Raw genomic sequence first — 72,089 nt, 5'->3', positions numbered from 1 at the left:
TGAGCATTCTCCCTATTGCAATAGTTTGAATAAAATTATCGCCTTATTTGACAGTCTGTTTTGTCTTTCACACTCTCCAATTTAAAAAATAAAGACATGGGAGATGTTCCCCTGCCTTTGGAATGGTTGTGTGGGGAGGTGATGTCTGAGACTGACAGCCATCTCCAACAATAGGCTACAAGCCTAAGGATGGATGCCCACAAGCTGAGGATGGTACAGGGAGTTGTGAAAAGGTACTTGGGTCCTTGATAACTTTGCTATTTTGCTGAAATAGTCAATCCTCTTACTCCTCCTCACTTCCAGAGTTCTTGTTATAGGAGGGAGAATGTTATGGGAGATATACTTTCCTAGAAGCTCAAGGAGTCCTTTGCAGTGTAATTCCCACCCTCCACCCTCATTTCCTTCTGTCTGAAGGAACTGGGGCAGGTGAGAAATGGGGACACAGCTGGGTGTAGGTCAAGTTTAAATACAAAAAATTCATGCCAGTGAGGTTCTGTTCTCTACCAACAGCTCTTCAGGTTTTGCTCCTAGCTCAATACCAAGTTTTATTCCTGGAGCTAGAAAAACTCCAGAGGGCTAGTCTGATTACATCTCACTCCCATGGATCTTGTAAATCTGACCTGGAGCCAGAGCAAGACTCATGTCATTCAAGACTCACAGAGGCACTAGAGGTATTGCCTCTCCTGCCCTCTTCTTCTTACCGCTACAGTTCCATACCATGTTCCATTTGAAGGAAAAGACATACCAGATAACTAGGGTATAAAAAAGAGATCTTAGCTAATAGGGGAAGGTAACTGAGGTCATACCACTTAAAGAATGTCTACAGAAAGTCTGCTAAGGAAGAAAGAACCAAAAGAAGGCTAGAAAAGATACCCTAGTGGATTCTACTTTCTGCACAGTGGCCTGATGGAGAGAAAGGAGAGATCAATTTCCCTCACTCAACCTTACCCGTGGACTTGGTGATATAACAAAGGTACTTCATAAGACCACTTAGCAGACCAGTAAGATGCAGAATCCTCTCCTGAAAGCCTTGAGTCACTTAGAGGTAGGTTCTGTTCAAAAGTCCCCACAATTCAGACTCTTCATCACCTTTTCCAGGGGCCTCTGATCTTACCACCAAAGGGCATTTCAAAAAGCTTATCCATAGGCTGTCTCCAGGCTCATGAGGTGAGGGGTTTGAGGATGGCCATCTAGAGTGTCAGCCTTCAGACCGAAGTCCTTCCATCTCTAGAGACTCAGGAGGAACTTTGGAGTTTTGACATGAGTTGCGAGGGGAAATATGGCAACAGGGATAGATGGGCTCCTGCCCCCAGTTGCAATTCCATAAGCGCAACTTAATTTTATCTGTTGCAGAGCTGGGGCTTACAAGTAGAATTTTACTTGAGAAAAGATTCCAATGTTTTCGAGGAACAAGTACTGTATTTTGAAACCCGTGAGTTAGAGGATGTATCTCTATATCCCTTTCCTATCCCCACTCTCAGGAAGGCCTTGAGGGAGGGGTATACATGGATGAAGTTGGGAGTGGATCCATGAATGGCAATGCGCTAGCTATCTGAAGCTGATAATTTTGTATGGCCCTTGAATGATGTTATAAATATCTAAATGGCTCTTGGCAGAAAAAAGGTTCCCTACCCCTCACTTTAAAATTTCCATCCTATTGCCGCATGGGAGATGATATATTGACACCCACTGCCTAAGATCTTTTTCTTAAACATCTTAAATTTTTCCATTGACAAGATCAAAAGAGTGTCCCTCTCTTGCTTATCTAAGCTCAGTTCTGAACACATATTTTCCCCCCAGGGATTTACAAGGATGATTTAGTCTTCAAGGGAGATTGCCCACTACAAACATTGGTATAACTCTACCCTTTCAGGTCAAAAAGTCTACTGTTATCTTAAACTTTTAATAACCAGAGAGGAAAATTATGTGTCAAGATCCTTCTTATGAAGAACATTGTGCTTTTGGCCTAAAGGTTGTGGGAGATGGGGTGGAAAAAAGCTTATAAATGCTGGGGGCTTGAAGTTTATCTTAATCTCTGGGCCTCAGCCCAGGCCTGTTCTTAAGCCTGGGTAATGGATGTACTTTTCAATAATAAAGGGGAAAATTTGACGTTTAAACAGGTAATCAGGAAATGAGGAAAGGTGCCTTAGGCTGGATACTGCATGAAAGAAAAATGTGGAGAGAACAGGAATGTCTAAAAGTGGACTTTGGCACTCTCCTGTAAATTTCTCCTTTAAGAAATCTTTGGTAAAATCTACAATGCTCACTTGTGCCTTTGTGTGAGTGAATTCTTTTGGATGTTGACTTTCATGTCTGCCTGGGGTCATCCTTGGTGCAACACAACAGCAACCCTGGAGGAAGACAAAATCTAAAGACAAATGGGCCGTGAGAGAATAAATCCTTGGGAAATAAATGCTGGGGGAGACAGAGGGCTTCCCCAAGCTGTGAGGAAAGTTTAGTTGGACCTTGTTGGTCAAGGAGGCCCTAGTTTGACTTCAGAGCTACAGTATGATAAATTAGCATTACAATCCTTCACTGGCTCCGCATTGTCTGACGTCTATACTCCTTTGTGGGAGAGGGGTTTCTCCTCCAAATACCTTTCTGTCTTTCTTCAGACATCTTTCCATCTTCCTTCTAAAATGGCAACATCTCTTTTACAGATTCCTTCGCTAAGACAGGAACTTTCAAAACAACTAAACAGGGAAGAGAAAACAGAAAAAACAACACAAGTATAAGTCAATTAAATGATGCAATTCCCAGACCATGGATGTCGATCTTTTTATGGGGGTGACACACAAAGCCCGTTAAAATCTGGCCTCCCCAACTCTCCACTGTCATCTCTCCCAGCACGCCTGCTCCCTTACGGTTGCCCTACACTGCAGCGTCACCACCTCCAAGAAGCCTACATGGCCATCCTCTAACCTCACGGTGGGACTGACCACTTTTCACTCCATGCCTCCTCAGAGCACAGCACTGCAGAACACTTTGTGTCAACATGTGTTTACAGGCTTTCCCCTTCTGATGAATTGTGAGTTTCTAACCCCAGAACCGAACAAATGCTCAAAAAGTAGTAGAATCTCAATAAATGTTCGTTGAATTGAAAGAATTCCTGCGCAGGATATAAAAATGGAAAGGGAGCAGACAGACTAGGCTGGAATGCCCATTCTGCCACTTACTGGCTGGGTAACTTTGGACAAGTTCCTTAATCTCTCAGTGTCAACCGCCTCATCCATTTATAACAGCTACTTTGCAGAGAAAAGATGAAAGTATATAAAATACCTGGCCTATGGTATATGTATAATAAGTGGATGCTATTAGTCAGTAGGCTAGTGGCTTTCAAGATTTTTCTTTTCCAGCAGCAGATCACTTTAAAAAATAAAATATTACACAGAACTGAATAAGAGTAAAGCTGCTCTAACTTAGGGGTGCAGCCTCAGAGCCCCCCTGCTACTTCTCCATCTTGACACAGCTCATTCTCTACCCCAGAAGAATCGGGGCTCCCACAACATGGAGAAAAGTCTACTGCCATAGACCAGCATGGGAGACATACAACTGGTAGTATGTGAGATGATTGTAAGTGGCATAATGATGTAGCATTAATAACACTGATACCTATATTTAAAAAATTATTCCCTTTTCAATTCCTTTAAAATTTTTCTGATTCTTTAGGGAAAAAAATTTTGAAGTCTCAGTTTGGGGCTAAAACATTTTTTTACTCCTCCTAAGACTCCAGTATTGAAAGACAACAGACCACAGGCTAAGTGCCTTCAGCAGCCAACAGTGCCTAGCTAGAAGTCAACACTGTGGGTTTGTTCAGTTTCCCATCGCAAAGATGGGCAAATTATTGGACAACAAACTTCTCTTTATTTATTTATAAAATGAGGGTAATCATGCTGTTCATTTGTGAGGATTAACATGGGTTTATTCTAATATATTTATTGAGAGATTTGTGTGTGCCACAGGTAACCTGGTGGTGAACCAGGCAAATGAGATCTTTGCCCTCCTGGATCTTCCAGTCTAGAGGTAGACACTGTATAGATAAATTGAGGCAGTTCATTTCTATAGTGTGGTAAGGAACTCTGGGGCATGCAGGATGCCTGGGAAACTCTTGAAGAGGATACCTAACTTGGACTTAGGGGTAAGGATAGTCAAAGAAGATTTCTTGGGGGGAAAAATGGCAACTCAGCTGAGTTCTAAAGAACTATTTAATCAAGAAAAAGAAGAGGGAACAGCATGTGCTGAGGCTTAGAGGCAAGGGACACTGAAATAAAATATGCTGAGTCCTTAGTACGACATCTGGAATATAGACATTATTCATAGACCGTATTCAAAATGACAGCAGCCTTTAGAACTATTATAATGTCCTTGGCCTCAAAAGACATTAGATTGATCTCTGTATTCTTAGCATGAAAGCAGTTCCTGCCACATAGTAGATGCTCAATAAGTACAAAAAGTGAATGATTGAATGAATGAATGAATGAATGAATGAATGAATGAATGAACTAATTATTTTTGTCTGCTCCTAGAGACCAATCCATATCAGGACCCGTATCTTACTCAGACCTTACCTGCTTTTGTTTGAAAGCCTGTCCGAATGGCATCTACTTACCATCCCACAGAGTTTGGCAACTTGTAATATTGTAAAAGCAACCTAGCTGCCTTGTTTTCTGAGATCACATCTGACTGTGGCTAATGGATGGATGATGCAGCTTAGCAGGTGAGAGGGCGTTAAAAAGCCAAGAACAAGTTAAGGAAAGTCAGGCGCATAAAAATAATGATTAACATTTGTAGGTCCCTTTCTATTTGCCAGGCATTGTGCTGAGTGCTATACATGCATTACCTCATTTAATCCTCACAAGGACGCTTGGAAATAGATACCAATATTATCCACATTTTACAGATGAGAAAACTGAGGCTTGGAGAGTGATATGACACTTTTAGTCAGGGGTAGCTGGGATCAAACCCAGTTAGTGCAAGAGCAGAGCTGGTACTCTTAACCCCTTAACCAGAGTGCCACAAGAAAGTGGGAACAAAAAGAAGAAAGGAAGGGAGGGACAAAGGGAGAGAGGGAGGGATGGAGGGAGGAAGCAAACAAGAAAGGAGAAAGGCTGGCATGCCGCCTACACATGGGGCATCCAACACAACCAGGGCCATGCTAACAAAACCTGTGCCAAACTTTGTTTTTGCTACTTCGAGGACCTATTAGAACACTGAATAAACATTTATATAGGAAAATGAGGGAAAAGATAAAAAACAGATTGAAGTTGCCACCCAACCAATCCCAATAAGACAATCTTTTTTTTCTCTTTTGAAGCACAGCACCTCAGACTGCTGTGGCGTCGATGTTATCAGTTCAATCTTCCTTAATTTGCACGCAATGTAGCAAAGATTCCGTCTCTGACAGCAGAGACTACGTTTGGAGGTGTTTCTGCCTCTGGAATTGCATATAACATGGCCCTTTAATTTGCAACTTGTCCTTATTTTGCAGAACTAGCCCTTCTTCTTTCCAAATCTCAACACCCAGGTGCTGGAGAGCAGACAACTAAGAAAATCATTTTTCTTTAAACACCTGCCTTCAGCTCCCATCACTGTGGGACTGGCCTTCAGACCCATCACTGCACCCGCTCAGGACTTTGTCCCTTTGAAGTCAGTTAGGCCCCGAATATGTTTCCTCAAGACTCACCTTGAACAGGAACCGTCTCTACCATTTATCGGGGGCCTGTATTCACCGGGCCCTGAGCTGCGTGCGCGTTTCCCACTTGACCCTGTGTCCTCTCTGCAGCCTGCGTGGCTCCTGTGCTCCTCTCCGGCAGCCTTCCCCATGGCCTTGCCAGACAGGCCCCTTCTTTCTGTCTCTGCCGTTGTCCTCTCCCTCCCGTCCTGCAGATCCCCATGCTGGACACTTCGCAAAGGAAATGGAGGCAACTAGACAAGAATGGCTCTCCTTCCCCCATCACTCTCAATCATTTCTTCCTTCCTAATAACCTCTCGGCTAGCTGACTCGAGAGGCTGCACACTTCTCCTTTATTTCTCAAGCTCCTTCATAGGGCTCTTTGCCTCAGCCCTGCAGGGTGAGGCCCCGGCTCACCTCTCCAGTGCCACCTCCCACCATGCCTTCCCTTTTACTTCACCTTGTAATGACAATTGTGTGTCACTGTCTACACACACCACACGGCTCTTGCCTCCATGCCTTTGCTCATGCTGTTCTCCCTTCCAGGGATGCCCTTCCCCTGTCTTTGCCTGGCTAACTCTTACTTGTCTTTAAAAGGTCAGTCTGGACTTTATCTCTGTTTTGAAAACTACCTTGTCCTCTCTCCCTTTCTCTCCCGAGGCTCTCTCACCCCATCCTGGGCTCACCCCATCCTGGGCTCCCGACAGCTCCGCAGCACCAGTGCAGCCAGGGCCGGGCCGCACAGTGGGTTCCTATTAACCGAATCAGGAAGCCCGGTTGCAGTCACTGAGGTCCAGTGGGGGGGCCTTGGTGCAGCCAGGCACTCTCTGTTTTCTCTCTGCTGGCTTTGCTCTCAGTTCCCAAGCCGCTCAGTGCCGCTGGAAAAAGTCACTCAACTTCCATGATTAGCATGATCACAAATCCCTGTTATCTGATCTCAGCTGGGCCACCAGGGCCACATAGAGGGCCTCATTCATTCCTCAGAGCATTTTCCAACAGATGCCACTTTTCTTAAGGCCCCAACCCACTCCAGTCCCTTCGCCCACATCTCCCTCTCTGCTTAGAAGACTGAGATTGTTGACTCCCTTGCCCCTCCCCTCCTTCCTAAAAAGCCTCCTCAGTTCTCCCCAGCCTTTCCTCCGTCCCTGCCCCCTCAGGGAGGCCCATGCCCCAGCCTTGGTGAGGTATCTCCCTTCACCCTGTCTAGAGATCCTGCTCCCAGAACTTTCCCCCTGTTAGTGTACCTTCTCCTTCCTCAGCTGCCCCAAGCCAATCACCTCAGCTTGTAAACAGCTCCAGTGTTTCCACAGAGATAAATAAATGGATAAACAAACAACTATTTTTTTTTCCAATATGCTTCCCACTCAAAATATCACCCCACCTTTCTCTTTAAGGACTGCTTCCCCTTTACCTCTTGGTGATGTAGTTTTGAATTATATAAGTAAACTATATTCATGGTAAAAGTTAGAAACTACTTAAAAGAAAAAAGAAAAACAAATCTATGATTACATCCCCTCAGAAATAACACTGTTATCATCTTGGAGTATATCTTCCTAACTTTTTCCATACTCATATGTTACATAAAGTTAAACAGATTTTATAATGAAGATAAAATCATGTTCTACATTGTGTTCTATAACTTGCTGTGCTTATTTCAGTGTCACTGGAGCATCTTTTCATTGGGACCCCCCCCCCCCCGATAATAAAGGGTCACCTCCCATCTTAAGATGACCTGCAAAGTCCCTTTTGCCATGTAAGGTAACATGTTCACAGGCTCCCGTGATTATTCTGCCCACCTCAAGTGATCATTAGCCTAGGGTCATGGAAGGGGTTGGGGTGATATGCTGGGGAACTCTAGGCACAGGGAACAGCAGAGCTTTCAGATGGGACCTCAGTCTTTCCCCATCCTCCAAAGCCTCCATGCCCATAAATATAGATCTACACCACTTTTTTTAAAAAACACACACACAAGTTTGCAATTATGATGGACACCTTTTTTGGTCAACTCCATCTTCCTTCCTTTTGAAGATGACTTTCCCCCCACAACATGTGATTCTGATGAGTTTGTCAAAAAAGGCACATGTGCTCCAAGCTGACTGGGCACAGCAGCTGGTTGAAGGATGGGGAAGTGATCCAAAGAGGGCCAATAAGATTCAGGGGCAGGGGGCTGGGCTGGATGTTGAGACGAGGAAGTTTTCTTTCTTGTGGAGACTGTGAGCTCTAGAAATGCTAGACCCACTGGAGGTCATCCGTCCCATCATATAGAGAGATCCTGTCTGAAAATGAAGCAGTCCCAGAGGAGAGGAAAGGCACACACACACACACACACACACACACATACACACGGGGGGGGGGGCACAGATTTCAAGATCAGAGGCTATCATCTGAGCATTTGGTTCCAGACCTGCTTAAAGCTAGACAATTTCTGGACTCTTCAATTGAATCAATCAATAGACTCCTTTTTTCTTCCTTTGCTTGAATAGTTTGATTCAGGTTTCTTTCTTTAAAAATAAAGAGTCCTCACTAATATATCATTATTCCATAATAGAGATGCATTAAAATAAAGTTAACCAAATATCATAATATTTTGGCTTTAGGCTGTTTTTAATCGGTACTAGTATCATTTTAATAATACCATAGTAAATATCCTCTTACATATATCCCTGTGCCTATGACTGGTTACTGAGAACACATGCAAGGAAATACATTTGGAATATAGTCAAGGAAATCTATCCATTTCACCACTGCAACCTGGTTGTGACCCCACAGATCTATTTAAATCGTCCCTTCCTGGGTCACTGAACTTCTAATTGCCAATGCCAGTAATTTCTTTCTCTGCCCTTACCTTATTTGGTCTTTTCCAAGTCCTTCCACTTAGAAAGTCACCTTAGACTTCAAAGATCCCTTCTCTTAGCTTCTCTTTCTGCTTCTGGCTTGAGCTCGGTTGCCGGTTGGGAGATGCCGGTAGGGCTGCTGGAAGCCAGTGCGAGGCAGATGCTTGAGGAGAACGTGTGGCCAGTCAGCAGTGCTCCCGGGGCACTGAGCCCCTGGCGGGGGTGTCTGATGTGGGAGGTGGCAGAGGCCGCAGCAAGGGAGTCAAGCCTTTGCCATCGCCGTAACCTCATGTTCTTAGCCTGGAGGAGATAGATCAGATTTCCCTGGAAGTCCCAAAGTGACTCAGGAGCTTCACCAATCCCCTGAAGTTGTTTGCAAATATTTGTGATTGTGTTTTTATTACATTTTTAAAGGAATCTGTGACCCAAGGAAAGATTAAGAGCTGCTTTGGTGGACAGTCTCCTAACGTGTTCTCCTCCAGTCTTACGGAGCTCATGGTTTAGCAAGGGAGGAAAGTGAATCACCAGCAATTACCAACCAACCTGACACATGCAGTCATGTCATGAGGAGGTTCCTGAGAGAGAGATACACAGGGGCCACTTCACGCTGCCCTTTCGGCCCCGAGAATAACCTGAGTGGTGAGGGCAGGCAGGCAAGTTAAGAGGAGGCATAGCTGCTCTCATGATGCAGATTCATCCCTTAACCTATTCTCCCAACCCTACCCAGTGCTGCTCTGCCTCAGCTTCTCCCCAAACCACCCCCAACTCTCTGGTCTCTGGTACCCAAAGCCAGCACAGTGCATGACCAGGGGCCACCCTCCAGCTGTTCCCCAAAGCACAGAAGTTTGTGACATCTGGAAACTTGCACATCTGAGAAACAGTGCTCAGGCCAGCCTACCACATTTTATTTTCAATATTTGCTTCTGTCCTTTCTGGCTATTGCAGGCCTCTTAAATCATGGTGACTCTGTCCAGACCTCCTTATCTTAGTGACTATTTATGTTTGGAATTCCTTGCCTCCCCCCACCCCCAAGTTTAATGGGAAGTGTTTCCTGTCAACATTTCTTCTGCTTGTCCTCTCTGGTTACTCTTCAGGTCATTTTATTATTTTCAGTGCATTTCATTAAATAAAGATGATGATCCAAGATCACTAATGGAGATATTAAATGAACCAAGACTAACCCTCAGGCTCCCTCACATTCCCCGGAGACCTCCCAGAATCCAGCCTAGTAAGTGTTTGCATTTCTATTTAGTTCAGGGTCATAGTTCCACACTGTGCCTTGAAGACCACCACATTGGATGCCTTCCAGGAATACAATTTCTTGAGACCAATTCAATGTTACATTAAAATTTTAATCTGCCTCCTGTTACCCATAAATATTTCTAAACCATGCTTTCCAAATATCATTAAATCTTCCACAGAGTATCTATATTGAAGCTGTTTTCTCATCATATTATTACATGGAGCATTGCTGCACACAAAAGAGGGTCCATGCATTGTACAACTGGCATTCTAGGCTCTACACTGAGATGCGTTTTCCTTCTAGGTGTATGTCCTTTACAGGGACATGAAATCTGGACTTAGATGACCTTCATTCAAATTCTGGCTCTTATATTTCCTAACTGTGACTTGGGCAAGCTGAATAACATCTCTGGATCTCAGTTTATTCTGTCATAGAGTGATTGACATAGTCGCTGAGAGAATTAAATGAGATAACACTTAGAAAGCATTTAGCAAAGTACCTGGTCCACAGAAAGTGCTGGGGTAGAGAGAATGGTCTCCCCACCCTAAATTGTCCATGCCCTAATCCCTACAACCTGAGAGAGGAATAACACCGATATAATTAAGGGGTGATTGTCCTGGATAATTTGAGTGACCCAAATCTGATTGCATGAACCCCTAAAAGCAGGGAACTTTCTATGGCTAGAGGCAGGAGAGGTGCAGCAGGAGAGGAAATCAGAAAGATTTGAAACGTGAGAAGGACCCACCATTGTTTTTTATTTTTTATTTTTTTTAAATTTATTTACTGACTTGAGAGAGAGAGGGATGGAGATGGGGGGAGGAGAGAGAGAGAAACATCAATATGTTGTTCCACTTATTTATGCATTCATTGGTTGATTCTTGCATGTGCCCTAACCAGGGATCAAACCCACAACCTTCGCATATCAGGATGATGCTCCAGCAAACTGAGCTGCCTGGCCAGGCCAGGACCCCCCCTTGTGAGTTGAAGAGCAAAGTGTGAGGACCGCCTAAGAGTCTCCAGCTCACCTACATTCCTCCTCCTCGGTGCAGGGAAAGCTCTCCCTGAAGCAGCCACTGTCAAATCCACCGCCCCCATTGTGCCTTCATGATCCTCCCATGAGAACCAGTCACCCTGGAGCTTCCAGAGAAAATACACTTTACTCCTTCCAAAGGCTGCTAATTTTTTTAGAGCTACTTCCCTACTTGTCGTCTTGCCAACACCATGGTAGACCCAAGAGGAAAGGCGCTCTGCCATATTCGTCAATAGTTTGCCCTAAACATTGATCACAGACTCCTTCCGGAGGCACGTGGGAGAGGAAAGGGAAACTAACCCGCATTGAGAGTTTTTTCTGTGTCGGGCCCTGTGCACATAAATTATTTTATTTAATTTTTGTAGGAACCCTATGGGGAGATAGATACATACCTCTTTTTATAGTTGTCTCAGTGACACGAACTTGCCCAAAGTCCAGCAGCTGCTAGAAGAAGCTGTGGTTTGACTTCCAATGAATTCAGGTTGGCCTGATTCTCAATCTGTTGTTCTTTCCACTGTGTATGGCGTTTTGCGTAAGTGCCACCTTTGCCATCGTCACAGTGGACATCCCTGTGGCCCTCGGAAAGTAGCTCCTGCTCCCAGAAACACTTTGAGCAAGGTTTTATTATCCTCATTTTAAAGATGGGGAAATTGAAGCTCAGGGAGTTTAAATGAGCTGCCCAAGTTCACACAGTCCCTGAGAGACACAATTAGAATTTGAGCTCAGGATTTCTGACTGCAAAAGCACTTAAGTGTTCTTTCCACCAAACCACAGCTAGTACCTATCAATGTTTACGCATTAAATGTTGTGCAGCTCTCTCTCTTTTCTAAAATTACTTACTGCAAGGCAATATTTCTAGCATCTCTGAGTCAGATTTCTGTTGTTTCTTTGTCTTGATTACATGGCCACACCTCCCAGGGCTCGGTCTGCTGCAAATTACATTTATGTCACACTGACTTCTTCCAAATTACACACCCAGACAGGGAATGGAATGGATTCTGACGCCAGCATCTGAAGCCTCGGAGTCCCACTTTCTCTTCTCCAACACAGGCAAAGCAACTCCAATACCCCTTTGTGTAAGGTCTTTTTGTCCATTTTTAGTCCGTGTGATTTTTTGTAAGTAAAATAGCACACCAAGTGTTATTTCTAACCAGCTGTTTTAACCAACTGTTAAAAAAGAAAATAAATACCACATTTAATTTCAGCACCCAGCAAAGGACATTCTCTTTAAATTGAAATGTTTCTAAAGGTAGCTTACTTATCCTATGTCTAATACTATAAAAATAGACACATTAAATACATAATAATGTCTTCCTCTGCCTATTTAGGTACCTTATTTCTTAAAAGCAATTTCTTTGACTTAATACACTTTATTTAAAAAAGAGAAAGAAATGGAAAAAATCCCTTATTGAATTTTGCTATATATTTTTTCTTAAAGTCTCTAGGCTGTCTTTTTAAGTTTCATAGTTGTTTCATTAATTTGACTACTTGAAACAGGATCTATATTCCTCCTTGAATGTAAATCACCTTTCTGATTCTCACCTCTAGAACTGCCTGTTTTTCTTACTTTACACACATTAATGCAAATACCCATTTCTAATGCCCCTGAGAACACACATTTAGCTCTGCAGATTCTGCAAAGTTCCCTTTGCTAAGTGCTCCCCAACCTGCTTTCCATCAAAAGTTACAGCAGTGTTTTCATTACCTGCTAATTCTCTATAGTCCTGTGCTCTGGGCTCCTCATGAGCGGAAGCAAATAACAATCAGTGCCATGGTGTTTTCCTTTATTTTGACTCTTTCTTCATCTGTTGAGTTTGACTTCCTGCAGCACTTTCTGTTTTTGTAATTACACATACTAAACATTTTCTCAAAGCTCTCTGCCTCCCGCTAGGAACTGCCTAATTTTTCGGCAATGCCTGGCCCTATTTCAAGATGCTTCAACCTAGGTCCCTAGGTTTTCTCACATTTCTACTTTTCTTAAAGTGAGGGCATTGCTTTTTCTATGCTAACTTTACAGATATGGTCTTACTTTAATTACTTCAAAAGTGAGACATTTAATCAAACTGCATTTGCAGAGGGTGTGCCTAGCTGTTCAGTCGCAATAGTCTATTGAGTAGGCCGATCGATATTTATTGATGATCCAGCTGGAATTATTTATCATCTATTAAATTATTTCATGAGTATGTACAACATGCCTAATAGTGACGATGACATTTTCTGAGTATCTACTATGTGCCAGGCGTCATTCTAAGCACTTTACATATGTAAATTTATTCATCACAACAATTTTTGATAACTGTCTTTACAAACAAGGACACTGAGGTGAAGAAATATTAAGTATCTTGCCCAAGGTCACACAGCTAGTAAAGGACACAGCCACAGAACCCAGACATCTGTTACGGGACATGTCAGTGGCTGTCTAGGAATATACATAAATTTTCAAAAGAGCATTTATTATTTTAAGAATTAATTAGGAGATGCATCAATTTATTCAAAAAGCACTTATTGAATATGGACTCTATGCCTCCACTATGATAAACAATAGAGAGAGAAGAAATTAGCAAACCACTATCTACTGTCGAGGGGGTTTAAATCTAGCTGAAGACACCCAGCGTACAGATATGACACAACTAAATAACAACAGAAACAACATTTTAGTAAAAGATTATATAGAACAGCATATCTATGATACTGGAAATTATAAATGAAAAAATAATTGTGGGATCCGTTTTGTCAACATAGTACAATGGACATGCTGTAACTTACTACAGCATGAGTAAAGTAAAGGAGATTTTAAAAATCTTGATACTATGAATTCATTCAATTAATTCAAACAATATTTATTGGGCACCTACAGTGTATCAGGAAGTGTTCCTGGTCTTGATTGTTAAACCATGAAATGTGTTACAGAGAGAAATTATAAAATTACTTACTCTTGGAGAACTTTAAAAAGTAGGACAATCTATATTTAGTTATCCCAGAGGCAGGGAGATGAGCTGGGTGGTGATAATACCAGGCTGAGGTGAAAGAGGGACACTTCATAGCCCTCTATCTTGCTGTCCCATTGACGTTCACAAGATGAGTCACTGGGTCATCTCAAGAGCTCACAGAAGTTCAAGGATAGTCCTGTGTATTTTCCATCATCCAACCTGATCCCTCACCCCTCACTTTCCTCCCAAACCCTTTTCTAGAGCCTTCTGAAACTAGATCTGTGTGACCAACAAGCTCCCACAAGTCCTCATTGCTCCGACCATCCCCCCTTCCCCTGGCTTTGTTGAAACCTGGCATTTCCGTGAGGTCACTACTTCACCACAGCACCTCAAGGTCTTGTTCTCTCTCACACCACGTGTATCTCAGGGCTGGGGGATGGGTGAATATCCCCTTTGCACCTATTGCACTTTAAACCATTCCTCCCTCTTCCTCCCTCAAAAATTGCAGCTCCTGCATTCAGGTGACTCAAATGCCTTATAGCTGTCAAATATCTGGCCCTCCAGGCACCCATCAGGCATGTCTTTCTTTCATTGAAGGCTTTGGTTGAGGGCACTAGGTCTTATGCTCTCACCCCCACCCCTAGCCCCCAGCCCCTTCTGGAGGCCTTCCACAAGCACTTGAATGGACTACCCAAATCCCTGGCCTCTTGCTTTTCTCACTTTTCTCAGCCACAAACAGCCACTCCTATGGTCACACCCCAGGCTTTGCCACCAGTGGCAGCTCTGCCCTGATTTCAGACATCACACTTCTTCCACCCCGTCCTCACATCTTCTCACACAGTTTAAACAACCACTCCCTTGCAGTCACCCTCAACTTCTTTGCTCCCTTCTCTGTCTCTGTTTCTCCCTCCCTCCCTCTCTCCCTCCATCACACTAACCTGGAAAAACTTCAGCAATCATTGAACTAAGTTATCTGCCTTTTCTGTGCCAGCTCACAAGCAGCTGAACATTCCTGGGAATAAAAGCACGAAAACTAAGCGGATTGGTTTCTTTTTAAATTCATACCCACAAACCCCAAATGAGAACTGCCTGAAAAACTTACTGTGCTTGTCCAGCAAATCCATTTCCCACTTTCCAGCCAACTAGCTCAGGCCTTTTTCTTTCTCCGAAAACTTCCTATATATCCATCCTTACCACGTTTCCTTCTTAATCGGTATAAGACCTTGACTTACACTTCACCGAGAAAGTACATGCTATCAGAAGGGAACTGCCACAAATTACTCCCAACAAAGTGTGTACCTGTCTCCTCGCCTCCTCTCCTATTGAAATGGAAGAACCGCCACTTTTCTATCAGCGCTCCACCCCTCTCCTTGGGGGGCCTCATTCCCTCTGGCCCTCTAAAGGACTACACTCCTGCTAGTCCCTACATCAGCAGTTCTCAAAGTGTGATCTGAAAACCTCTGGTGTCCCCAAGACTCAATCCTGTTCTTTCCCCAGCCTTCTCCACCCTTCCATCCGTAGTCAGTTCACAGTGCCAAGCTAAAACCTTAGGAGTAAGCCTTGATTCCTCCCTCCCCTCACCCCCATTTCAAATCTATTGCTAACTCTTGTCAGTTCTTCTTCTGCCATAATCAGGTGTCTGATCTCTCCTCTCCATCTCTAGTCTAAGTCACTAGCATCTCTCCCTTGAACTGGCATAATATTCACCTAACAAGTTTCACTGTGTCTGTTCACATCCCCCATAATCCATTCTCCACACAACAGCCAAAGTGATCTCCAAAAATTCATATCAGAACATGTCATTCCCTCAGATGAATCAGTTGATAGATGTCCACTGCTCATAGAAAGAAAGCATGAGGGATTGTCAGCTCTGGCTCCTGCCTGCTTCTCCAGTCTCACAGCATTTTATTCACAGAGCACAGACACTTCCCTCCCCTTCTTCTGAGCGCTCTGCTCAGCCCACCTCCTGGGTGCTGCACTTGTCTTCTCTCCCTGGATTACTTGTCCAGCAGCTCTTCAGATGACTGGCACATTCTCATTCTTTCTATCTCAGCTCGAAGAGCTTACCCAGAGAGGCCTGCCCTGACCACTGTATCTCGAGGGGCCTCCTCAGATTACTTTCTATCTAATTACTTGAGTATTTCCTTTGTGACATTTATTACAATCCACAATTACTTACTTGTTTCCTAGTTTATCATCTGCCTCCCCAACTAGACTGGGAGCTCCATAAAGGCATGGTCACCCCTGGATTTCCAACACACAGCACAATGCTTGACAGAAAGCAGGTACTCAAAACATTTGTTAAATAAAGAAGGTGAATGAATGGGTTTTAAATGTTTATATGCTGATCCCTTGGCTATGTTCTTCAAAAGCATTTTCTCCTTTAATAACCACAGCAGTCTTACCAGGTATGATTACTATTGTCTTCATTTGACAGATGAGAACAGAGATTCAGAAGAGTGTTTGCTCAGTCACACAGCTAGTAATGACTGTCAGTCAGCTCAGGCTGCTGAAACAAAATACCATAGGCTGGGGGCTTAAACAACAGAAGTTTATTTCTTCACAGTTCTGAAGGCTGGACGTTCAACATCAAGATTCCAGCTGATTTGGTTTCTGATGAGGCCTCTCTTCCTGGCCTGAAGATAGCTGTCCTCTTGTTACGTCCTCGCATGGCCTTTCCTAAGTGCATGTGCATGGAGACAGAGTGTGAGCTCTCTGGTGTTTCTTTTTCTAAGGACACTAATCCTATTAGGTCAGGCCTCACCCTTCTGACATTATTTAACCTTAATTACTTACTTAGAGGTCCCATCCCCAAATACAGTTACACTGGGGTTAGGGTTTCAACATATGAATTTTGCAGTTTCGGGGAGGGCACAAAAATCATTTAGTTCATAACACTGACAAAGCCAGGGTTCAAGCCCAGACTTGTCTAATTCCAAAGCTCATACTCTTAGCTGCTGAATCAGTTTGCCTCTGGGTCCCTAGCCCTGCCCCTGTCCTCAGCTTCTCCATTGCCCAGGGGTTGCTTGTCTGGTTCTCTTATGATACACAATTCCTTGTGGTTAGGAGCCAAGGATGCAAAAGCTTGGCTTCCCTCTTCACTACCTTTATGACCTGGAGCCAGTAGCTTAACAACCCTGGATTTGCTTCAGTTTCCCCATCAATGAAATATTGGTGGTAGCATAAGGTGCTTCTAGGCACTCCTTCAGGTGGTGAGTGAGAGAAGAAAACAGTCCTTAGGTGATTCTGCTGAATGTTTTGGAGCAGAAACACTGCATGATTACCAAGTCCTGTTGTTATAAATATTTCCCTGAGCAACACTAACAGCTGCATGGTCGATGGTGGGAGAAAGCTGGCTCCAACCCAGCATGGTGATACAGCCTGTGGGAAGGGCCCCTACAGGGCCGTGACCAATATTTTCTTCTTACTCCTCAAGTTGAATCATCATGCTTTTGTTTTGTTTGAATTAAGTACATTTCTATTCGGCTCATTTGCAATACAGGCTGAGAGGAATTGCCCCAAGGGAACCATTCCAGTAGGCAGCCTGATCCTACTGAGATGGGCGTCACCTTGTCTGAAAGTTCTCAGGAATGTAATTATCTATTTGAGATCGATGAACATCTAATGGTAAATTAAATAACAACAATAACAACCATAACAGCTAGCATTTTCTAAGTACTACATGAATCCACTTACTCCCCACAGGAACCACACCTAGGTGCAGATGATACTACTAGGTAGGTACTATACTAATCATGCCCATAGCTAGTTATTGGTTAAGCTGGGATTTGAACTGAGGGAACTCTGACTCTAGAGCCCATGCTCTGAGCCATAACAGAAGGCCTCTCCTGATATCTGTTGCTCCTCCCTGCCTGTCCTGTCGTACCAAGTGCTGGGAGATGGAGCCATCCCTGAGGATGGGGAAAGGAAGTGCAGGGCACTATGGAAGGGGAGAAAGTCAGAAAGCACCCTTCTAGGGTTAAAAACAGAAGCCAGAAGTTTACAGGTGCAGTCACCACCTGGAGGAGTTGGGATTGGTGGCTTTCCCAGGGCTCCCAGATCACCCTGTGCTTTCCCCCTCTCAGCACTGAGCACCCTGCATTGTGACTATCAGCTCATTACCTCCTCCAGGGGACAGTGAGTTCCTCGAGGGGAAGGTGTCTAGGTCAGCTCAGTGGTCCCTCCTCCGCAGGAGGGCAGAGACCTGGTCTATCACTGAACAATGGTGATCCTAGGTCTAAGACAAGCTCTTGTGGAATAGGCATTCATGAATGAGTAGATGCAATAAGCTAGCAAACACCACAATGAGCACTGGTATAATGGTTTTGAATATTTATAATTTCTTTATCATTCGTTTATTTCCACTTAGTGCAAAGGCCCTGAAAGTTGAATCACCTAAAGAGGTTGGTAAAGAATGCATATTCGCAGTCCTCAAACCCAGGAGATTCACTTGGTTCAGGTGGTTTTTAAAAACATTTTACTGGAACATAATGTACAACTAGAAAAATAGACATAAGTGTACAGCTTGCTGAATTTTCACAAATTGAATATACATATGCACCCAGACCTAGATCAAGAAGCAAAATGTTATTGGGACAGTTTGGGGAGCTTTAAACAAATAATCCTGATCACTCCCATGCAAGTCTCTAAGCCCTGAGAAACACAGTAGGGGTGATTAGCAGTAAAACTCTTAAAATGGAAACAACTTGTGTGTGCATCTTTGAGAATAACAGCAACAAGGGAACTGGAAAGATACAGTTCCTTGGTCACCAGATCCTCCCGGGACACCGTGGGTGGAACTGGCCTGGGGGTGGGGAGTGGAGAAGGTCAACTGAGTCACCAGCTGGCCTTCTGTATATTGGAGAAGCAGAGTTCATAAACTCCCAATACCTGAAGTGGGGCCCTGAAGACTCAATGGGAGAAAAATCCAGGAATGCATGTGCAGGGCTTCTGGTTATTAAACCGCTAAAGCAAACAAGCTTTCAGAGCTAAAACAGAGGGGCCTCTTGGGCCTTAATCATTGAGTCCCCTATTTCCAAAAGGGTGAGGGTCCCTCCTACAAGGCCTTCAGAAACTTGTTCTCTCTCTCTCTCTCTCTCTCTCTCTCTCTCACACACACACACACACACACACACACAACCAAGACTTGCTTTAGGATGTTCTTTCCCATGCTCCATCAAGGTCTTTCACTCTGAGTCAGACTCATTTTGATTCTTCAGATACCTCTCTTTTTTAGCTCCTAATTTTCCTTCCTTCAAATTTTTTTGATTCTTGATGTTCAGACCTAATGACCGATCTAGAGGTTGTGAACCTGACCCTCCACTAAAGTAAAAGTAGCGGGTGGTGGGAAGAAGAGAGAAGGCATTATCCTGATTATCTCTTGATCGCCCATCTACAGATTCTCAGAGGCCTGAAATCAGCCTGGGCATCCAGGCTGCATCTAACTTGTCCCTCCCGCATTTGACGTCCTCCAGAGTCTAGACTTTTAACCAGTACAGAGATGGGGGTGAAGGGGGGGAAGTCATTTTGGCATTGGGCCTTAAACAGTTGCTCTAGTTTTTGTTGTTAAACCACTAATAATTTCTCCAACTTTTAAATATTTTTGTGTTTTATATTCAACAGAGGGTTGGACATTTTTTTGTTTACTGGGTTTGGCTCCTGAATTCTTTCCCCAGAACTTGTTTTCTGTGGGAAAAGAGTTTGAAGCATTTGAAAATAAGTTTGGAGCCCGGCCGGGCGTGGCTCGCGGTTGAGCGTCGACCTAGGATCCAGGCCATCAGGGTTTGATTCCCAGTCAGGGCACATGTCCGGGTTTCGGGCTCGATCAATGACTCTCTCATCATTGATGTTTCTATCTCTCTCTCCCTCGTCTTTCCCCTCTCTGAAATCAATAAAGATATATTTAAAAAAATAAAAGAATTAAAAAAAAAGAAAATAAGTTTGGAAAGGAGCTGCCTGGGCCCTGGAAAGATTTAAGATGAGTAAGATGAATAAGTTTTTTGCATAACTCTTTGTCTCCCAGTCAATCAGTAACCAAAATGACAGTCCCCATTCTGTGGTCGGATGAAAAGTACAAGTATTAACCACCCACTCCCAGAAAAGTCACACAGAGAGAATTTTCACATTCTGCTGTTCATCCACCCAAATCACTCATTCATTCAACAGCTTGTTATTAAGTGTGGACTATGTGCCAGGAACTGTACTAGGTGCAGGTCACCAAATGCAATCTCCCTTCTCTTATCCTTCCTTTTTATTTCTTGGTGGGGGCATTCAAATAAAAGAAGAAAATACAGGTCTCTAAAATAATCTTTTCCTTCCAGCTGCCTCCAGCCTATCCTGTCCCCAGTTAGAAAGATCCATAATTCAGGAAAAGTGATCCCTCCCAACCTGGGTCTTCTCTCAGTGTCATTGTTAATACCTGTGCTTGTTTCACAGTGACTTTTAAGAGCCTAATGAGGGCCAAGAGGCTCCCTGGGAGTTGCAAACCCAGCTGACATAGTGCAGCCGGCCCACAGCCTCACAGGACCTGCTGGTTGCTGGCAGGATGACCAGCCCTGGCTTCACCAGTGCACCGGCCTGCTCTGTAGAATCAAAACTCAGGTGCTCCACCCAGATTGACTTTTCTAATTTTCGAACTTTTGATCTCATTCCAAATCACACGTTACGGCAATTTGCATCAGCAGGTTGATGATGATCCTTCTGGAAGGCTGGGATAGCAGCTCGGCCACATGTTTAGCAATATGCACATGGCGGGGTGATGTTTGGTAATGACTTGATTCAGGCTGCATTTATGCCTTTAACACTTTCCAAATTGACATTTTCTCCTTCATAAAAACAGTCCCCAAGTGTGAAAGTCTCATAAAGGGATTCAGTATTTTTCCTTAATGCAGTTCAGGTGTGTGTACTTGGCTTTAAAGCAAATTCAATATGTGAGAATGGATGTGCACCCGTCAAATCAGGGGACAAGAGACTCACTTTAACAGCTTGATGGCTTCATTTCACAGGATGAGTCCTCTCTTTAGCAAAGGAATGTCCACTGGGTTCTCTGAAAGGGGGGAGCTTTCCTCGAGTACTGGAACACTCTGCAAAGTTTGAATTTAAAAACACTGTTTAGGCATCACATGTACTGTGTGAAAAGAAGAGCTGCTCAGGTCAGCCCCATGTCGTTTTTAGCCATTACCCCGTTTCAAATGGAATTCACATGACTTGTCAACATCTGGCAGGCACTCAGTGCCCTGACTAGATGGTTCCGAAGCAAAGCATATACTTGCTTCAAGACTTAGGCCAATAGTTACTCCCTTTCCTTCGCCCAGCCCTCTCAGACAACTCTCACCCCTCTCCAAAACTTGAAATCTTCCTGGCACTTATGTCACATTGTGTACTGCCCAATATGAGCAGTGTCCTAAAAATGGTCTTGGTTTTATTCATTTTATGAGTTCAGCTAAGCTCCAGGTCTCCAAGAAACTTGCTAAAACAATAATTGCAGTTGATGAAATAGAGTGAGGAGGAGCTCACAGTTCTGAGTAGTTCTGAGTCAGCATCTTTTGGTTGGCAAGAAGTCATTCGAATGAGATCTGATTTTGGGCAAGGTTTCACAATGGCCATAGTTAGGCTGTCTTCATGGACAAATTATTAAAGTATTAATAGGAAATAAAAGACAGCATATAGGCCTAGGCCAATCAACAATAATCTCTTGGAGCCAGAGGGACTGCTTCAGGAATGTGCAATGGGAAGCAGATCCGGGATGTGTGTTGAAACCGATGGGGAGAAAAGCTGGATTTAGACAAGCTCTCTCTTCTATTGGGTTTAAATCCTCAGAAAACATAAGTTAGCACGTGTTAGGGGTTGCCCAGGAGTGAACTCAACACAGAAGAAAAACCGAGTGGTAGAGAAGCCCAAGTCCTGATGGCATCATTTAAGCTCTGGGATCCAACAGTTTCTGAGGCTCGACCTATTTTCAGGACTTTTTACTTAAGTAAATAGGTAAATTCACTTATTTAGTTAGACTAGTTTAGGTTGACTTTTTGTTGTTTGCAAATTAAGGACTCTTGACTCCTCCACTCTCCAGCTGGTTTTTATATTAATTACCAAGACCTATGGTTTCTCCATGCAAAATATCTCATATTCATTGGCTCATCTCCATCGCAATGACCATAATTTAGTTCAGGGTTCTCATGACCTCTTGCTTGAACACGCAAACTCTGAGTTTGTCTCTCAGCCTCCACTTTCTCCTCTCCTATCTATCTTCCCAGAAGCTCCCCTCTTAATATTCCTCAATCAGCACAGATATAAGGAAGGTACTCACTCCAATGCCCCAAAACTTTTGCGAACTCCCCATAGCCTAGTACATTAAAAAGCCTAGTCTTTCTCTCCTTTGTGTCTCCTTTACCTATCACAGAACACTTCACTTCTAACACTCTGGTCACCAAATGTGGGTTTCCCCACACCAAGCAATTTTCCATGATATCTACAATTTAATTCAATTCTGACACTATCTACCTCGAAATGGTGTCAGATTCCACGGGTTAAGGTCTCAGTTCTACAAGACTGCCCCTGCTTCAGATACCAATCGCAGGTGGTAGGTCCCCAGGTTACCCATAACTTCTATCCCATTTAGCTACAAATCAGAGGTTCCCACCACCCCATCCTTGGGTTTGATTAATTTGCTAGAGTGGCTCACAGAACTCAAGGAAACACTTACTTACTGCATTTACCGGTTCATTAAAGGATACAATAAAGGACACAGATGAATGGCCAGATCACCAGATACACAGGGCCAGGTCTGGGAGGGTCTTAGATGTAGGAGCTTCTGTCCCTGTGGAGTTGGGGTGCAGCACCCTTTTGGTATGTGGATGTGTTCACCAACCTGAAAGCTGCCTGAACACTGGGAGTTTATTGAGGCTTTATCACTTAGGCATGACCAATTATTGACTCCATTTCCAGCCCTTCTCCCTTTTCAAGGGAATTGTGGGGGTGGGGAGAGGGTTGAAAATTTCAACCTTCTAATCATGGCTTGCTCTTTCCAGTGAACAGCCCCTATCTAGGAGCCACCCAGGAGCCCACCCAGGATCGCCATTAGAACAAAAGACCCTCCTATCGCTCGGGAAATTACAAGAGTTTCAGAAGCCTTGTGTCAGAAACTAGAGTCAAAGATCAAATATTAAAACAAAAGATGTTCCTAGTGTTCTTATCACTTAGGAAATTACAAGGGGTTTAGGAGCTCTGTGCCAAGAACCAAGGACAGAGATCAATATATACATTTTTTCCTATGATCTCACACCTACTGAATAAATGTTCAAATTCCTTTGTTCAATAGTTCAACCCCTCTGTAAACTAGCTGCAACCTCTACTTTTCCAACTGTTATTTTCTGCTGTCTCTTTCATGCACTTTATTTTCAAGGATTATGCATTCTGGCTGGATATTCAAGTCCAGAGCAAGTTTGATGGAGAGCCAAGGTGATAGCTATTCCCCTGTCCAGGTCCTTCAAACCCCAGGTCAAATGCAGCTTTGCCCTAAAGTCTTCCCTAATCCTACAGCTGGGAAACTTCAGAAATCTTACATCCAGCCCTTTATCTCTTCACTCCTTGGGACTTTACCTATCACTTCCTCTTATCTTTCTACACTTTATTATAGCTACTTATAGATTTATTCTATCTAGTCTGCTAGACAGCTACTCTTCTTCAGACAGGATCTGTTTCAGATCCACTTGTGAGTGCATCTGTAATGTTCTACATAAACTCACTGAATTGGTAAAAATGAAGGAATGAGAAAGGTTGTTTCATAGATTTTTAAGAAAGTTGCTTTTTGATGAATTTAAAAAATAACTTATAAATAACCTGTCTGTATATAAACAGATACTATTGGAGTTCATGAGGATGCTTGAAGATTGCCTTTCTTAAGTACTAAGTCTTACACTTTCCCCCTATTTTTGCACTATTCATCTCCAACACAAAGTAAAATTTAGGTAAACCTTTGTCAAAGCCTTAAAAATGCTAAATGATGTACAAGCACTTTGTAAAGTGTAATGGAAAAAGTGTCTCATGCCCTGGCTGGTTTGGCTCGGTGGTTAGAGTGCTGGCCTGCGGACTGAAGGGTCCCAGGTTTGATTCTGGCCAAGGGCACATGCCTCGGTTGCAGGCTCAATCCTTGGCCTCAGTTGGTGCTCCATCAGGAGGCTGCCAGTCAATGTGTTTCTCACTCTCCCCCCTCCCCCCAACTCTCTCTAAAAAGCAATGGAAAAAATATCCTCAGGTGAGGGTTTAAAAAAAAGTGTGTCATGACCGACAGTCCTCTTTGAGCCATGTTAACAGAAGCAATAACATGCATTTAAGTCGTGTGTGACAGTTTACAAAAGGCTTTATGCCATTCGTGTCTCCCAACCCTGTGAGGTCAGTAGGGACCTCAGGAACCATCAGCCCTGTTTTACCAACACGGGGACGGTGAGGTCTAAGAGGCTAAGCACCCAGCTGGGCGTGGCTCAGTGGCTGAGCGTCAACCTAGGATCCGGGAGATTGGGGTTTGATTCTTGGTCAGGCCACATGCCTGGGTTGTGGGCTGCAGCTGATCAATGACTCTCTCATCATTGATGTTTCTATCTCTCTCTCTCCCTCTCCCTTCTTCTCTCTGAAATCAATAAAGATATATTAAAAAAAAAAAAAAGAGGCTAAGCAACTGGCAAGTTTCCATAACTAAATAGATGACAGAACTAGGACAAAAACTGAACTAGGAATAAAACCCAAGATTTCTGACCTCTGATCCAGAACTCTTTCAATTAGTTCATGCTACTTGCATTAGACTGGCAGGTAACTTCATTCCCTTGCCACTGAGTGATTTAGCAAAGGACTTATAACCATTGAATTCAGGCCATTGCACTATGAAGAGAGGTCTGCAAAGTGGTATAATTTTCTTGCTCCTAAACGGGAGACATAGGAAGAGAAGCCCCCTTTTCCCCCCTCCTGGATGTAACTGTATATGGTATTTGCTTGTTATTTCTCCCCCATGTTGCCACAAGACTGAGGGCAGTGCCAATGCAGGAAAGGGCAGAGCCAAGGGAAGCAGAGCTGGAGCCTTGAGTGCCCCTCACCTGGAGCCACCCCATGCTTAAACTTCTTAATGTGTGAGATAATCAATTTCCTTATTGTCATTTATGCCAGCATGAGTCAGGATTTTCCATCCTTGTACCTGAAATCATCCTCACAGAAACAATATGGGAAACTTTATGATATATGGACTTGGGGTAGAGTCCTGGGTTTGAATCCCCTCTTCAACATTTCAAACCAGGAATGTTACTCAACTACTGGGAGCCTCGGGTTATCAGCGAAGAGAGAGATGCTCATTTCTACCTCTCAGGGTTATTTGGTCAAATGTAATAAGTGATGGGAAGTGTCTGGTACATGGTAGTTTATAAGTAGCTGTTAAGATGGACTCAAACTATACCAATGTTATAAGTACTTAAAAAAAATACTTTTACAAGTATAACTGAACACGAAACAATTTAATTGGCTCACTCATCCTTTCTCCTCTAGTCAGAAAGGTATTCACATACAAAGGCTGAGTCCAACTGAGCTTAAATCAAGAATACCCAACCTCTGAGTGAACCTCATTTCCCTGAAGCTTTGAGATCACTGGGCCAAGGATGAAAGAGTTGATAATAAAATTACAATTGAAGCTGAGGTTGGGGGGCTTCTACCAAGACTGGAATTTGCCTTGAAGTCAGCAATCAACCCTTCAAAGAGTAGTCTAACAAATCAAAGACTTGTCATTTATTTGTTTTTAATTTTTGGGCAGAAAGGGTCTTAAAGATTTACTAGTTCAATTTTATTGCACTGTTAAAAGAGAGAGAGAGAGAGAGAGAGAGAGAGAGAGAGATTGCCATCTCTTGTCGTGAAAGACTAGATAATTTGGATAACATCATATTACCAATATACTATTTATATAACTATGAGGTCATAGTGGTTTAAGACTGGGCTAGGCCTTCCTGGATCTTCCTGGATTAGAGCCAATTGCCTTTTTCATGTCAACATGAAAACAAAAAAATATCATGTCCTTTGGAATGGTGTCACATTTGCTAGGAGGAGCTAATTTTTATCGGCAGCATAATTCCCAAACTACTCCGTTACCTATTATCCCTCTGTCTGATGAAGTGGACACACCGCTCACCTAGAGAAGATGCTCTCACTCTGGCTGGGTCCTGGCCAGCTCGTAAAGAGAGACAATGTCTGTGCTCCAGCCAAAGCCAGGCCCACAGAGGGTGAGGCTTGTGGACACAGTGACTTCAGAGCCTTTATAAACATTGTTGGCTTATGTCTTGATTTTTCAGGGCAAGACAATAATGGGAACAACGACTTACAGATACCACAGGATCTAGTGTTCTTCTCACTAATTTTAGTCTGCTGAAAACCCGGATAAAATGTCACTTCTCCTTGAAGGAAGGTCCCACCTGCAGCTGCTGGTGTCAGTACTGGAATCTCCTCCCCCCCCCCGTGACCTTTATTGCTCGGTCAGGGTGACAGGCTCCCCAGAGCTGTCACCCTCCGAACTTGCCCTTCCTCTAGGATCACAAGCTGAAGTGGAAGGGATCTGCAGCCACCAGCTGTGACATCCACTTGCCTTCATGTGGGTAAGTCCCACCTCCCCCCACAGCTCCTGCAAAAGGGCCTTCCCTCAGTCGGCCTCGTAGGTATCAGGCGGGGAGCCGGCCCTCCAGTCCTGCTGCAGACTTTGAAGTGAAAAGAACATGGATGATTATTCTTGTGGTTTCCCTAATCTGTGTACCCAGGGCAGCGGGGGCCAGGTGATCCTGTGTTTGAAATAGAACAGGTGACTGGTCTGAAAGCGCAGGAAGCAAATCGCTTCTATAGACACGAACCCTCCTGTACCCTTGGGCTGGTCGTCCTTGCTTTATTTTCAGATTATGAGAAATCGCTGCCATCCCAGGGATGGCTGTGAGGCGCTAATCTGGGGGAGCTGGCTTGTTTTTCAATAACTCTCCCTCCCACCGAGGTGCAGGAAAACCAGAGGCTCCTGGCTATGTCTAAGAAGTGCCCAACCAGTCTACTGAGAAGCAACAATAAGTCTCAAATTTAGCTCATTGTTGTCTGTTTTCAAGGCCAGGTTGGCTGAAAACAGCCAAAGGAGCTTCCCTGTCATCTATGTCCAAAAGGGCTCCCTATCGGTCTGCAAAAGGCTCTCCATTTGGGGCCTGGCTGTGATGAGTGGGTTTTGTGCTGGATGTGTAAGGGCCAAAAAATAACCAACACACGGCACCTTCCTCAGTTAGCTTTCATACTAGTAGCTATCCATGGAGTTGCTATAGTAAAAATAAAAATAATCACAAAAATGGGTAGCTAACATCATTGGAGAATCAGGCGCCATATGGCGTGTTAATATTCCGATGCATTTCCTAACTTAATCCTCACTATAACCCTCCGAGGAGGGTATTTTGCAAATGAGGAACCAGAGGTTTTCCCAGTTTGCTGGCTATTTTCTATCTGCCTCCTGCCCAGCAACTCTCCACCCTTCACTGCCCTGCTCTGCGCCCGGGAGGCTGAGCCTTGCAGACGGCCAACCAGGCTCCCTTTTGGGCTCATTTGGCATGCTCCAGAGATCAGCAGCTGGAAGAAAAGGTCAGGATGTTCCTTTCCCACTCCCTCCTCCCCCGGCCCCAGGTTCCTCGCAGTAGCCGCCTCCCTCCCTGGTGTGCACAGCTCCTGGCAGCAGAACCCGTCCACGAAGCTCACGCTCACCACCAGGGCCTTCTGTAGCATCTCCCCACTTCCACCTGTGCCCTAACGGCAGTGATGGCTTTTCCATGTTGCTAGACCCCAGACGCTCTCTGTCCTTGTTACCTCCATAAGTAGTCACTTCGTTAAAGTCTCTTCATTTGAACCATTCAAGGGCAAACTGTGTTCCTGTCAAGACCCCCAACCCATACATACAACAAAAGAGGTACAGATCAGAGATTCAAAACCATAGTATTTAGTAGGAGGGAAGAAAAGTGAATCGATAATATAATAAAATTATAAGAGCCATGAAAAAATTGTAGAAAGTGTTATGAGAAATCAAAGGCCAACAAAAACACTTTGTTGAGGATGAGACACTGTTAGGCTTTTAAAAAATGAGTAGAACCCGGCCGGGCGTGGCTCAGCCGTTGAGCGTCGGCCTGGGACCCAGGCGATCGCAGTCTGAGTCCCCGTCAGGGCACATGCCTGGGTTGCGGGCTCCATCCCCACTCTGGGGTGTGCAGGAGGCAGCCCATCAGTGACGATTCTCATCATTGATGTTTCTATCTCTCTCTCTCTTCCTCTCTCTGAAATCAATAAAGATATATTTTTTAAAATGAGTAGAATTGAGACAAGTGGATATGAAGGAAAGAGTTTCAAATATGAGCAAAAGCACTGAGGCACTAAAAGCACAAACGACATGTCGGGGACAGAAGTGGGTCGGTCTCTGAAGTAGAGTAAGCTTAAGGATGGTGTCTCTCAAACTGCGTCCTGCAGAACTCTGCTGTCCTATGAAATGTTACTACCACGTCGGGAAGAAAAAAAAAAAAGAGCCCACAGTCAAATAAGATTAATTGGATATCTTTGAGATCAATGAACTCTACTCAGGACTTCTCAGGGCATTTGAAAGGCTAATAAGCATATTTGACTACCTTTTTTTTTTAACATCTTCCAGAATGGGGGAGGAAACAGAATTTGGGAACCATGTATTGCCCAATAGGATTCTACAATCCTTGGGAGTCCCAGCAGAGCAACTCAGAAGACCCTGTGGCACCAGAATTCAGAGCAAATTCCAAAGGGTTGTGCAGAGAGTCAGTGGGAATGTCACCAGTTATGGACAGATGATGCCTAGAATGCTGTCAGGGAGCCAGAGCATGAATAGTGAAATGTAATTACAGGCCAAGGGAAAAATCACATTGGTTATTTTGACATGATCCATAAGAAAAGAATGGTGACTGGGCATCAAACAGGAATTGGGATTCACATCTGGGAAAATACTGAAGCCCCAGCAGTAACATTTCATATACAATGTGCCCTGCTCCTAGTGGCTGGCAAGCCAAATTATTTCAGATCTGATATTTTAATCTAATTAAAATGAGCCAGGCTTTCTGCTAGATTATAAGACCACACAATAACTATAAATATTTAAAAGCCTATAAAGACTAGAAAACCATAAAGATGAGAGAAAATAACAAGACTGAGTTCCTGCTCGTAAAGAACCCTGGGCCACTTGAGGTTGAACAGACATAACTACAATGTAATATATAGTTTCAATACAATTCTCTGCAAACACAGAGAACAGACTTACATGTCTAGCACTGAAGGGTTTCAGTTGACCGTGGAAAAAGGAGAAACCTCATGAAAGATGTTGAATTTGAATATCCAGACCCCATATTTAACCGCATTAAAGCTTACTTCTTATTACACAGAAAAGAGAATCCAATATTTATGGATAAATATAAACATGAATTAAAAACAAAATGGCTGTTCCAAAAATTTCTTTTTAAGTTACAGAGCTTTGGTAGAAATTTTTATAAGTATAAACAGAATATCAAAAGGTTTTTAAAGTCTATTTCAAGGCCAGCAACTCTGCTGCTTCTCCTTAAATTAAAGGAACAAAAAAAAAATCTTTATTTTCTCTTTTGTTCTTGACCATGAGATCCAGTATACAAATGAGAGCACATCAGAGAAGTCCAGCGCTGGTCTCGGGAGGGAGACTTTCTGATTTTGACCAGGGAAAATGAGAAACACACAATTCTTTCAAAATGTTTCTAATTTTTCAGTTTAAAATAACTCCCACCGTATACAGGAAATTGCTAATGCCTAAGCCTGCTTTTCTTCCTAATAATTTTAGATGGTATATTCTTTTAAGTAGGATTAGAGTAAAGCTTTCTTTGCTGTGCAGTTTTTTTTAAGGTACCACATGTGACAATTTAACTATACAACTACTTTATATACTAAGCTGTTATGTATTATACCTTCACTTATTTACATTCAGAGTGTACTGACTACTTTTATTTCCAAACACTTAAAATAAGTAATCTATACTTAACAAAAACAGAAATTTTTTTAAAGTTTTAAGTGCAATTCAAAGACATTTTTTAAAAAATTAAGTGCTGTAATTCTGGTGGTTCTTTTTGTTAGCATTTTAAAAAAATATGGGAGTTTGCTGTGGTTTTTTTTTTTGGTGTGTTTTTTTTAACCATGTAATATTTTAAAGCTACCATCATTATATTTGTCAGTGTTTTAAGGGCAAAACCCTTAAAACACTGACAAATATATAGACTTGACAATATTAGTGGTTCAATAGATGTTTATTGACTATAGGAACTGATAGTCCTATAGGTGGAGATTAGAAGACAAAAAATACAACCCTGGCTCCCATTTGAATGTGTGACTTTTCCTAAATTTGATACTAAGAAACTCTATGTTGCCTATAGACCTGACTTATGACAGAAAGATTTGGGGTTGAACAGAAGTCCTGAGATAGCTTTTTCTTAGAAAGCTTGTATTAAACTTTTTGGCACCAGTACTATAGCAATTTGATTCACTCATTCAACAAATTTTAAAACATTTCTTGAGCATTCATAGTAATAGCAGTAATAATATTAATAATAGGTAATGCCAATTTGGAATTTATTTTGTGCTGAGCCCTGTGCTGTGTGCTTTGTACTGATTAACTCACGGAGTCCTTACAACAGCCCTCAATTAGCTCCATTGTACAGATGAGAAAAGTGAGGTGCAGAAAGTTGCAAAACTTGCCCATGGCCACCCAGTGACTATATGAATTCTAAACTGAATCCAAGTCAGTCTGAATTCTAAAGTGGCTTCACATTCTTTGCTCCCTAGGCCCCCATGGTAGGGATACCCACTTGGTTAATTTCCCTTTTCACTCACTACATGGCGCTGAAAACACCCTTACTTACTAAGTAAACCAGTAGATCTATATTATCATAGAAATAAGAAACCATATGGAAGTGATTTTTAAATATGTAATTTTATCTCCTTAGAAATAATCCTCATTGACTGATAACTTACAAACTGACAAATTGTGAAGCTACATATGGATTTTGGCCTCATGAAAAATAAGCACTAACACTGAGTTTAGCAGTTTAGGGTTGGCATTGGGTCTCTCACCTCCCTGCCACCCTGAGTTTCCAGTTATCTTCCATTCCCATCTCCTGCTCTGAGGTCATTTAACCAAGTGATTGCCCAATGGCAACAAAAGCAAGATAGAATCAAAAGGATGTTTAGAGCTGCAGCAGCAGCAACTGATTCAACCTCCTTATTGTAAGCGTGAGAAAAGGCAGGTCTGGGAAGCAATATAACACAAAACAGAGCCTCGTAAAAGAGTGGAAGAGACTGAGCTGAAGTCACGATTGTAAAACACTGAGTATTCTGTTTACTTTGACCCTCGGTCTCCTCATCTGCAAAATGGGGATAATCATAGGCCCTAGTTTTCTGTTTGTCTTGACGATAACTTGTAAAAAAGTATATTGCACACTACATGGCACATACTATGCAGTCAACAAACATAGCTATAACTACTACAATCCAATCTTAGTTCTACCCCTTTCACTCACTCGCTGATTCTCTCACTTCTCAGTTCTTCAACCTTGAGTTTTAGCTCAAATTCGACCACCTTACTGGAAGCCTTCACCCCGGCCAGAGTGGGAATTAATGATTCCCTCTTCCATGCTCTTTAGCTGTAGCCTGCTCCAGCCTTTATCTTATTTCCTCCTATCTGTGGTTTTGCTTTGTTGATAGTCATAGCACAAATCCCTACAGGTGAATAAAGGATATTTGCGCCTGCACAGTCACCTTATACCAAGCTGGTACTCAGTAACTGTGTGAGCCTTGACCTGAATGCATTTTTAAAATTATGTTTTCATTGATTTTCTGAGAGAGGAAGAAAGAGGGAAAGAGAGAGAGAAACACCTATCGGCTGCCTCCTTCACTCAGTTGCTATGCACATGTTTGAGAATTATGATTATGGAGTTGAACTAAATTCTTAAGAAGCAGTGAGGATTTTCGCATTTGTGTTTTAAGGAGGGGAGTGGGCAAGCACAAAAAGAAAAGCAAAGGACACTTTCTATTTACACAGGGTGTTTCTGTTGGAAGTCAAAGTACCCTATCCATCTGTCCTCAACGTTGTCCTTATGGCAATCACAGTGACAACCGTAGAGCCACGTAGTATCCTCTCATTTTACCACTGGCAGCTCCAGGAAACAACAGAAGCTAGCGGTGTTTGTTCAAGCCCTGAGCGCCCACTGGTCATCTGTAGCGAGAGCTCCTGTCTGGGTGGGGGCGCTAGTCCTGAGACTGGCGGTGGGAATGACCATAGGGGAGGGATGTGCTCTTGGTCCTTCACTGTCTCAGTTTCTTACATCTGAATGAGGCAATAATTATCTTGTTCTCCATGATTCTACCTCCCCGAATTGGTTGCAGTGTTATTTTTTTAAAACTGCCAGGACAAATGAGCAATGAATGTAAAAGCGGGTTGAGGTGTGCTGAGAGATGGTGCTCGAAAGCAAAGCAGAGCTAAGGATGTTCTTGTTGCATAACAGATACAACAACAGCTAGTATTGTTGGGCTTGCTGGGGGTCAGGCAGTGTGTTAACCATTTTATGTGTATTAATTCACTCAATTCTTAAAACAACCCTATGAGCTAGTCTTCATTTTACAGAGGAGGAAACTGAGGCTCAGAAAGGTTAAGCCAAAAGCTACACAGCTAATATGTGGAAGAGCTTGGAATAGTACTCCCATCGTTGAATGCCACTGGCACCCTTTTAATTGTGTCCTGTTCTTTCTTTCTGTGGACATCTCTTTAATTTGGAGCCTAGCACAATGCTTTACGTGTTGTGTGCTAAATAAATATTTGTTGAATTGGAGTAAAACTAGTAAAACTCGAGCATAGTTGGGAAGTCTGTCCTTTCTCTCCCTCTTTCCCAGCCCGCCCTCAGCTCCGCTATTAAGTAAAGTGTTTGACTTTTAATGGTGTTTCTCCAGTTGGAAGCTACAGACCCTTGAAGATTCATAATTTATTTTTTTCCTATTTATGATAACAAATGAATGATGCCAAGTACTGCCTCCTGATTTCAGTGCCTATGTGTGCTGTGCCTTCACACCAGGAGTTACTGTTTCAGTTCCTATGCTAACAACAAAGGAACAGCACAAAGTTCACCGCTGAATGATGTATTAGAGTCCAGACTCTACTACAATGACACTAGGTGTGAGCAAAGGAGGTGTGATAGCTGGAACAGGAAAGAGGTAAGAAAATTGGGTCAATACAGGGCACCTCACACACCGTGACCGTGGAGAGCCACACAGAACTCGGCAGTCAGTACCACACGGTGCTAGCAGTTGAGTCAACATGTCTCATGTAAATTTTATGTTCTTGGAGATTTTTATATTTAATCTATACATTTGTTTTGGTTTTATTCCAGAGTTGCTCCAAGCTTTAACATAAGCTTACAACTGGTTTTGTGTGTGTGCGTGCAACATTTTTAAAGAAAGAAACGTAAGACAATACTGAGGCGATCTAAGAAAATTTTGCCCTTAAAAGAATAAAGCATATCGGTTTCCTTTACATTTGAGAAATACCGCACAATAACATGCATTTGGGGCTTTCCTATTTAAAATAGATTACAAACACAAATATATTAGATACGTCATTAACACCTTGGTTACGTCATTAACATACCCCTGGAAAGGGTATGTCAGGCCCTCGTTTTTTTTGCACATTATCTTCACGCCCTGAGTATATACAAAGGAAAGCTGCCTTCACAAATCATGGCCTTACTCATAATTGAAGAAAAAAAGACAGAGGGATAAATCCAAGTACCCAACAATTGGGAAGCTGCTATCTAAACTATGATGCCTGCATTCAATGAAAACAGAAAGCCATTAAATAGGACCAGAAACTATGCTGTAACATGAGAATGCAGTTATGACAGCTCCGGGGGGAAATATATGTAGAATGACTTCTGCTACTAACAAATACATAGAAAAAGCCCTGGCTGGTTTGCCTCAGGTTAGAATGTCAGCCCTCAGACTGAAGGGTCCTGGGTTCGATTCTGGCCAAGGGCCAGTACCTCGGTTGCAGGCTCGATCAATGCCTCACATCGATATTTCTCCCTCTCTCTCTCCCTTCCATGCTCTCGGAAAAGCAATGGATAAATATCCTTGGGTGGGGACCAAAAAAAAAATACATCGAAAAATACGTGCGAAAATGCCAAAACACTGAGATTAAGTGGTATGAGTACTTGCTGATTTGTTCCTGGATTTACGTGCTTATCTTGCTTTTTAAAAAAGAGAGAAGGATCTTTAAACCCTTGCTAAACTGTTTTCAGGCTCTTCCTAGACAACTTGTGAACATGTTGGTCAATCCTCTGATACTGTTATTAATTATTAATCATAGGAAAGGAGCAAAAAGGAGGCCAGACATTATAAGCATGGCCACCTGGGCAGCTTCACCAGGAAGCTGCAACTTCACACTCCCCAGGAAACCGCCTGCCGATTCCCTGCAGATCACAGCGGGAAGGGACTCGACAACGGGGAGGTGGACACCTGAGCAGTAAAGTCGGATGATTTAGGGAAGGTGCCTGACAGTCAAACCTGGGAACAGAGATGATTAGGCAGAGGGGGGAGGGAGGCCCTCGTTTTTTTGAGAGCAGGCTCTGATGGGAGAAAAGAAAGGCTAAGAGACTTGATAGAAAAAAAAAAATGTGGCCTCCTGTGTTTTGGGGCGCGTCATTAACCCTCTGTGAACCCCGGGGTTCCTCCTCTGTAAAATAGTGGTATCCGCACCTCCTTGCCAGGACGGCCTGTAGGAAAACTGGTTCACAGAAGGCGCTCAGTAAATGGTCATTTAAATGAAACTGATGCATTTGCGAGCGAACAGGGAAGCTCTGCCACCTAGGTTCTTAAGTGGCACGGTCACCCGCCTGGTTAGAGGAACGCCCCGAATTGCGGGCCCCTCGTAGTGACTTTGGAAAGCAGGCCCACCAGCTGGTGCCCCGACCGAGAGCCGAGGCCCCGGCTCCCCAGCCCGCGCGCCGCGCCCCCAGCACCGCGCGGGGGGCAGGGGCAGGGAAACCAGGGGTGGTCGCGGCTCCAGAATGCGGGCGTGCGGTCCTTGGGGGCGCCTGAGAACCTGGGTGAAGCGGGAAGGAGCTCGGTCATCACCTAAAATCTCTCCAAGTGTGCGTGGGGTGGGGAGCGCACGGGGTTTTCGCCAGTTCTGCAAATTGGCCGAGCGGCTTCCTTGCGCCCCGAGTGTGGCCCAAGACCCCAGGTCCGTCGATTTGGGGGGGGGGGGTGCGTGTGTGCGGGTGTAATCTGTCTTTGAGAGCAGGCAGCGGCCTCGGCCCCGCGGCCCCGGCGGTGCGCGGAGCGGTCGGGCCGGAGGCGCGCGGGTGCCGGGCAGGGCTCGCCCCCCGCGCGAACCCGCGCCGAGCGGCGCCCGGAGGCGGGGACCCACCTGCGCGGAGCCGCGCGGCCCAGCCCGGGCCGGAGTCGGGCGGCGAGGGGAGGGGGCGCGGGCGGGTGCGGGTGGGGCGGGTGGCGGGCGCGCGGCGTCCCGAGGGCGGGGCGCGCGGGCCGCGCGAGGCGCGGGGGGCGGACCCGCCCGCCGCCGGCCCCGCTCGCCCGCCCCGCGCGCACTCGGTCAGCCGCGGGGCAGGCATGGGAGCCGAGCGCGCCCTCCCGGCGCCCACACCTGTCTGAGCGGCGCAGCGGACCCGGCCGCGGCGGGCGGCTCGGCGCGGGTGAGTGCGGGCGCGGCTGGGGCGCCCCCGGGGCGCGGGCGGCGCGGGACAAAGGGCCGGTGCTCGCGGGGGCGGGAGGCTGCGGGGCGTCCCGGGGAAGAGGCTCTGGCCGCCCTCGGGCTCCAGCGCTGGGACCCGCGGCCTGAAGGGGCTCCGCGGGGCCTCCCGCGCCGCAGGGCACCTGGGTTCACGCGCTGTCACCGGGGACGTGGGTGGAGAAAGACGCTTTGAAGAAACTGCGGTCCTGGGTGCGGGGGTAGCGGAGACCCGCGGTGGGCGAGCTCTCCCCTGGCCGGACGGTGGCAACCCCCCCCCCCCACACACACACACAGACACACAGCCACCACCTGTTTTCCTCCAGTGTGGCGTTTGTGGTCCCACAAGATCTGAACATTAATTTTTAACTGTGGGCACGTGACTGTGAACACACCTTAGCGAGCGGGGAAGTTCGGTAAACACGGGCTGGGGGCAGAGGCTCTCTCCCCGGAGCCTAAAGTGAGGGCTGCGTGCTTCCCCGGGAGACCAGCGTCCGTGAACTATCAGCGGTGGCTGACAGCAAATACTTTTAAGCCTGCGGGCATCCATCACTAGTTAACTTATAAATAAAAGTTTGCGAAAAGTTTTTTAAGTGTTTTAAGAGAGGAGAGAGAAGAGCTGTGTAGGTGAGGGAAAACCGCCGCTCCCCGTCTGAGTGCAAATTTGGTTTGCTTTCCTGAGAAAACAGCTGATAAAATACTGTTGGTTTAGTGCCCTTGGGGCGACACCCATGAGACTTCAGAAACAGCCCCGTCGGGGGTGGAAAGCTCCCGGTTAGTGTTGGCCTGAGGCTGACTTCTCTCAGCTTCTGAAATTGAACTTGAGGGGTCCCCGGGCACCTTTTAGGATCAGATAGGCCAGTGTGAGAATCGTGTTTCGCGTGGTGGTGTGGAAAGGAGTTAAATTTATAGTTCGCAGTCAGCTGTGGCCAAAAGCCGAACGACAGATTACTATCAGGATATTTATTGCACTTGTTTCAGGATCCTATTTGTGCATAAGAGCATTTAAAATAGACCTATCCCCATGTCTCTCAAGAAGTCTGTTAGACAGGAATGCAGAGGAGGTGGAGTGGGGAGAAGGAACTTAGGAAATGCCACAGAAAGCCATTATGTTTACTTGTGAAAGTGTGTGTGATCCTGTGCACACCATCTGCATTTGAATACATTGTTTCGCTTGCATTTGTCTCATATCAAGTCAAGAGATAATTTTTCACCCTTTCCTGTGTCTGAACTGGAAAGGAAGCATTTTTCCAAGGTAACTAATATGGATCTCATTCTATAACAATGACAACTTATTCAGGTAGATGGTGAATGGTGGGTGCATTTTTCTGTCTGTAGCATAAATGCCAAAGTACCCATTAGTGGATCTGAGAACGTTGCTGGCCCCACTCCGCCGTGTTTAAGAGTCTCAGGTTCTCCTGCACGTTTCTTCTCATAGATCCCTTAGGATTCAATTCACCGGGCGTTATTCATGCGTAACCCCCACTGACTCTGGGGAATTTGTTTCTCATGGATTCACCATTGACAGTTTTATACACTCTGTTCTTGTTCTGCTGCCAGGTTTGTCCCAGGTCACTGGAGTAGTTCATTTTGCCCAAAATCTGATACAAAAGTTAAGCTTCATTTGACCACGAGATTATTTAGGGCGGCTGCACTCGTAAATGCCCTCCATTTCTTTCCTGTATAAGGCTGTGATTCTTAAACCATTATGTGATCAGGTCTGGCTACAGAGCTTTGTTCATTTGGGGGTATTTGCTTTAGGAATTAGCATGGTTTCACTGTTCAGTATCCCTGGCCACAGATTCCATGGAAAACCCTTTGTCATCCTTCCAACTGGTGACCAAAACTTTCATCTTCACAAACTTTCCCACTGTTTGTTTCTGTCATGACTATGTACAGTGGTCACTGGAGTTCATACGTTGTGCAATAGTTTATATCTATTGTCCCCGGGATTAGATTTTCCCTCCCAGCACTTTCTTGGATAGGAGTTGACTTGCCCTCTTGAGGAGACCTGTGTTGTTGCAGTTTTGAAGTCTAAGGTGCGGAACTAGAAGAGAGCAGTGTTGGTGCCCAGTCTCCAAGCAGATGAGTGTTGTTTGTTCATCTTAATAATGTACGTTGTTCCTTCACCGTAAGGTTAGTGGTGGGTTCATGAAGTGGCAGCATCCTCGTAAGGTATGCATGTGTTTAGACAGTGTACAGACGGACGCTGGCTCATAGTGAATGATGGAGCATGGAATAGAATGTGTAATTCTCTTGTGAGTCAGTATACAGAGTTGGAAAAGCAATACAGTTTCCATATTACTAAGCAGGCTAAAAAAATATTTGTCTACCTTAATTTTCCACTCTGCTTTGCCATTTAGGTGAAGTGATACATGAAAAGGATACATGAGAACTTTAAAAGATAAATATGTATATGAGGAATTCTTACCCTGTAAAGGCTTCTTCCTAAAAATGAAATGATGTAGACCTGAATTTTCTTCATCCAGATTTAGATATTATCAGATAAGACTTGGAAATCTTCATTCCTTTTTCAAGGTGTGAGTTCTCCAGACAGTTCTATAAGGATACAGTGATTCATTTGTAAAGAGAGAATTTAAAGTTATGTAACCCATTTAGTTACCTTTCCAGTTGTGAGCTTATGAATGTTTTTATTACCTCTGTTTACATTCTACAGTGTTTCTATTTAAATAACTTAAATGGGCATGTCACAGGCTTACCTGGAGTTTATAAAAATGGAAACAATAACTATTTGTCTCCTGGGGAATTATTCTATAATCAGTTGAGTTGAGAAATCAATGCAGAGCCACCAACCTGATTTTAAAGCATCACAGTTATCCCTAGGTATGTTATTAATGAGGAAGGGGTCAGGGGAGGTGTAAGTGCCTCAGGAAAGGCCTTAGGGAGCAAGCAGTAGAGCCAGCTCCCTCTCCCACTTTCCTGAGAGCATTCACACCCAGGATCCTCCACTCCATTCTTGGAAGCTGCCCTCTGCTGGAGGCCTTTGTTTCCTTTGATGGACTGATCAGGGAAATCTTGTCACCCAGATAAGCAAGAGATTAACAAGGGAACATTTCCTTTTTCTTTTCCCCAAGGCCTCCACCCTCCATAATTTCACGAGTGAAAGCTCCTGCCTGAGCAGTAAAAGACAGCACAGATGCTGTCTGTAAACTACAGTAGGGTCTCCTGGATTTTTGTGACCCTGGAAAATGATAAAATTAGAGACTCCTGCACCTGAAAAGACCAGAGCTGAAAAGAATAAAGAGATTACCTGGTATTCATAACAATTTTTAAACCACACATTAGGTACCCTAAACACACATTAGGTAAAGGAGTGAGCAATTTATGAAGCTGTAACTTTAAATATGATGTCAGTTTAAACTCATCTAGAGACCTGAGAACGCACAACTTTATTTCCCAATTTCTGATCAGAAATTTTTTTTAAAAAAATGAATTCGTTTGGAATAATTTGACTGGCATTAATTTCTAAATCTCAATTAAAGTTTTTTAAAATGCAGTTTTATAGCTTTCAGAGTTACATAGAAACTTTAATCAAGATAGAAAATGTCAGAACAAAGTTGTACCCCACAAGTTAATGAATAGATTTAAGCAATCATACAGGAAACTTGGAAGCAATGTTTCATACTAATAGAATTACTGTTGTTTCAAGGTATTTGAAGAGCTTATTTCTAAGGGATTAGAACTTCACCCTGCCCTGTAGTTGAGCAGTTCTGTTCCTGTAGATGGCTGACTTCTTAACTAGCTAACTGACCAGAGTTTAAGTTGTAAGGACTCTGAATTAGCAATAGTATCTAATACTCTGTGTAGAACAGTAATATTCTAGTAATATTCTGTGGTAGACCCTTTGGCATTCTCTAGCAGCACTGTGTGACTTGTAAGTGATCCTAGAGGTTCTTGGCATCGCCATCCATCATTTCGCTGAAGAACAAATTCTGTCCTCTGTGTTGAGAGGCTGGAGTGAAGCTGTGGCTAGTGAGAGGGCCCAGCTGACTGCCCAGCGCTCACACCCAGGAAAAGACTTGTTCCCCTTTCTCCATACCCACTCACTCTCATGAGCTGCCTTCTAAAAACAGTGTTTCTTTTTGAAAGACAGATATTAAAAAACCAACAACAAAAAGAGGTATGCGTGGTGGCATTTGTCATGCTTCAAGATCTTTGAAAGTTTTCATAAAGAGATTTTTTTATTGATTTTTAGAGAGAGGGGAGAGGAGAGGGTGAGAGAGAAACATCAATGTGAGAGCGACACCTCGATCGGCTGCCTCCTGCACGCCCCTCACTGGTCCAGCTCACAAGCCAGGCAGGTGCCCTGACTAGGAATCTAACTGATGATCTTCTGGTACATGGGCTGGCTGACGCCCAACCAACTGAGCCACATCAGCCAGGTCGAAAGTATTTTTTAAATGGGTTTACTGTAGGCAAAGCACGTGGAAAAATGAAATTAGAGTTAATATTCCCTGAGGGGGGTTAATTCATTAATGCAAGGTTCCTAGTGGATCCTAGTTTCAGACTCTTTCCTGCTATGCTCTTCCCTGACACCCTTGCCAAAGGACTGTTTTAGTGTTTGGACAAATGGATGAAGCTAAAGACAGAGGCCGCTGGAGCGATTCTGCTGCAGTAGATCATTCAAACTCTCTATTACCAGGATCCAGTTAATATACAAATTTCAGGGTTGGGGTTTGAAGATGCACGATCTAGATAATGATATGGGCATAATTTAACTGTTACGTTCATCATGCACATTGAAAATATTATCTACAACTTACGATAATACACAGTATAATACTATCTCATCTCCTCCCCTCTCTCCCCTAAAAATCATATTTCGAAAACAGGAGTATTTGGCAGCTTGCATCTCTGTCTGGATTGTGTGTTTTCTTTCTTAAGATAAGCTGAAGTAAAACTTGGCCTGCCACGTTTGCTGCTCAGCGTTAGCAGGCATGAACGTTCTCCACATCAATCAAGGGAAGGAGGGGGCGGTGTCTCGGGGCCCAAGATGGAGCCCCCTGGGAGATACATGATTCCTCCTAGTACATTGCACACTTGGCAGGGATTCTGGTGTGGGGGTATTTAGTCGCCTAGACAGCAACTTACATAGAGAAAAGGCTGTCCAGTTCCTAGATACGCCCAAGAGCTGGGTCCTCCCCCAGGGGATGGGAATAATCAGATACAGAGCCATCCCCCTAAGTCTCCTAAAGGGTTGTCCTCACCACACCGACCTCACTCGTAAAGCTGGCCTGTCCTGGCCTTAGCATCTCCTCCCTTGTCCACTTAGAACGTGCAATCTTTTTTTTTTTTTAAACATGTCTTTATTGATTTCAGAGAGAGGAAAGGAAGGGGAGAGAGATAGAAACATCAATGATGAGAGAGTCATTGATCGGCGGCCTAGCCCGCAACCCGGGCATGTGCCCTGACCGGGAGTCGAACCCCGATCTCCTGGATCCTAGGTCGATGCTCAACCGCTGAGCCACGCCCGGCCGGGCAGAACGTGCAATCTTGATGGCACCCCATGATTTAAAGAATTTACAGAAATAATTCGATGTGTTTCCGTCCCACAAAAGGGCCCAGAGATCCTTCCTATTTGGAAAAACAAGAGAAGCATTTCCAAGGAACCAGGAAGTCCCAAGGAATTCGCTTTTCCAGGACCTCGTTCCTTTCTTTTCCCATATCTGTTCTCCCCAACAGAAGTAGAGTCAAAGAGAAAGAGATGAGCAAAAAGATCCCAGAGGTGGGGGGACACCCACATATTTTAGAAATAGAGCGTGTGGATATCGGGGGTAGGGACTGGCATGCTCGGCTGGACTAGATCAGCTCAATGGGATTTTTCAGTTTTATGTAAAAGAAAGCAAAAGGCACCCCAAAGTTGCCAACGGATCTGTAGTCTCCAAGAGGGAGAGGGTGAGAACAGTGAAGCAGTTTCTTCCTGACTCCTGCTGCATCCCGCTGCCCTCTTGAGACCTAACCCTGCTAGTCCTAGTTTTGGGACGTTTGCGTGTGAATGAATCACCCCACCTGCTAAGTCGGCTTCGCTGGAACAGAAGCTTCCGAGCCGGTCGGAGCCGACCGATGCTTGGACATCTGCGAAAAGTACTGCTTCCCATGTTCTTTTTTGTTGTTGTTTTTCCTGTGGGGTGATTTGATCTCCATCTTTAACGTACCTATCAGGATAAAACCCAAACTCTTTTATCTCGTGTATACGGCCCTTCATAATCCAGCTTTTGGCTGTGGCCTCCACCTCTTTCTCTGATCCACCCTCGCTAAGCTCAGCATAATCCCCGGCATGATTTGCACTGTCGCAGGCCCCCCGGCCCTCGTAGACTGCTGTTTCCTCTAGGAGTCCTCTGCACTTTGTCTTACGTTTTCCAACTTCTATTCAGCTTCAACACCCGCCTCAAGCATCACCTCCTCCGGAACGCCTCCCCTGGTCCCCCTCCCACAGCTGCCTTCCTGCCCTTCCTCTGAGCTGCCACATCGCCCTCGTACATCTCGGTCATTAGCACTCGGCGTGCATCATTCAAAACAGGGGGCTTGGGGCCACACCAATCATTCAGTCACTCTTCCACTAATACAAGCACTCGTGCAATAAATCTGTGTTGAGTGCTAGCATAGGCCCCAATTCAAGGCATGTAGACTAGCTGGGGCCGCAGCTACAAAGACCTGAAAAAGTAACCAGCAGGAACAGTCGTAACGTGCTCAACCTTTGGCAAGGGCCCTGGTAGTGTAAGACCGAACACAAAGGAAGAAGGAATATTTTGCGTGTTAGAGGCCTGACGACTCTGACACTAAATTTATAATGGTTAAGGTTGTTCTAAATTCAAAGCCAAAAAAAAATTATATTCTTCTAAACGCGCCCAGTATTTAGAGGCGATGGGAGCCCCAGGACCTGTGACCCTGTGGAGCCATCCCTCCTGATGCCTCGTCCCTCAGTAGGTTGAGTGACTTCAATTTGCCCCCTGTGTGAGCAAGTTGCTCTGTAGATGCTCCAAGTTCCTGCTTTAATGAGAATGAGAGGAAAGAAGGAAACAAAGGTGGGGGGGGTGAGGGAGGTAGGGGAAGATGAAGGTTTAGTATGAAGCCCAAAGAAGGCTCAAAATTACCCGGAAATGGAGGCTGGCCCATCCGTTCACATGGGGATTGGGGACCCTGCGCACGCTGCCCTGCCGTGGGCTGTCCGGAGGGGCGCCTTAAACAGAAGGGGATGAGCATTTGGGGCACCCGGCCACAGGAATGTCCCAAGGTCAAGCCCTTGCGTTGTAAGCGAGACAGTTATCTAGGGGTTTCTCTCCACACCTCAATTCCTGAGCAGGGTTGGTGGACTTAGGAGCAATGGCAGGCATGCTTCTGCAGTAGATGAGCGAGCGCTGGCCGGCGCCCGGCCCCGTGCCCTCCTGACCCGCTTGTCTTTGTTCCCACAGAGAGAGGTGCTCAGCATGGCGGGGGCCCCGGGGCTCCTCTTCCTCCTCGCGCTCCTCCTGCTCCGTGCCGCGGGGCAGGCCAGCCCCTCGGGTGCCCACTGGAAACCCACCTGGCCTGCTTACCGCCTCCCGGTCGTCTTGCCCCAGGCCACTCTCCACCTGGCCAAGCCGGACTTTGGGGCCGAAGCTAAGTTGGAAGTGTCCTCCTCGTGTGGACCCCAGTGTCACAAGGGCACCCCGCTGCCCACGTACCAAGAGGTCAGGCAGTACCTGTCTTACGAGACGCTCTATGCCAACGGCAGCCGCACAGAGACCCAGGTGGGCATCTACGTCCTCGGCGGGGGCGGGGGCGGGGGCGAGTCCCCGGGCAAGCCTCGGAGGCGGCGGCAGATCTACGGCTACGACAGCAGGTTCAGCATCTTCGGGAAGGACTTCCTGCTCAACTACCCCTTCTCCACGTCGGTGAAGCTGTCGACGGGCTGCACGGGCACGCTGGTGTCGGAGAAGCACGTGCTCACGGCCGCCCACTGCATACACGACGGCAAGACCTACGTGAAGGGGACCCAGAAACTTCGGGTGGGCTTCCTGAGGCCCAAGTTTAAAGATGCCGGTCGGGGGGCCAACCACTCCAGCGCGGCCGTGCCCGAGAAGATGAAATTTCAGTGGATCCGAGTGAAACGCACCCACGTGCCCAAAGGTTGGATCAAGGGCAACGCCAACGACATCGGCATGGATTATGACTACGCCCTCCTGGAGCTCAAAAAACTCCACAAGAGGAAGTTCATGAAGATCGGGGTGAGCCCCCCCGCCAAGCAGCTGCCGGGGGGCAGGATCCACTTCTCGGGTTATGACAACGATCGCCTGGGCAATTTGGTGTACCGCTTCTGTGACGTCAAAGATGAGACCTATGACCTGCTCTACCAGCAGTGCGACGCCCAGCCGGGGGCCAGCGGCTCGGGGGTCTACGTGAGGATGTGGAAGAGGCCACAGCAGAAGTGGGAGCGAAAGATCATTGGCATCTTTTCAGGGCACCAGTGGGTGGACATGAACGGCTCTCCGCAGGATTTTAACGTGGCTGTTAGAATCACCCCGCTCAAGTACGCCCAGATTTGCTATTGGATTAAAGGAAACTACCTGGATTGTAGGGAAGGGTGACACAGGAACCCTTCCTGCGGCGCTTAAAGGTCTTCACGTACTTATTTTAGGAGAGGCCACGTTGTGTCATTGGCGTGTGCGTGTGCGTGCGTGTATGTGCGTAATGGGTCAACATCTTTTACATTTTTTTCAATTGCAAGATGATTGGCATCGTTATTTGGAAATTGGTTTGTGTATCCTATCGTATCATTTAAACAGTTTGAAGACATACTTTTGCATAGAGATAAAAAGCGTACTGATGTTTGGGGCAATAGGGACTCCTTAGTGATTAAGTTAATCTTTCACTTTTTGGGAACTTTGATTTTTATTTCACCTGAACTTGTTTCAGAGGTTTATATTAAATATGTGGCATACAGGAGATATAAATTCTGGTGTGTGTATATGTGTGTATTTTCTCCTGAGAGTCATCTTATTTTTGTGTGTGTTTTTTTAATGCCTAATCACTAATGTTTCCAGATGGCAGTGTTCCCCACCACATGCAACTCTTAGGAGCTTTCACAGTACTTCTGAGACAGGCAGTTATCCTATTTTGGTTTGGGGGCATCTGCACAGCAGTCCTTGATCAGTAATATAATATGTTGCCTGTGTTGGTGCACATATTAAATTACATCTTACAGTCGGTACCCGGGCTGTTTTCAGTTTTGAAATCGCTTCTCTTCCGAAGACTGTTGCTCTACTTTGGGGAAGACTTTGCATATGGCTCTGCCAGGTTTGCAGTCACACCAGAGTGGGCAAGATGGTTTAAGCCGATCCTTCCATTTAAAAGGATTTCACGCACATTTCTCAAACTAGGTGTTTTTCCGAAGACAAGAATCAGGGCCAAACGAGAGTAGGTGGTATTGCTTCCCAGCACCGTTAGGTCGTCATCACGCTAAAAACAATCATTGCATTTTACCCCCAGAGTGTAGCACATCTCATGTTTTATCATTTGGATGGAGTAATTTAAAATGAATTAAATTCCAGAGAACAATGGATGCATTGCTCGGCAGATGTCACAGCAGAATGAGGACTTGTTTGGAGCCTGGCACAGTCCTAATCAGAATTATTTCGCATATTTTTCAGGGTGCTTTCAGGGAGCTGCGTCCTTGGGCAATTTCGAGACTTTTCTCTTGTACTTTACTTATTTTATAGTAAAAGCGTTTGGAAGGTGCTATAAGAAAAGACAAAAAACGTGGCTTTTTCACTAGCTTTAAAAGGGCCTGTTTTACTGGAATACTCTAAGCTACAGGCACATATAATCAAGTACAGTAGCAACAATGACAGTTGGGAGAACACAAAGTGGATCAGAGTCTTCGCTCCAATAAAGGCCTTTATGAATGTTTTATCAATAAGAGAATCACAGTATATAAAGAAGAGAGTTTGACATATTTTATGTTTTCATTTTTTGCCTCTGAGCCTGAACACCTTTCTAAATGGATTACAAATGGATTACAAGGCAGACGTTCGCTGTTCTTGCACCCCCTGTGACTTCAGCCTGCCTTGTGACTATTTGTGAGGACATTCAAATACAGCACCGATGCTTAAACCTCCCCCAGGTGGCTTTTGGCTTGGGTATCTTTGAGCTTTCTGGAAGGATAATCCTGATAAGGCACTCAAGAAATGCACAACCATAGCGCTTTCTCCAAGTCACGTAACAAATACTATGAATAGCAAGAGGCCCAGGGCTGCCAGGAATTTTCTGAGCTCCAGTACAGTTTACTTTGGAATCTAGCAAGAATCTAGCCTGAGGAAGAAGAGAGGTCTCCATCTCTATGCCTGGTATTTGGGGGTTTTTTGTTTTTTGTTTTTGCTTTTGCTTGGTGCAAAAAGATGTTCACTGAACACCTAAATCAGAACTGATTTTTTAAAAATAAATACACTTTGATTTCTTCATGTTGATCTTTTGCAAAGTTTAAACGTCCCTCAGCAAGAGTAGGCAATGGCACAAAGTCAAAATCATATCAATGTTTAGTTCTCAAGTAGATGTGCTGTACTAAAGAATTGTATCCACATGCTCTATACAACGTTAACTCATAGGACTGCAGAACCATTCAACATGTTCTTCTTTCCAGTGGTAATTAAAGGAAGCATGGTATGAAACTCTCATGGAAGCTGAAATAAAAAGAAGAAAGGACTCGTGGTATTATTTATCTAATTGGTGCTTTACATGTATTAGTTATACATCGATCGTAAGGATATATTCCCAGTAAGACGAGTAGAATGTTTTCCAAAGTGTGTGCCTTAAAACTCATCCCTCCAGAGTTTCTACCAAAAATAAAAAGGGCACCATCCTCACGGAAGAGGGAGATGCCCCTCAATAGTCCCTCTTTATCAGGGATTCACATGCTTGTTTGCACATTAAAAACTCTAAGAAGTCCTGTACTAAAGAGACATGTAAATGTTTAAAAACCTGCATTTCAATAAACATCTTTGATCACTGAACCCTTGTTTTCTCCTGTAATACTTATGAGCAATTTAGTGTTCTAATACATGCATTTGGGGGATCGCTGTAACAGCCTTTCCGTCCAGGTGGTAATGCACAAAGTCTCGGGAGCCCAAGTGCGGTCAGGTGTTGGTGCCTTTGGTTTTAACCAGAACCCCTTATCCAGATTTGAAAATATTCAGACAAAATGGCAGAGAAGAAACCTGAAATTCATCCGCTGCTGCGTATCAGAAGGTTGTGGCAGAATTGGGGACACATTTTTCCCATATACTTTATTTGAAATTTGGAATTTTATAAAGGAGCTAGCCCCTCCCCCCAAAATGGGGGGAGTGGAGACCTAAAGAGGTACGAGCCAGTCCAAGGCAGAGTAGTATGTATATTCTTTCATTACCTTTTTGGGACCAGAAATAGATGTTAAAAACAAACAAAACAAAACCTGGAGACTAAGTGCAGACACAGAGATCATGCTGGTCACTGTGCATGACTCATCGGCCTGCCCAGTGGAGGGCAAGCCCCCAGCCACACCTGGGTCAGTCTTTAAGGCAGTGGCCTCTCGCTAACACCTACAGGGGTCTTTGGTTCAGAACTTTTGAGATGACAAGCCTGCACTGGAATAATGACTCTAGTCTGTCTGCTAACTGAAGGTGAGTGACAGCCACCCAGCGTGTCCAGAAGAGTTCTCACCGCAGGGCTCAGCACCTCCACTCCGAGGGCAGGTCACAGCTCGGGGCTAGGGAGCCTCGCGGACAGTCCCGGCACTTTCCTCCTTGCTTTGTCTGAGTTTCACTGTTCATACCTGCCCTTTTCTTAGTCTGTCATGAACCAGCTCAAGGATGTCTTGAAGTTGCCTCCATCGATTGATTTCTATGGATACTTGGTAGAGTGGCCATTTCGTTTATCACCTAGTATGCAATTCTTTAGAGACTGACTGAAAGGGGATTCTATCACTAAAGAGGCTGGGCCAGCAGGTGTGCACCAGGTATATCCCGGGAAACCCAGCATATCTGGTTGCCTTAATTGGTAAACCCTTCAAGGCACTGAAGGAATGTGGCCTGACTGTCATCCCTGTTAACCCAGGAACGGTGGCAGGGCTGCGGCTAACTATCTGTCTCATCTCTAGGCTTTCATTGTGGTTCCTACTGCATGCCTTTGTCACCTGGATCAGCATTCTGAGGGCCTCTGACGGGGGAGGAAATTGAACAATTCATTTTCACGGGGTGAGGTCTCCAGTACATTGGTGGTAAACAACCATTTCTAGCATATGAACAATACATCTGTTTTTCGTTCACTGTTTCCCAGAGAAGGAAATAAACAAGGCTGGGAGCTAGGGCAGCAGACTGGTGTGAGAAGATGATGGCCTTGGAATTGGGGCAGACTGATTCCATAGCTGCCTGGTTCCTTTTGGGAAATAAATCTCAATGTCTATTAATTTAAAACATAAAACCCTCCTATTTGATTCAAAGATTCTCTCTTTCCCGAGGGAGACAGGGCAAACATCTGCGTCCCTCAGCGGTTACTACCGCTCACATAATGCTAGCTCTTCCATTCTCTTTAGCTCTGACCTCGGGTGATGTAACCCTCTGCCTCCTGCTGTTGGGGCACTGTTATCTGGTAGACAGCCCTCTCCAGTGGTAAACCAGCGAAATACCCCTAGCCCGGCCATTCTCTTTCACGCTAGCATTACCCACTGGAGTTGTCCATTGAGGGGAAATGGCCCAGGCAGAGGGAGCTGGCATGCAAGAGCCCCTGGCGGGATCAAATTTGGTCTGTTCAAGAACTGAAATAGGTGACGGGGTTTACAAGTTATAAATACATAAAATAAGTCATAGGGATGTAATGCAGAGTATGGTGACTATAGTTAATACTGTGTATTTAGAAGTTGCTAAGATCTTAAAAGTTCTCACCATGAGAAAAAATGTGTAACTATATGGTGACAAGTGTTAACAAGACTTGTGATCATTTTGCAATATATACAAATATCCAATCATTAAATTGTACACCTGAAACTAATATGTAAATTATATCTCAATTTTTTTAAAAAGAAAAGGTTTGGGGCCTGAGCATCCAGGTAGATTCCAGATGCCAATTGCCGAGATGGGAAGGATGACTGTCGAGAATGAAAGGTGAACAAGCCCTGGCCGGGTAGCTCTGTTGGTTAGAGCATCATCCCGATGCAGCAAGATTTCAGCTTCCATCCTCAGGGCACACACAGGGATCAACCAGTGAATGCATAAATAAGTGGGACAACAAATCGATGTTTCTCTCCCCCCCCCCAAATTTATAGATAAATAAAAATTAAGAAAAGTCAAGAGTGTTTGGGTTGGCCACGTTAGGTTTGAAATGTCTAATAGACACCGAGGCAGAGAAGTGAAGTGAACACCCGATTGTACAGTGAGGATCTCTGATTGTAAAGCTCAGTTGAAAGGTCTTGGGTCAGCATGTAGGTGGCACTTAAAACCACAGAGCGAGACGGCATCACTTGGGAGGGAATGAGGAGAAGAGGCTTGAGGGGAGAGGGCAGAGGGCAGAGGACAGGATCCTGGCCCTCCAACTTCATTTATTATTATTTTTTTAATCCTCACTGGAGGGTATTTTAATCGGTTGCCTCCTGCACACGCCCAGACCGGGGCTGAACCTGCAACCGAGGTACGTGCCCTTAGGCTGGAATCGAACCCGGCACCCTTCGGTCCAAGGGCCGCTGCTCTAACCCCTGAGCCAAACTGGCTAGGGCCTGGTCCTCCAACCTTACAGGTGGGGTTCATAGAAGAAGAAGAGGGAGAGGAGGCAGCAAAGAGGCTAAGAAGCAGCCGCCAAGGAGGTCAGAGGAAAACCAGGAAAGTGCGGCCTCGCAGAAGCCAAGAGGAAAAAGTCTGAAGCCAGGTAGGGGAGGGAGGGGGAGGGCAAAGGGCGGGACAGGAGCAGGTAGTGTTTTAGGCTGTGCTGAGAAATGTCCCTCTGGGGACAGTGGGCAAGGCGGGTGGAGGGCAGGAGACAGGGAGGGATCGCTGAGTCCTCCAAGCAGGGCCTCAGCCGTGCCTCTGAGTGCTCCCTGTCGGCCTGTGCCCCCGGGTACCTGGTGGAGCCCTGGGGCAGCTCTGCCACCGGGAAGTGCAAGGACCGAGGCCTACACCCTGCCTGGGGCGGTCCCGCTTCTAAGGGCCATGGAAACGTGGGCTCAGGGAGGCGCAGGGTCGTCCCCAGCTGTCCAGCCTGGTGTTTCCTGAGGCAGAGAGTGCACGCGTGGCTCTGGAGGGGGCACTGGCGTGTGCATGTGGAGCGAGCGCGCTCAGCCTCGGTTTACCCTGCCCTCCTCCAGCCTCGGGGGACGAAGGCCCTCCCTCCCGCAGAGAGCCTGGGCAGCTCTCGGAGGGTGAGCTCCAGTCCCGTGACTCAAGGCTGAAGTGCCTGCCCTGGAGCAGGCGAGGAGAACCTCGGAAAACGAAAGAAACACAGCGAGGGGCTGGAGCTGGGGAAGCAGCAGTGGGAGCAGTGGCTCAGCCTAGCCGGCGGGTCTCTGTTTCTCCCAAGGCCTTCCCCGGCCACCTTCCCCGGCCACCTTCCCTGGCCACCTTCCCCGGCCACCTTCCCTGGCCACCTTCCCCGGCCACCTTCCCTGGCCGCCTTCCCCGGCCACCTTCCCTGGCCACCGGCTCCAGAAGTCCAGCCCTCCCGGCCCGGCCTCGGGGCTCTCGCTTCCCCTCCCTGCTTTGCTGTCTCTGCTTAGTACTAATCACAGGTCACATATTCTGCACTGTATTTACCTCTCTTGTTTGTTCTTCACCACCACGAGAATGTAATTTCGCGTGGGCAGGGATTTTTGTCTGTTGTGTCCCCACACTTAGATCAGTACCTGGCACATAGGTTCTCAGCACATAATGTTTTCTAAATGACTAATTGAACAAATGACCCTAGTGGCTTTATACAGCCTTTATCACCTATAGCTTTTCTTGGGCTTGGATATTCCTTGTGTCCAAACATATTCCAGAATAAAGCTCTTGTGATGTCTTATACCTATTCTACTCTACTCTACTCTACTCTACTCTACTCTATTCATCTATTCTCCTATCCCATTCCATTCTATTCTAGCATGCGTTACACTGCTGCTGTTTTATATGTGTCTGTCTCTCTTACTAGACTCTGAGCTTCTAAGAGCAGGGGCTGAACCCTGTTCTTCCCTGTATCTCTCGTGGTCTGGCCCACAGTCTAGCACAGGAAATACTTAATGAGAAAACGACTGGATGTCTGTTACGACTTAGCCTGTGGCCCAGGGACGCTTTCCTCCCCCACATCTCACATGTAATCAGGCCACACATCCCTTAGGTGTCTGCACCACCCATCTTCTCTCCAGCTCCTCCGCCACTGGCCTGAGTCTGGCCCTTACCCTCTCTCTCATAAATTAGCATAGCAGGCTCCACACTGGATCCTGAGCCTCCCAGCTCACCCACAGCTGCCCAAGGCATGTTCTAAAGCAAAGCCCCCATCAGGCCACTCCCCTGTGTCCTGTCCACTAGACTCTGGGCACTAGAGCTGAATTTTTAGCTTCGGATCCACCATCCATCCAAGACGGTGGTGAGGTTTATCCCCGATTGCTCCCCCATTGTAGAGCCCGGCCTCCAGCAAGCTGTACTGATTGCATCTGTGTTTTCAATTCTCTCCCACTGCCCAAGCTCTCCTCCTCTGCCTAGGTCACCCTTCCCCATCTCTTCAGTTATTCAATCATTCAGTGATTCATTCAGCAATAAGTGCACGGTGCCAGTCACTGTGCTCACACCGGAGCTGCTCCTTTTGAGGTCACTGTGGTTGTGACTCTTGCTCTACCTCCCAGAGCGATAAGGCTCAGTAACTGCCCTCTCTACAAGGCTCTGTTGTTGTCGGTGAAGCAGAGTTGCCACTTGTAAATTGAACTAATTAAATGTTCCCCTTGCATTTTAATAAATCTGTGAATTAGATTGTTTTGCCTGGTTAGTGCATTCCTTTTCTGAGATTTAGCAATACTTGCTCTACACCCAGTTCCCTGATGGAAAATGCCATGTTTGGTAAATATAACCGAAGCATGACTAATATCCTCCATGGATAAGCCATTCTTAGATATAAGGATGTTGTCCTTTAAAAGTGACACGTTTAACTGCTCCAGGATATCTGCCAGACCAGCCAAACCCAGAGCTGGATGATCCCACAGAAATGCCAAAAGTTTTTTATTCTCATGAGGAAAAATGTGTTTGTTGAGTGACTATAACATGTCAGGAAGAATGCATTTCAATTTCTTCATTATATTTTTATTGATCAGCTTCTTTATGTCTCATTAAGTTCTTCAGGCTGTTTAATGTCCCATATTCTCTTCATTTCCATTCATCTGAGATTTCAAAAATGGGAAAATGCAATGGATGTTCATCTGGAAATTTTTTTTTACTCAAATCCAGTCATTTAAAATAGCCACTGTGTGAGCCCTGGCCAGGTAGCTCAGTTGGTTAGACTTGTTCTGATATGGCAAAGTTTAGCCTTCGATCCCCAGTCAAGGCCCAACATACAAGAATCAACCAATGAATGCATAAATAAGTGGAACAACAAATTGATGTTTCTCTCTCTCCTTCTCTCCAAAATAAATAAGTAAATACCCATTGTGTAAAAGGGTAAAACATTTAATGATCACGTTTGAGTTTATAAATCTGGACATTAACATTTGTGATCAGTTTTCTTTTCAGTCCATATTTTTTCCAATGGCCCATTTTTGCTTGAAAATACCGTTTTTGGGGGTAAGAAAGAGCCTTTGATTTGATTTTTAAAATTACCTTTCTACTGTGAGTTTCTGTCTCCCTGGACGTTTTCTATTTAATTTATAGTGTGTATTGGATCATGCTTTTCTTAACTCTGGAGCTCTGTGACTCCTTTACGTAGTATTTCTTTTAGATGCCATTAAAAAAAATCTTTTCTTTTGAAACAGTAGCAATCCATCTAGAGAGTCAAGTTAGTGATTTGGCTATTTTTAAGCTCTTTGGATGGTTACAATAGAAAAGATGAAAAACAAAAAGAAATTCTGTGACTACACTTCTCACTACAAGCCTGTGAAGTAGGCATTGATGTCATCTCCATTTTAGAGATGGGGAAATTGAGGCACATAGAACTTAAGTAACTTGTCAAAAACACACAGCTAAGTTGGGACTCATATCCTAGCAGTCTGCCTCCAGAGTTCATAAGCTTGTTCTACTTATAGTAAGGTGTCCTGGGACCACTGAGAATGCAGCAACTCGCCATATGTCCTAGTCGGGGGAGGAGCACCGGGGTATGCAGCCCAGAGCGAGAGATGTTTGATCCTTGATGAAGCTTCCACTTAATCCCTGTGAGCAACTGGTTAGCATATACCGAGTCATCTGGAAAGAAGATGCACTAGAAAAAATATGTGCACGTATCTGCTAAGCTGCCTAAGAACTTGTAGCCTCAGCACAAGTATAAAACGCATCATGCACGGTCCTGTTCATTTATATGCTAATAAAAAGCTCAGATTTCCTTTACACTCTTCACGTCAAATGCATATAGTTCACTAAAATCTATTTAAAGGAGCCAATATTCAGCAGTTTCTCCAGTGCCTTGGAGAAGGGATCTAAGCGTATAAGATACACGGTTGTTCTAATTTTGTTGTCATGATAACAGAATTCTGAACAAATCTTTGTTATGTGTTTTTGACCATTTAGGGAGACCTTTCCTCTCTAAGTCAAAAAATAACTCCCCAAATTAAATGACAGTTTGAAATACCAACTTGGTCTGCAGATTCAGACTAAATGATCTCAGATTTCTTCAAGCTTTGAAAAATATACTGTAAAAAAAAAATCTGTCCCCAGTGAACCTTCCGCACCAGCTATGTTGACTTTAGCACATTCCTGGACCGCCCCCTAGTGGTTTCCTTAAGTTATGACTGTTACTTGAATAGGAAACTCAGATGCTTTGGATATTTGTTTTTAGCTTTGTCTCTCCCACACCTTCTTCTTGGTACAGAGAGACCTTCAAATACAACATCTTCAAGTGAGAAGTAATCAATGTACAATTGGCCCAGACATACAGTGGCGATCAAGACATGCTCTTGACAATAGGCATGAAATCCTCCAAGTTCGTGTGCTTGCTTTTTCACTTTCTCTGGCACCATGTTTTTGCTTGTCCATCTCTCTCTCTTCCCTTTGTCACTATTCCGCTGGAATGGTGCCAGGTAATTAGGGACACAACGATGAATTACAAGCGATGCTGTGCCTTGCAAATGCCAACGAGGCCTGTAAAATCCTGCTATGTGGGAGCCCCACACTCTCACCCACATAAACAAATCACCGCTCGGAGGCCTCAGTCAGCCCCAGACTTCTTGGCTACTTCTGGGCAGCTGGGGCTGTGACTCGCTGGCCCAGCCACTTGAGCATCATTCAAACAGGGTGAAAAACCTTTGAGGTTCGGCAGAAAGCCAGGGAAAGGCCCAGCCTGGCCATCTGCAGAATGCTGGGTCCCAGCTCCCTGCGCCAATCAGGTGAGAACCAGGAAACTCAGTGCAACATACACCGTGACTCCAGACAACCTTCCTTAATAAGCAAAGAGCCAATGTTTGGCTCGTTTCAAAAAGTAAAAGTACCAATATATATTTTTTTAAGTAAAATGGTTTTATTAAAAGATTTTAAAGAAAAAAACCCACTTCTTCTATCTAAATTTTAAAAGAAGGATTGATATCACAGATGAAATGAAGATGAGGGAAGAAGAGAGGATCTTTATTTAGAGCAAATTAATGTCTATAAAATGGGACTAGTAATTTCTTCCCAGCACTGTGGTTGTGAGAATTAGCAATAATGGATATAGTGGCCAGTGAATTGTCCAGCATGTTATATGGGTCCATTCACTCAGAAAACATTTATTGAGCACCTATGATATGCAAAGCACTCCTTTAGGTAAAACTGAAAAGAGATGTGCCCTTGTAAAGCTTCCATGGCAAATTCTCATCCTGCACCCCAACCAGATAACTTAGGGGAGAAATTACCACTCTTTTAGGGACCTATGTATCCTTTTGGAGAAGGACTACCATGTTCTATGTGGTTGTAAAAAGCAGAACTAGCACCAATGGATGGATATGCAAGGGCGGATGTTTTCACTCAATGAAAGGAAGACCCTGGTTTTAATCAGCGCTGATCAGGAACGGGATCGGGCAGCTTCTGGAAGCGGAGAGAGGGGTGGGCTGGAGGTGTTCTGTTGGTAGAAGTATTTTGTAGAAAAGTTAGGACCTAGTGTCAGAGATCTCTGTAGTGTGGGCAAGGTGGGAGTATATGAAATCCCTGTTTCCTTCTACCTCTTAGTTCCAAGATGCTGGGACTGGGATGGAAAGCCAAGGTCACCGGCCAGAACCAGGCTGAGAACAAAAAGGCGAGTCAGGGAGTATAAATTTAGGGTCTGTGCTGGCCACAGATTCCTGTCATCTTCTGCCTCCCGGAGTCCAGCACCTGGGCCTGGATCAGGTTGGGTCTGGATCTGACCAGGCTGATGGTGGGGAAAACCCTATCAAGAGATGGGACAAATCACTATTCTAAAAGATCAGGAGGGCACATCTAGCAACTGGACACACATATGGAGGTAAAGGGTAATAATAACGATTACATCTACAATTAACTCAGTGCCTATTTCTCTTACTGTAGTATTTCTAATTTGTAAAAACACCCTGAAAAATAGATATAGTTAATCCCATTTTACAGAAGTGAAGGTCTGAGAAATGGACTCATTAACCCATCGCATATTAGTAGTGAAGCCAGGACTTGAACTTGCTGTCTCTGTTCCTCTCTGCACAATGCCTCCCTAGTGAGAGGAATGAGCCCTGGACTGAGACAGGAGACCTGGGCTCCACTCCTGCCCGGGGCCTCATTTTCTGCACTTCAGTGGGAGAGGTGGGCTCGATGATTTCTGACTCAATTCAGCAGCCACCTCCTGAGTACTTACTAGGTTCCAGAACCTGGCTAGAAGCAAAGGTACCAGGAGAGAGGAGATGGTGTGGTGCCCTCATGGAGTTCACAGAGGAGCAAAGGAGGTCAGTTCATAAATAGACCATTGCAAAGTGCTGCTCACACCTGTTGATGCTGATGGAGCACAGCTCACTCACGGAGATTACATGGGGAATTCAGAGCAGGGGGCTTTGGGGAAGAGGGGCTGGAGCTAACCAAGGGCCTTGCTCAGGAGAAGAGAGGGGGGACTGAGAACAGTGGGATAGTGGGAAACCGTCACTTCCCTCTGTGAGCAAGAGCCAAGGGGACCGAGGTTACAGTTAAACATCTGCACAAACAGAACAACTCTGCCAAGAGACTGGCGGGACCGAGGAGCTTCCAAAACTGGAGAAAGCGCAGGTCTCCCTTCGGTCTCCGTGGAGGGTGGCCCAGATTCCTCGAGGGAGTAGCAGCTCATGGCATCACTGAATCTGAAATCTAAATATTTACTTTAGGAGATTTTAGGAAGGCTGTTAAATCACAAATGAAGTCCTGACTGTGTTTACTGAAATGGAGGGGGGTGTTATGCCTCTATCACACTTTAGTCCCTAAAATGTTTCTTCTAGCCTGTCTGTTCATCATTTTCCTTAATCTGGTATCTGAATTTTATAGAACACTTTACAGTTTGACACCTCTTTTGCTCCCCTCCCGGAATGGCCCTGGTCATCACCTTCATAATCGTATTTTCTTACAACCATATATTGCTCTTCACAGTTCATAAAACACATATTCATGATCTCATGAATCTCTCAAAAGCCCCGTGAGGCCAATAACGCAGTTGCTATTAGACACATTTTACTGGTGAAAAAACTGGGAGCTAAAGAAGTTAAATTACTTACTCCAGGCTGCTAAGCTCAGTGGTTGGACACGGAGTTGAACCCAGCCCTCCCACTGCTATGCTCGGTGCTTTAGCCTCTACCCTACACCAACATCCCACGTTAGGTTGGGACAAACCTTATTCAGGGCATGGGTTCTTCTTTCATAAAACTTTTTTAAAGTTTAAACAAATCATGTCATTTATAAGGCAAAAAATATTAAAAGAATTTAGACGCTAAATAAACATCTTATGCTGCAAAATACCGCCCCCCCCATCTCCAATCTCCAAGATGGCTTAGCATCATTAGTCACTATTTAGCACTATGTAGTAGGTGCTCAATAAATATTTTGTTGGATGGATTGCTGGGTGGATGGATGACTGGATATAGGGCTGCACCCGTTCTGGGTCCTAAAGATACAACACTGAACAAAAAAGGGAACACTGCTCCACATCACTCACAGTCAGTTGGAGACAGACCACCCACACTTGGTGAAATAATGTTCAGCGTTAGCTTTATTCTAGTGTAAGGGTCAGGGTGGGGACCTCAAGGCTGAGTAGCAGTTGTCCAGAGGAAGGAAGCGGCGGGGCCAGCAGGGAGTGTTCCAAGCAGAGCAAACAGCTTAAATAGCCAACATGAAGCTCCAAAGGTGAGGAGAGTGTCATGTATTTAAGGAACGAAGAGAATTTTAATGGAAGTACAGTGGAGCAGGTGGGTGGGCAGTGACGTCGGGTGGGGCTGGGGGCAGGCGGGACCAGATCATCAGGGCCTCATGGGCCCTATAAGAACCAGGACTCTATACAGAAGAGCCTTACGCAGAGTGTGACTTGATCCTGTTTGTGTTTTGGAAGTGTCACTGTAGAGCACTGAGGAGAGAGAGACGAGACTGTGGACCAGAAAGCACTAGATCAAATCACAGGTTGTCTTCCATAAAAGCAGGGGCTTTGGAATGAGGGGCTGGGAAATGGGAGAGGGGAAGATGGTGCCCTGGGCAGCATCAGCAAAGGCATGGCCAGGACACATGCCCAGGGGGTCCCAGAAAAGGGGAGCAGCCCACAGTGCTCCAGTGTAGGTACCGGGAGGACAGGGGAGTGCGGGCGCAGCAGGGAAGGGCCCGGATGCCACCTTAGGCTTGCTTGGGCTTGATGTGTAGAAAGCAGGGAGTCTCCGAAGCTGTTTGACCAGGGAAACAGCACAATCATATCACTGTGAGGATAATAGTTTCCTTGTGCGCATTGCAGTTTGCTAAACATTTTCACATCCTTGACCTCATGTAAGGCACAATAGAACTCCATGTCATTAATATTTATTGTAATTATTAATCATAGCTCCTATGTACTAAGTGTCTAATATTTCCCTGGCACAGAGCCAGGTAGGGCCCACGCGTGTCACCTCGTGTAAATCATTTCTTTGTGGTATTTTTACCCCAATTTTAGATGAGAAAATTGAAACTGAGAGATGTTGAGCGACTCACCGGGGGACACACAGCTGGTGACCACACCGCTGGGAATCAAAGTGGGTGGGGCCGGCCTGTCCCCTAAGCCCATCAGTACAGTGCTGGCCCACGTCTCCCAGGAGCTGTACAGGCCTGTGAGCCTGGGAAGCAACAACAGGCACAAAACTCGGTGGCTCTGAAATACTGCAGGGAATTTGCAAAACCAAAAAGAATAAAAATCTAAATTCCCTAAAATGTAATATACCGGCTTTCTTAAATCAGGTTTATTAACTATTTCTTTATTATTTGCTGAAATTTTCATTACGTTTGAAGGCAATTTAAGGTTAGAATTTCTCACGTCACAAGATTTCTGGAGAATACACGGTTTCCCAGATATTGCAAGAAATCCTAGAGGAAATAAGTAACATAACTAAATAACTTCAAAAACAGAACTATAAAATGACTTTCAAAAAACTGACATGATTTCTATGTGCATTTTAATGTGTTTGACAGCTACCCAAGGCGAGAACAGCCCTGACCGGTGGAACCAGCCCAGCTGTGGGCTTCTCCTGTCAGAGGGCCGCAGGGTTTTATCGTTCAGGAAAGATGTTTATTAGATGACTTTTGAGCTCAGAAAACTGAAAGAAAGAAGTGGGGGGGGGGGGGGCGGAAGGAGGGAGGAAGAAGGGAGGGAGAGAAGGGGGAGCAAGGAAAGAGAGGGAGGGAGAGAACCATTTTGAAGTTTGACTTTGGCACCACAGCTGTCCCAGTGGCAGCATATATCTTTGCCAAGTTGAAAGAAATGAGCTACTAAGATATGGCTTTGTTCTCAAACAGGTAAAGCAAATACATAATTTACTTTTCTTAGCTCTGGTACAGGATGCCCTGGCCATGCAGACACCTCCCAGGCACTGGCATTAACCCAGCACCTAAATAGCAGCCCGGGGCCGTACCGGGGAGGGTGCTGCACAGAATGATTGGCGTCCTGGGCTCTTTCTCCCTGACTGAGGCCGGGCGCTGGGCCGCAGTGGAAAGAACAAAGGGACTGAGCGTCCACTCTGTGCAAGCTCCAGATTAAAGGAGACTAAAGAAGGGACAACTGGTGCCATGCACAACCCTGGATTGGCTCCTCACCGCGAGGGAGCCGGGGGTGGTGGGAGGGATAGTCATACTGGACATTGTCAGGGCCCTCGGTGAAATCTGAACAAGGACTGTAGTGGATAGTTCATGTAATTGACTGCAGTGTTAGTGTCCTTATTTTGATAGAGAATATCCTTGTTTCTTATAAAAATGCTCTGAACTATTTAGGGGTTGGGATTGGACCAGTTTGTTACTATAGTGATAATAACAATAGTGATGATAATGGCTGTTCTTGTAAGAACATGAGCACCTCTGGCTGGAGGCTGAGGGCATGGTGAATACCTCTTTGTGTCCAGGGAGCCTCCCCAGAGCTCCCATCTCCACAACTGCCAGAGAGCAGACTCAGCAAGTCCTAATTCTGATCAGAATATAGCTTGCTGATGAGGAGAGTGGGTGGGGATGTTCAGAATTTGAGGAGTGGTGGCCAGAAATTCAGCATTCAGGGCAGTAAAAGTAGGTAGGTCACTTGGCCCTAACAAGGAGCAGGGACTTTTCTGGGAGAGACAGGCCAGGCCATCTGGGGCAGCACACTCTGTACGGAGACCACAATCTCCAAGTTACCACCCTTTACATGGAACAACCCCTGTTGACTCACCCTGCTTGGAGGAGCGCGACGCAAGGCAACTGCCCTTTAGCAGCAGCTATGCCCGAGGGCTCATTGTATGTGTCACCTTGACTGGCTACAGGATGCCCAGCTAGCTCGCAAAGCCCTTTCAGGGTGTGTCTGTGAGGGTGTTTCTGGGAGGGGTTAGCCTTTGGACTGGTCGATGGAGCAAAGAAGATCTCCCTCACCAGTGCGCGGGAGCGTCAGCCAATCCACCCGGAGGCCTTCGTAGAACAAAAGACAGAGGGAGGCGTCTTCGTTCTCTGCTTCAGCTGGACCTTCACCTTCTCCTGCCCTCAGACGGCAGCTCTCCTGGTTCTCAGGACTATGGCATTGGACTGGGACCGCACCACCCGCTTCTCCGGGCAGCCAGCTTGCAGACAACAGATCATGGAACTTCTTAGACACCACATCTCGAAAGTCAATCCCTTCTAATAAATGTCTTTCTCTCTATATGTCCTATTGGCTCTATATGTCTGGAGAACCCTGACTAGACCCCAGACATTGTTCTAAGCACTTCACATGCATATCACTTAATCTTTACACTCCTGTTTTACAGGTGAGGGGACAGAGGCTCAGAGCACTTAAGTAACTCATCCAAGTTCACACAGCAGGGGAGGGGCAGATAGAGTGTCCTAACCCAGCTATGTCAGACCACTAGCGATTTCACGTGCAGTGAAAAGCAAGAAGCGGTCAAAGGTATAGTTGAGAAAAGGCTTTCAAGTACCCTGGCAGGACCCAGAAAGCCCTTGGAAGGAAAACTGAGCTGGGATTTCCCTTGCGCCTTTGAAGGCTGTCTAAGACTGAAGCTAACAAACTGAGTCCATGAAGACTGTGTCCCATTGGGAGAAAACAAACCCCACACGTTGGCTGAGGCTCCTGTGCGGCCACTGCTTGGAGGACACCCAAGCAAAGAGAGTAAATGAGAGCTGGGGTGAGTCCTTCTGCTGTGAAAGACAATGAGTGCATTGTCAAAAACACCAAGTCTCTCTGAGAGCTGGTGAGGTGCCCCCGTCCTGCATGTCCCCAGCCAAAGGGCCAAGGATATCAAGCGTCAGAAAGCTCCTGGTCATCTTACTACATGGTCGGCATCTAACTCACTCTTCCATCTGTTCATTAATATATTCACCAAGTGTTTACAGAGTGCCCATCATGTGCCAGACAATGAGGCAGATGCTGGCATGAAGTGAAGCAATACCTCAGCTGGGGCCTTGTGTGTGTTTTGGGTGTGGAGTGGTAATTACACTAAGGAAGAGCCAGATCTTATCTGTTGTAATAGCTGAGCTCTATTAAGAGCACGCTGCTGCCAAGCGTTTGCTAATTATTGATGTCTATAGACATAGATCATTGTACAATGGTATTATTTAACATAAAATTTAATAAATTTAAACTGCTCTACAGCACTCTCAGTTAGATGCTAACATGATCCTTCATTTATAAATGCAGAACTTATAACTTGCTGAGCGAGCCGAAGTTATTTGCCCAAGGCCACATAACTGCTAAACGACAAAACTTGGATTTAAAAGCAGGTCCATTTCCCTCCGAAGCCCAGGCCCAGTGCTATGCATACAAGGCTGAGAGGTGGTACAGAGAGGGGCTGAAAGCATGAATTCTGGGGGAAACTACCTCGGTTTGAATGCCAGCTCTGCCACTTTCAGGTTTTGTGATCTTGGGCAAATTACGAACCTCCTTGTGCCTCGGTTTCCTTATCTGTAAAATGGGAGCAACAGCAATATCTTCCCCATGAGCTTGTTATAAGGTTGAAATGAGTTTTAAAAAGCAAGGTGCTTTAAATGTGCTATACTTAGTACAGAGAAGCCATCATTGGAACAGGAGACCTCAAAAGCTAAGCAAGGCCGAGACTAGAGCTAAAAGAGATGTCAGGACAAGTAGAATAGGACAGGCATCAGGGCCCCAAACACTGGGCAGTTACAGTTCGATCAGGATGGGCAAGGCAAGCAGAAATAAGGGGTCTGAACTAAGACTGGATTTAAGCTAATGCATTATATTAAAGTTGCAAAATAATAGGTGCACGTTTTTAGAAAATTTTTTCCAGGATTCTGGCTATGTTCAAAAAGAGCTCAGACGGAACCCCACTTGGTTGAGCAAAATGAAGTCATTCTGTTCCACATGCAAATTTCTTCCTGGCATGTTCCCCATGATAGATGAGCTGGAAATGGACTCGCCCTCCCACCATGAACAACGAGAAACCTAGACATGAGGTCTGAAGCAACTGTTTTAAGACATTGGATACTAAGCAGCACAGGAATATGACCTCTAAGAAAGGGAAACAGATGAGGTGAGCCTGCTTGGAGGGACCCTCCAGACCACTGTACCTGATGGGGGAACCCAAGCAGAGCAGGGCCATCTGGCCGAGCTGAGGAGACAGAGATCACCGAAGCTGAGGTGGCTGATTGTGGGACAAAGTATCCATTGGACGATGTGTAGAGAGAGTCATTGATGTTTTCTGTAAGCTGATAAGGCACCATTTCCACAATTCATTGTTAAATGAGAAAGCAAAGCAGCCCTGGCTGGGTAGCTCAGTTGGTTAGAGCGTTACCCCAGTACACTAAGGTTGTGGGTTTGATCCCCAGTCAGGGCACATACAAGAATCAACCAACGAATGCATAAGTAAGTCAAACAACAAATCATTGCTTGTCTCTCTCCCCCTTCCTCTCTAAAATCAATCAATAAAAAAATATTTCTTCAAAGAAAGCAAAGGGCAAAGGGCAAAAAAGTATAGATAGTATGCTAGGTTTTAAGAAATAAGAAAAAATAAAGCATACATGTATTGCGTATTTTTTCCAAGAAGAAAAAGTCATAGGAAAAGGCACTAGAAATTTGTGCAAGATCCTCTGGAATCTGTTGCCGACCACTGAACCGCACCTATGTAGGGAGAAACAGCAAAGGTAGGGAAGGCACAAGCGGTGCCTCTCGCTGTGCCAGAAAGTAAGGATGTGCTCAAAATATTAACGATGGGGCAGGTCAAAAAGACACAGGACTTCTACGACTTCATTCTTTCTATTTATTATCATCCTCAGACTGCCAAATCCAGGACACTCTGAGGATCATAAGAACTAAGGACAGTACAGGCTTATAATGTACTGAATCAATAAGAATCCATGAGTTCATGCTGATAATAAATAGGTAATAAACAAATCAATTAATTAATAAAGAGGGGAGGAAAGAGAACTCTTTCTTGTAATATAAGCTGAGCACCAATTTATCAATAGGGAAGGAGGGATGGAGTTGGGGGAAGAGTCACCATTTTACAAACATCACAGTAAATATAGTTCAAGCAAGAATCATCAATAGATTCTAAATCTAGGAGAAAAATTGCATGATTATGAAGTGCCTCCCACAGATTGATAATTAGTTGCGAGGGGGAAAATAGCAATCTTACAGTGAAGAAACTGGACCACATTGTGACCAGGTCCCCAGCACTAACCTCACCAGCGAGACACAGCCGGATATTGTGCGCCTCCAGAGAGGACACCCAGGAAGAACACGCGACCTAAGAAGTAAGCCAGCGGGGACGTATCACGTGAACCTAATCTTGTGAAAATATTAGGCAAACTCTGAAAAAAATTTTATAAATTAACTGGAATGTATTCTTTAAAAATGTCATTATCAAGACAGACAAAGAAGGGCTGAGGAATTTCCTTATTTATCAAAAGGAACTAAAAGAGACATGACAATTAAATGCGGTACTAGATCCTGGGCTGGAGGGACAGAAAGGCTATGAATGGTATTATTGGGACAATTGACATAGAGTCCAAACTGCAGATTAGATTATATAACTGGGATATAAACTCTAGAGAGTAGAATATAAATGTGAAGTTTCCTGACCATGATAAGTGCATTGTGGCTTTGTAAGAGGCTATCATTTTCCTTAGGAAGCACGCCCTTCAGTGTTGAGGGGGATGCATCGTAGCAACTGCTTTCAGATGGTCTAGAAAAAAAGGGTGTGTGGGGAAGGGTCTAAAGGGAGAGACAGAGAAAGACAGAGAGATACTAAAATGTAGAGGGAATTTAAAATCGATGGATCTAATTAAAGGATACCATGGGGGTTGTCTGTGCTCCTTTTGAAACTTCTCTGTAAATTTAAAATAATTCAAAATAAAAGGTTAAAAACAATAGAGGCAGGCCTCTTGCCTCAGGGGGAGCAGCCCTGTGGTCTGCGGAGCAGTTTGTGTTCCAGGGGCTGCTGTCTGTGGGTCAAGCCAAGCGGAGAGCGTGTGACCACCGCGCGGCTTGCTGCCCCCTTCCTATCCCGCTTCTCTCCCTCCCCGACAGAATTGTCCTGAAACACGACATCGTGCGCCCCCAAATCCCCGTCCCCGGCTCTGTTTCTAAGGATGCCATCTACAACACCTGCTCCGACCATCTCTGCCCACCCTCCATTCTCCATGCCCCTTGCAAGACAAACATACAGCAGCTGCCCTGGAGGCGTGACTCCGTCGGCTGGGTGTCGCCCGGTTGGATTCCCGGTCAGGGCACGTGCCCGGGTTCGAGGCTTGATCCCCAGGGCGTGCGGGAGGCAGCTGAGCAGTTTCGCTCTCACATCGATGTTTCTCTCTCTCCCTTTCCCTTCCTCTCCCTAAAAATCAATTAAAAAATTTTTTTTTTCTAAAAAAAAGAATACAGCAGCACTCGAACAGAGAAAGGCAAGGAAATGGGCCCTCCTCTCGAAGCCTCCAGCAGGGAGCAGCTGACACCCTGACTTCCCAGGGCAGTGGAACTGGGAACTCACGTCTGATTTCTGAGCCTCCCAAACTTATTTTAAGCCACAAGTCTGTGATAACTGGTTGCAGCAGCTGCGGGAAGCTGGCACACTTCCCTACCTTTTCTTTTTTCCGCTGTACTTATCACCTTCCATTACGCCGTGTGACTCCCTTGCTGCGCGTTGGCTTTGTCTTTCTGCTCCCGCTGGACCGCACGCTGCGCGCGGCGGGGCCTGTGTCTGTGTCGCTCTGTGCGCGCCGAGACCGGTGCTGGAACCAGGCGCCAGTTCCTCTCAGCTGAGCATCCGACGCTCTTGCCTCTCCTCCCTGCCCTTCTCCGCCTGTGCAAAGCCAGCCAGCCTCCCCGGCTCGCCTAAAGCCATGTGCCCCGTGACGCCTTCCCTGCCCTTTCCCGGCTGCTGCCGTCCCTCCCTCCTCTGAACTCCAAGAGCACACGCTCTCTGTTCCCTTTATTCACCCGTAAGCCCAGGGGCTGGCACGTGTGCGAGCACAGACCGAAATCGAACAGCCCGGTTCCAGGGCCTGACTTCATCGCTCACTCATTGTGAGACATGGGCAGAGGGCAAATATGTGAGCTGAACGGCTCATGGGGGTAAAACACTTGGCACGTAGTAGAGGACCAGTAAATGTTAGTCCCTACAGCAGGCCCCCAGGAAGTGCTGCTAAGAATATAACTTCTGCTTTGAGATGTCTCTTTTGATGCTTTCTGACTGTCTTCCTTTCCTATCACCTTTCCCCTCATTAGGTCAAGAGCTTCCAGAAGAGAGAACCTTGGCCTCAAACTCAGCACCCACAGAGCCCCGTGGTAGGCTTCCCCACCAGCTAGTCTGGAGTCGGGGTGGGGAGCCAGGGAGTTGAATGGATCGAGGTAAATCGGCCCTCTATGCCCACTGCTTCAGAAAGGGGACCCCTGAGGAGCTTGGAATATGTGAGGTCACAGGGACATTCCTCACATGGCAGAATCCTAACTTGCGGAACTTAGAGTCTCACAGCAGCTCAAATGCCTACAGCACTAATTCCTTTCTCTCTTTACTCTCCATGTACCAGATTTCCCTAGACCAGTGTTTTCATCCACAAAATCCCTTCAGGGACTTTAAATACCCCAGCAACCATCCTCAAATATTTAAACAATTTTTTACTTTCTAATGATTAACATAAAATGAAGAAAGATAAAGCCACCTGCTATGGGTGGAAAAATTAAAATCCAGATTCAATGCTGTGTTACGGAGCGAGCTAGCACTGTAATTCTGTATTGCAGTGCGACGCCTGACACAGAGGAATCGTGAGCTTTCCAATTACCTGCGTAGGTATTAAACCCGAGACCACTTTGGAGCTCATGTCCATGACTCATGTTTAAATTGTATAATCGTAACAATAATAGCCGTTGTTTGGGAGAATTAACTTGGGGCCCCACACTGTGCAGTGTATTTTGCATAAATCATCTAAATTTCCCCACAACAGCTCCACGAGGTATGTGTTCCTATCCTCATTTTACAGATGAGATCACCAAGGCCGAGACATTACAAATCTGGCCTCGAGCCCTAGCCGGTTTGGCTCAGTGGTTAGAGCGTGCAGACTGAAGGGTCCTGGGTTAGATTCTCGCCAAGGGCACATACCTCAGGCTCGATCCCCGGCTCTGGTTCGGGGATGCAGGAGGCAACCAATTGATGTGTCTCTCTCACATCAATGTTTCTCTCTCTCCCCCTTCCACTCTTCTGAAAGCAATGGGAAAAAATCTTCGGGTGAGTATTAAAAATCAAATAAACCTGGCCTCAAGTCTGTGACTGTAGCCATTGCATGTATTGCACAGGCCCTAACAGTGATTGTTTTAACTGGAATTTTTCTCCAAAGCCTGGTGTTCCTGGCCTGACACAGGACCTGGCAAAGGTGGAAAGGGAGGGGTGGAAAGGCCAGTGCTAGAAATCAGGCAGCTTTAGTAGGCTCGCTCCTGGCTGGAGAGGCAGAGTCACAGGAAAGAGCCAAGTCCAACCCTGGGAGGTTCCTGAAAGCTGAGCAGCAGCGGACTGAAGCCATAACCCCGAGGAGGTGCCCTGCAGCTGCGCCTGAGAAGCCTGACAGGTGGTGCCACCAATTCGGGCCAATAGCTTCGCTCTCTCGGGCTGCTTTTAACAATCACTAGTTCTCACAGTGGCTCCTGCTTAGCAGTGACCTTCAAGTCACCTCTTGTCATCTGACAATTAGTAATATTTTCCAGGGTGTGTTAGTTTCCGATTGTTCCTGTAACAAATGAGCGCAAACTTAGTGGCTTATACAACACAAATGTATTATCTCACAGTTCTGGAGGTCAGGAGTCCAAAAATGGGTTTATAGGCTAAATCAAGGTGTGAATACCGCTGTGTTATCTGTGGAGGCTCCAGGAGAAAATCCATTCCCTTACCTTTTCCAGCTTCTAGAGGCTGGCCTCATTCCTTGGCTCATGGACCACCTGGTTTTCATCTTCAAAGCCAGCAGCCTAGCATCTGCCAGTCCCTTTGATTCTCCTTCCATGATCACATTGCCTTCTTTTACTGTGACCCTCCTGCCTCCCTCCTATAAAGAACTCTTGTGATTACATTGCAAAGTCCCCTTCTCAACGTTAGGGAAGATAGTCCAGGTTGCAGGGATCAGGACATGGCCATCTTTGGTGGTGGGGGAGGGACAGAGGCATTATTCTGTCTACTACACCACCGAAGTAGCAGGAGCTCAGTGGATTTTGTTGTGTTTTTTTTTGAAGCTGGCCCTCCTGCTTATGGTGCAGTGGGGAGGCCATGGGCTTTGGAGCCAGACCAATATGAGATTTGATGGCCAACGTCACCATTTATGCAATCTTGGACAAGTTACTTAACTTCTCCGAGCCCCAGTGCCCTCTTGTAAGAATGAGTATAGTCCTTAACTCCTAGGGTTATGGTGTGGCTTGGAGGTAATGCATGCACAGTACATAAGTTAATAAATAAGGGGCCATCGTCATCAGCATTCTGATGTTGTTTAAGCAACTTCTATGAGTGTAGTGATGGAAATACCAACTCCAAGTGGTTTGAAGCAGGATGGCTTCCTGCCTGGGCCTCCTGGAAATGCTGCTATAGCCTTTCTTTCCCAGAAGACAGGCAAGTGGAGCAGAAGGAGGGAGGTGGTCAGCTGTGCTACAAATCTCAGGATGTAGTCAGACTCTCTCTGGTCAGCAGTTGGCAGGTCTGTACTCAGCCAGTTGGCAGTGTCTGCTCGGGTGGAAATTCCTGGGTGTGGTCTCACTGAGGACTTCATGGACAGCGCTGACAGCTCAGGTACCTCCTCCTCTTCATCTAATGATACCAAGGTGTCCTCGCATTTAGCGGAAACAGGGGGTAGGCCAAGAAGATGGCTGATTGCAAATTTATTTTCCATGCATTGAACAAATGGAAAAAGCCAGTGGTTTACATATAGTCCTTTGAATTGAAGCCATAAATGCTTCTCAGAGAAGCCTACATGGCATTGAATAATTATAGTCATGGCTGGGAAATTGGTCGTCAATCATCACTTCTTCCGCTTTGCGGGTGAGGATCTCTGGGAGTCATGCTCCACGTGGCTGGAACAGAAGAGAAGCCTCTCTCCTCACCTCTTACATTGTCTCCTAGATCTAACATGAGCTGGAGTGTTTGAGAACCAGCCTGATGTTTTTCTGTGTATTTATCTTGTATTTAAAAACAGAGCCCCAATGGGGTGAGATCTAGTCCCTCAAAAATGGCAAAGTGTCTCATAGCCCCATCTTGATCATGCAGTGCAACCCTGTAGAGTGACCCCAAGATTACTGCCACCCACCCCCGCCCCCCAGGGAAGCACATGACCAGGGAGATGCGAATGAAGTGACCACAATCACTTTGGGGAGCTGTGATCACAGATTTGGGAACTGTGGTGCATGGGAATAATTGCAAGGTCCAGGACTCGGGTCAGTGCACACAAGGATGGAAGCGATTAGGAGAGACTGGGCTCTTATTACCGCATAGAGAATTCCCTGCACATTTAAGCAATGTTGCCCTACTACTAGATTCAACATTTATTGAGCCCCTTCTATAGGCCAAGCACTACATTGGGTTCTGGTCATTCAAGGGTGAGCGACACCCACAGTCATTGGTACTTTAGAGGAGAAGGCTCAGTGCCCCAGTGCTGTGGCACCTGCCGAGCCAGGGTGTCCAATCTTTCCTGTTCCCAGAGCAGAAATGTTTTCACCTGCACTAGCGAGGCCCCATGCCTTTGCTTACCTCATTCTCACCACCCTTCCCCACAACTGCTCGTGGTAAAATCACCTTCATCCCGAAGTCCTGGCACAAAGCCTCCTCCTTAAAGCCTCCCCCAGCTTGCTCTCTGAACTGTTCATCAATTTCCCTCACCCTTTCTCCTCTATTTTTTTCCCTCTCCCTTGACTTCCCTCCCTCTTCCCTTTTTCTCTCATATGTACATATACATATACATGTACATGTACATGTACATGTACATCTACATGTACATGTACATACACACACATACACATACACATACACATACACATACACATACACATACACATACACATAAACATACATATGCTATGGTGCAGCCCTAAGAAAGATTGTAGGAGCCCCAGGAGGGGAGTACCAAGAGATTAAGAAATATGAAAAGCAGAAAATTAAAATGTTTCCCCTCCCCACCAGTTGCTTACACAGAACGTGCTATCCTCCATCCAACCAGCAGAGGGCGGGCTCGGACGGCCAGAGCGCCCCAGCCTTGCTGACAAACATCATCTGAGCCTTGGATCCGCAGAGATGATGGATTTTTTTTTTTTTTTACAGAAGAAAAAACCCCCACCAGAACTAAGAGGCTTTTCCAAATTATCCCACCTGTATCAACTTCTCCTGACCTGTTTCTTATAGGGTTGTCAATAATGTAGTTGCTCTTTAACAGATGAATAATGGAAGGAGGCGTTTGCACGCATCAAGTTCCTTTTTCTGCATACAGATTCTGAAGCCTGGAGCCTAATCAGTGAACTAGCTGGTAGCAAGGAAAGACAGCTGTGCTTATAGCTTTGATTTTAGAAATTGGAATTGGAAGGCACCTTTTAAAAATCATTATTTTACTGAGGACTAGAAAAAGCTGACATTACCCGGCAGATTGGGGCCGTAGCGGACACTCACCTATGATATTGACTATCCAACCCTCTTTGCCCTTTTGAATAGCTCCTCCCCCAATTGCCAGCATGTGATTTGCCCAGGAAATTCCTATTTTTACACACCCCATCCATGGCCATAGTTGATTGATCCAGAGGTTGGCACCCAATCCAAGCAAGGCCAGTCAGAGCCTTTCCCTCATTTTTCCAAACTAAAAGTGCGGAAGAGAGGAAACACCTCTCTGACAGTGAAAGTTGCAAGAGGTGGAACCTGGGCGTGTTGATGACCACGTTTCCTTACCAGATGAAGGAAGCCAGTCTGCAGGGAGAAGAACGAACTGAAGGCAGAGAGAAGAGCAAAGAGCACAGAGAGCGGGCGACGCGGGGGCATCTGGGTCCCTGGCACTCAGCTGCATCAGAGCTCTTCCTGTGATTTGGTTGCTCACACCTCCTTTCATTCATGCGAGTTTCCTGTGTTACTCCAGGTCCTGTGAGAGTTAATCCTGAGATGAGATTAGAAGTACAAGGCATCAATTAGGGGCCATGTGGAGGAAGATGGGGGGGGCTGGAAGAGCCGTCAGACCAAGATGCAGGTCTAACCCTTGAGAAGAGAGGAATGGAGGGAGGTTGGGTGGACAGTGTATCTCTAAGGAAGTTCATCAAGACCAGTTGAGAATCCTCAAGCCAAAGCCGCCAGTCAGAGGAGTCTCGTGTCTCCCAGAAACAGCCCAGCATAGACTCCTGCCACATGTGGTCACTGGCTGGGAGCAGCTTGTGTGGGGTTGCTCAGTTAAATTTAAATTTCAGGTAAACTTGTCCCAAATAGTGCTGAAAACAAATCTCCTTATATATACACATGCACGCCTTATTGGCTCCGTTTCAGTAGAGAACCCTGACTAACACATAAAAATTGTTTCCTTGGCATGTGTATTATCTCTTTTATGCTAAAAGGTGATAAATTATTTAAGGGAAGGATTCAGAAAATAGACACAGTGGCTTCTCTGCAAGCAGAGCAATTTATTATATTCTTGCTGGCAAGACAGCAGGTATGGGACATCTGGTGTTGAATAATGATGATGATGTTAGCAGCTACATTTATCGAGCGCTTATTCTCTGACAGGCATCGTGCTAAGTGTTTTACCTGTTATTGATCTGTGTAATAGGTGCTTTTGACAGTGTCACCCCGCCGTGACAAGCTTCCAAAAATTGCCCTCAGCTGGAAAGAGCTGCCTCCTCTCAGTCACACTGCCTTTGGGAAGGGGACAGCTTCCTTCCAATAATGGGTCAATGCAAGAGACTCCAGCATTTCAAGACAACTCCCAAGGGCCATCCCAGCTTCAAACTGTCCTGCAGGATTGGCCGAAGCCTTTGTTAAGACTGTATTGATTACTGACCAGCTTCTCCCTCTGCCCAATCTTGCTTCCTTCCTTCCCCTCTACTGTTAATCCCCAATAAACGTATTAGCACTCTCTAATAAACTTCCTGCCCGCTGATCTTCTTCTCAGATTCTGCTTCTTGGAGAACCCAACCTGCAATAATGCTGTTGTGAAGATTAAATGAAATAGTCCAGTTAAAGTGCTCTGCCCAAGGCCTGGCGGAGAACAAATATTCAAACAACGGGGTTCATTGTTATCATTAGCCACCTACCTGAAGTAGTAGGTACTATTGTTGTCCCCATTTTACAGATGAAGAAATTGAACTTCAGAGAAGTTAAATAACTCACCCAAGATCACTCCATAGTAAAATTCAAGGTGGATTTCAAGTCCAGATAAGGCTGACTCCAAGGCTATGCCCATCCTTATGGCTACCTTGTTTTCTTTCAAAAAATCATTCTGGAGACTTTCTCCAAATGCAGTATCTGCAGGAAGGTACATGGCAGGTGGAGACTGGGTTGCTGATGCCAAGTTCAGGACCAGCCTGGGTTGGTAGAGAACTATAATGAAGTGCCAGCTATGTCCAAGATGTGACACAGGAAGTGGGAAACAACCAGAAATGCGACAGGAAAACAGTCAGAAACAGTCAGAAACACGAATGTCCTGGGAGAAAACTAGGACTGTCTCAGGAGACAGATGTCATAGCACCAGAGGCGAATGTGAGGGAGGGGTGAGAGGGCTCAGGAAATATTCCCCGCAAGGACTTGGGACACACAGTTGTGGAAGCACCTAAAAAAGTTAAATATTCCTGACACCCACTGTTAAAAATAAAATGAAATTGAACTAGGAATCAAATTCAATCCCCACATAATATTTATTTGTTATAATGTAATAATGTTACCTACGGGATCCCTGTCTTCAAGGAGCTCGTGGCCCAGTGTACTGGGAGTGGGAAGGATGCAGCCAGACATAGCAGGGAACTAGATATTACATGACGCAGCTGAGTCGAGTGTGGTTAATTCTGCCCTGGAGGACCTGGATGGCTTTACAGAGGAGGTGACATTCGAACAGGGCCTTGAAAGGTACCGGGGCTGTCTGCAGTCAAGGAGAATTAAAGGACTAGGCGATTTTCTAAGGGGAAGGAAGGATGCATGCTATTATTTGCTTTTCTCCCGGGCAAGGAGAGCCCTCCACAAGAAATAATCACTGCATTGTCTTGCAGCAGATCATGGGCACTTGGTGTTTTCCATATTTCAACAACTGGGGGAAATCACTGTAAATCTAAGCCCTTCACCCTTTGAAAAGCTTGTCACGGGGCAAAAGAAATGGTCCTTTGAATTTGCAT

General features: G+C 45.4%; 1 protein-coding gene across 2 annotated transcripts; it reads left to right on the top strand.

The window, feature by feature from the left end:
• The first annotated feature begins 35,443 nt into the window (after window positions 1-35,443).
• Window positions 35,444-44,189, top strand: PRSS23 (serine protease 23). Of its 2 annotated transcripts, none has more exons than XM_087821620.1 (2): window positions 35,444-35,478; window positions 42,947-44,189. In XM_087821620.1, exon 2 carries the CDS (start codon window positions 42,962-42,964, stop codon window positions 44,099-44,101), a length of 1,140 nt encoding a protein of 379 aa, XP_087677746.1. In that variant the 5' UTR covers window positions 35,444-35,478; window positions 42,947-42,961; the 3' UTR covers window positions 44,102-44,189. The 2 variants fall into 2 exon arrangements, with proteins under 2 accessions (XP_087677746.1, XP_016062306.2); XM_016206820.2 differs by lacking the exon at window positions 35,444-35,478 and adding an exon at window positions 42,272-42,457.
• The last annotated feature ends 27,900 nt before the right edge of the window (window positions 44,190-72,089 follow it).

Source organism: Miniopterus natalensis, chromosome 11 (genome assembly GCF_054644295.1).
Source record: "Miniopterus natalensis isolate mMinNat1 chromosome 11, mMinNat1.hap1, whole genome shotgun sequence".
Classification (NCBI taxonomy): domain Eukaryota; kingdom Metazoa; phylum Chordata; class Mammalia; order Chiroptera; family Miniopteridae; genus Miniopterus; species Miniopterus natalensis.
The sequence above is the reverse complement of the archived record's forward strand: the minus strand, read 5'-3'. Positions and strand labels throughout refer to the sequence as shown.